Source organism: Dendropsophus ebraccatus, chromosome 10, assembly GCF_027789765.1.
Source record: "Dendropsophus ebraccatus isolate aDenEbr1 chromosome 10, aDenEbr1.pat, whole genome shotgun sequence".
NCBI classification, from domain to species: Eukaryota; Metazoa; Chordata; class Amphibia; order Anura; family Hylidae; genus Dendropsophus; species Dendropsophus ebraccatus.
Genome location: NC_091463.1, coordinates 87,872,154 through 87,944,242, shown reverse-complemented (window position 1 = coordinate 87,944,242; position 72,089 = coordinate 87,872,154). Strand labels below are relative to the sequence as shown.

The 72,089-nt window shown below is 44.1% G+C and overlaps 3 protein-coding genes across 7 annotated transcripts in view; 2 read left to right on the top strand and 1 right to left on the bottom strand.

The window, feature by feature from the left end:
- Positions 1-2,475, top strand: part of SAPCD1 (suppressor APC domain containing 1) — a 15,673-nt gene extending 13,198 nt beyond the window's left edge. For all 3 annotated transcript variants that reach the window (XM_069942732.1, XM_069942731.1, XM_069942733.1), the window contains 2 exons: positions 96-179; positions 1,925-2,475. In XM_069942732.1, coding sequence (XP_069798833.1) covers positions 96-179; positions 1,925-2,029 — 189 coding nt within the window. In that variant the 3' untranslated portion in view covers positions 2,030-2,475. The remainder of the gene's footprint in view (positions 1-95; positions 180-1,924) is intronic.
- Positions 2,476-20,269: 17,794 nt separating this feature from the next.
- On the bottom strand, positions 20,270-30,194 carry LOC138765715 (uncharacterized). The gene is made up of 5 exons (XM_069942721.1): positions 30,043-30,194; positions 24,791-24,892; positions 22,750-22,935; positions 22,082-22,183; positions 20,270-20,640 (listed from the first exon to the last, which is right to left on the bottom strand). The coding sequence occupies exons 1-5, from the start codon at positions 30,098-30,100 to the stop codon at positions 20,438-20,440; spliced, it is 651 nt and encodes a 216-aa protein (XP_069798822.1). The 5' UTR covers positions 30,101-30,194; the 3' UTR covers positions 20,270-20,437.
- Positions 30,195-41,408: 11,214 nt separating this feature from the next.
- Positions 41,409-62,110, top strand: LOC138765716 (lymphocyte antigen 6 complex locus protein G6d-like). Of its 3 annotated transcripts, none has more exons than XM_069942723.1 (3): positions 41,409-41,487; positions 60,555-60,659; positions 61,807-62,110. In XM_069942723.1, exons 1-3 carry the CDS (start codon positions 41,430-41,432, stop codon positions 62,001-62,003), a joined length of 360 nt encoding a protein of 119 aa, XP_069798824.1. In that variant the 5' UTR covers positions 41,409-41,429; the 3' UTR covers positions 62,004-62,110. The 3 variants fall into 3 exon arrangements, with proteins under 3 accessions (XP_069798824.1, XP_069798826.1, XP_069798823.1); XM_069942725.1 differs by lacking the exon at positions 41,409-41,487 and adding an exon at positions 46,940-46,994; XM_069942722.1 differs by lacking the exon at positions 41,409-41,487 and adding an exon at positions 57,072-57,151.
- Positions 62,111-72,089: the final 9,979 nt, after the last annotated feature.

The window sequence follows — 72,089 nt, the reverse complement described above, 5'->3', positions numbered from 1 at the left end:
AGGACTTGGCTAAGCTGATATTGTGCATAGCAGCGATGTGGTTTCTGATGCCATAAGTATTGTGGTCCTGACCTCTGTCGTCCTTGTGTTATAAGGGAACCCGGAGACAGACACCCTACGCAACAAAGCATCCTGACATCATGACCACCCTGCGCTACCAGAACCGGCTGCTAACCAAGGTGAGTGAGAGAGGTGCATAGCCGCAGGGTGAAGATAGGGTGCAGTATACCGACCATATACAGCATAGGAAAGGGTTACCCGCCAGGGCTGGATGATTCATTAACAATACATTACTGACCTGGTGCTAATAAATAGAAAACACAACCTATACTTACCCCCCTTGCTCCCTCACCATACCCGCTATCTCCCTGTCGTTCCCTCACTACGCTGTATAAGGAAGGGTCAATGTCACACAAAGATCTTCCCACTCAGCCATTCCGGTCTGAGAGGAAACACTGCAGGAGCAAGACAGACACAAGGACGTGGACAGGGGTGTAACTAGAAAGGGCCAGGCCGCATAGCAAACTTTTGATTGGGCCCCCCTTCCCCCATCCCACTGTCAGTAAACCCCCTGTTTGTTGGCTCTCCACCCAGTAGATAGTATATGTTAGGCATATCCCCTGATATCCCCCACCCCCATAGTAGATAGCACCCCCCATCGCAGACATCTTTCCTAGTGTCCCCCGTGGTAGGCATCTCCCCTGGCACCTCCCCCCCATAGATAGTGTCCCCCAAAATAAGCATCTTCCTTAGTATCCTATCCTACCCCACACACAGTACATAGTGTCCCCCATTGTAGGCATCCCCATTGGTATTATGCTGATAACTTAGATGGCCCAGTGTATTTCAGGGATTGGCCCCCTGATGTGGTGGGCCCCGTAGCAGCTGCTATGGCTGCTACAGTGGTAGTTACGCCCTTGGATGTGGAGAAGATAGGGTCTTCCTCACAACTATCTTATTAATGGGAGTTGTAGTTTAGCAGCAGCTGGAGGGCCTCATGTTTGACACCTGTGCTCTAGAGCGGTACTGAAGTATGGCCTTACGGCGCTACATCTGTGCACAACTGCAAATAAGTAAGCCTGGCTTATACAGTGTCACTGACAGTCCCTGCAGATATCCATATATCATAGACATTTCCTTAGTTTCCACTTAACAAGCAGCAGTAAGACCAGTCCCAGCAGATCTTAGCCTCTCTCCTCTAGCCATTCTGTCCTGCTCACAGCCCTTCCCAGCAATCCATGTGGTCACAACCACACACTGCCCACTTCCTGACTCACCTCCTTATTTATAACACGTGATACAGCGGCATCTAGTGGCACCAAGTGAAATTGCAAGCATACATTTAAAGGGGTACTGTGGTCGAAATGATAATTTGGCTGCAGGCAGGGGGGAACATAATAAATACTCTATACTTACCTGTCCCCGTGCCCCCACAGAGATGCGTCACAGACTCCCTTACCGCCACTGGCACTCGTTTTACCCTAGGTTCCGTTGTTGTCCTGACCTGAGTTAAAGTACCCGACTGAACTGTTAGATTTCCTGCTCAGGCAGTCAGTCAGTGACTGCTGTGGTGTCCCAACACAGTCACTGACTAGCTGATCGGGCAATCTAACAGCCAGGTTGTGACGTTGCAGGAGCAGGACATTTAAGAGGCCACTGGGGGTCCGGGAGCACTAAGGCAGTGCGGAGGGGGCACGGGGACAAGTAAGTACAGCTTCTTTATTATGTTGTCCCCTTTTGCCTGCAGCCAAATCTTCATGTTACCATACCTTTAATACATACCCAGGAACACTGGAGGTACCCTTTAAGTCAATACTAAGATGCCAGACCCCATGTAGCCATGGCCCATCAGAGTATTTGATGTATCCCTCTGTATCTTTAGGAGTAACACAATGAGATTGTCCTTACCAATTTGTCCTTACAGGAGCTCTCCATACAGAATGAAAGGATATGGAAACTCCAGAGGGAGAATGAGGCTTTATACAGAGAGCTGGAGGATCGTCATATACACAGAGCGACCTTCATCTGACCCTGGACGGGCAGACGACTATCGTGCTGGATGACTACAAGGACTATTCATGGTGGACTTTACTGAGAGGCACCATGTTGTGCTCCAGCCTCCAGGTTATATAGCAGAGCATCCTTCTCATCTGCTGTCTGGTGCTGGACCACAAGCCTGCAGAGCATCTCATCTCTCATGGGCCCCGCAGAATGTGTTACTAAGAGCAGAGACTCCCTCAGTATCACGGCTTTACATCAGATGATATATTGCTGGATATGGCGACCACATCTGCAGAGCATCACTTCAGCATCGAATACGCTATCTACACAGAACTGCTTCTATATGGCTGTCAAATGACTGCGATCATGGGGCCCAGCTACAATGCAGTGACCCATTATGGGGTTATGTATAGTAAATCTATGGTGTATACTGGTTTACGGTATAATATATGATGGTAATAAAGACCAAGAAAGTTACAGGCCATCACTTCCAGTACCCCAGACTCTCTTTCTATAGGTTTTTGCATTTTGTAGCCATATGGATCCTTTGAGGGAGACTTATCAAACGTGGTGTAAAGTGAAACTGGCTCAGTTGCCCCTAGCAACCAATCAGATTCCACCTTACATTCCTCACAGACTGTTTGGAAAATAAAAAGGTGGAATCTGATTGGTTGCTAGGGGCAACTGAGCCAGTTTCACTTTACACCAAGTTTGATAAATCTCCCCCTTTGTGTTACATTTTTAACTTGCAGTTTTGCACCGAGCACAGACAATAGGGGATCACTATAACATAGGTGAATGTACGGAGTGGTGCCCTGTGTCTGCAGCCGATTCCATGTAATGATTTGGTATTTGCTACTATTAACACTTGCACCTTCTTATTGGCTGAAGCTATACCCATACATGACCTTTGGATATGGGATAGACCTTCACGTCCCTTAACACAAATGCAACAATGATAAACTGAGACTATGAGCTAAATGCACAAAACATATATTCTTGGTGTCAAAATGGCCACAACTTTATTTAAAAAACAGGACTAACACAATCACAGGAGTCAGGTGAAGTGCTAGGTCACTGGGATTGATACTGTCAAATCCCCAGGTGTCTGACATACAGCACCCGGCCAGACAGCAATAAAGGGGGCGGCACTTTCTGGTTGCCATTCTAGCAGAGCTGCCCACTTTAAGGGCCCCAATGACCCTACTGAAGACCCTCACTCCTGTGCCTGCCCCAGGATAACGTTACCATTACTTATTTTACCACTTCCAAGGTCCAGCCTGTTTAGTTTAACTTCCTCTTTTAGCTAAAATTAGTCCAATACACCTTGCCTGCAACATCCACCTGACTCCTGAACTGCCAAACCACAGCTGTGACTATATAAGATATGCCATTTGTTTTATTTTTAATTACTAATTTACACGGTTTTGCGCACTTAACTCCCCACCATTAACATCTAACTTGGAACTACATTCCCTGGCAAAAAAAAAGTATGAAAATTGTGCTAAGGCTAAACAGAGCTAATCCTCAACTCCAGTACTCAGGAGAGGAAAAACCCACTGTGGAGGAAACCTCTAAGATACCATGGTTAAAGGATTGTCCAAACTGTAACTTATTAAATGAGAATATAGTACATGACACCAGACATAGATTGACAATATCAACAAATAAGAGATAAAATAATACATACATCATCACACATGCAAACGTTAAACAGTTGTGGAATAGAGATTCAATAAAGAGGATGGGAGGGAAAGGTTCTCTCTGGATGTTCTTGTAAGAGAGAGAGGAGGGAGAGGGATAAGGCAGGAAAGTATATATATATATATATATATATATATATATATATATATATATATACATATTACAATAGATAGGACACAAGTACAAGAGCTTGTATCTATATCATTATATACAAGCAAGACTGCAGAGGCTGCAGGTTCCCCCCCCCCCTTTAGCTGAGGGGTCATTCACACATACGTAGAATTTCATCCGTACACGGACGGCGTTCTGCGGACTGGACCTGGGAGCTCCCAGTAGTGTATGGATGCGTAAAGGACCCCTTAGACATCTGGGGAGTCTAGACAGGAAATGAAGGAGCTGAATAATCAGCTGAGAGCAAGTGTGAGAGTCTGAGCACCTGGACCTCTTCCGTGCAAACTTCTCTGGCTATGAGGGTACGTTTAATTGTCGATAAATTTGCGCTGGTTTTGTTCTTTCGCAGAATTTGCGTGTTATTCTGCTGACATTCTGTGCGTAATACGTGCGGATTCCGTGCTGAAAAGGAAAGGACGAAAAAACCATCTCCCATCGACTTGTATTGGATTCCGCAAGCGGAATCCATCCAAAGAATTGACATGTCAATTCTTTAGGCGGAAAGCGGATCCGCGCCGGAATTTTCCGGAAAAAAATTCCGCCATATGAGCAAGTAAGCGGAAAGCCCATTAAACATGATCTAAAATCACAATGCTCATTTTTTTACAGGCGAAATTTCTGGCAGATTCCATGTGCATTTTGATGCGGAATTCAGCACGGATTCCGCACTGTGAACATACCCTAAGGCTGCCTGTACTGATGGTGACCTAACGGGCAGCCCTTTATTTATTCAGGCCCCTGATAAACCCTTAGGGAAGCCCCTTACTTATAAACTGATTCAGACATCTGACAGAAGTATATTATTTACCAGTGTTCCCCAACCCTTCTCCAACTTTTACAAAACTACAATGGTCGGCGGCTGTCAGGACATGCTGGGAATTGTAGTTTTGCAACAGCTGGAGAGTGACAGGTGGGGAAACACTGTCCTGTACTGATCTAATGAGTTCAATGCATTCATTGTGGAAAGGGCCCGGGTTCTTGGCTCCCTCTATGTGACATTGAGGATATACAGTGGTTTGCAATAAATTAGAAAGTTGCAGTAGCTTCCTAAGTGTTATAAAAGGTCCGTTAGTCTGGTTTAGTATGCAACACAATCATGGGGAAGACTGCTGATATGACAGATGTCCAGAAGGCAGTCATTTACACACTCCACAAGGAGGGTAAGCCACAAAAGTTCATTGCTAAAGAAGCTGGCTGTTCTCAGAGTGCTGTATCACAGCATATTAATGGAAAGTTGAGTGGAAGGAAAAAGGTGTGGTAGAAAAAGGTGCACAAGCAACCGGGAGAACCGCAGTCTTAACAGGATTGTAACGAAAATTTCATTAAAAAATTTGGGAGAGATTCACAAAGAGTGGACTGCTGCTGGGGTAAGTGCTTCAAAAGCCACCACATCCAGACGTCTGCAGGACATGGGCTACAAGTGTTACACTCCATGTGTCACTCCTGACCAATAAACAACCCCAGAAGCGTCTTATCTGGGCCAAGGAAAAGAAGAACCGGACTGTTGATTAGTGGTCCAAGGGGCTGGTTTCAGATGAAAGTAAATTTAGCATTTTATTTGGAAATCTCGGTCCAAGAGTCTGGAGTGGAGAGTGGAGAGGCTGCACACAATCCAAGCTGCTTGAGCTCTAGTGTGAAGTTTCCACAATCAGTGATGGTTTGGGGAGCCATGTCAACACCAAAGTCAACGCTGCCGTCTACCAGGAAATTTTAGAGCACTTCATGTTTCCCTCTGCTGAAAAGATTTTTGGAGATGGAATTTTCATCTTCCAGCAAGATTTGGCACCTGTCCACACTGCCAAAAGTACCAATCCCTGGTTTACTAACCACAGCATCACTGGGCTTGATTGGCCAGCAAACTCGCCAGACCTTAACCCCATAGAGAATTTATGGGGTATTGTCTAGAGGAAGATGAAAAACCCCAGAGCCAACAATGCAGACGAGCTGAAGGCCGCTATCAAAGCAACCTGGGCTTCAATAACACTTCTGCAGTGCAGATCAGCTGATCACCTCCATGCCACATTGCTGCATTGATGCCGTCATTCATGCAAAAGGTGCCCCAACCAAGTATTGAGGGTATTTGGTCAACATTTCTGTGTTAAAAACATTTTTTTTCAGTTGGTTTTATACAATATTCTAATTTTCTGAAATACTGACTTTTGGGTTTTTCTTGGCTGTAATCCATAATCATTAACTTTAACAGAAGGAAGCGCTTGAAAAAGTTCACTCTGTATGTAATGACTCTATAGAATATATGAGGTCACTTTTTGAATTGAATTACTGGAAAAAAAAATCACTTTTTGTTGATATTCTAATTTATTGCAAACCCCTGTAGTAGTCTGAGCTTATGTCAGTCACTGTATTTGGTGACTACTACGCTATAGAATGGTATAAATGGAATTGAACTCTAAAGATTTCTTCTTTAAACTTCCTGCTACAGCATGCGGTCAGCTAGGATAATATTCCCAACACTCTCTCAGCCAAGGGGAGGATCAGTCCAACGCTGACATAGATGTACAAAAAAATAACAGGAAGGTAGACTGTGCGCTATAGCAGTTTTTAATATTTTGGTTGTGTCATTTTAGCTTTGGCCACTAGATGGTGGTAAAGATCTGTTATTATACAGTGAATTATAAAGTTCCAAGCTCCTTTTACACTGATCTGCTATAAGGACGGAAAACACAGTCCTAGGCAGTGTCGGACTGGGCCACCGGGGGACCGGGGAATTCCCCGGTGGGCCCCGAGCAGGAGTAGGCCCCGCCCCCCAGTCAGGGGACACAGGGCTGGAGACCACAAGAATGTGGTCTCCACCCAGTAAGCCCAGCGGGGGCCCCCGTGCTCCTAGGGGGCCCACTCAGCCGCCGATTGCCGCACCTTCCCTTTTAACTGGAAGCGATCGAAACGATCGCTTCCAGTTAAATGTAGCAGTGTTCCGATTGACAGGGCGAGAAGCCATTGGCTTCCCGCCCTGTCAATCACTCTTGTGACCGCAAGCAGCTTCTTGCTTGCGGTCACAAGCGTGGTGCTACCGCCGCCTCCCCTGACAGATGAGCAGCTGCTGGTCCCGGGCAGCGTCATCACCAGAGAGCTCCGTGCGCAGTGCGGCAGCGGGGACTTCCGGTTTACGTAACGCATACCGGAAGTCCCAGCCGCTGCGGTGCACACAAAGCTCTCTGGTGGTGATGCTGCCAGGACCAGGAGCTGCTCGTCTGTCGGGGAAGAGAAGAAGGGGCCCGCGACCGCCGGGGGAGCGTGGTGACAGGTGAGTTGGGTTTTGTTGTTTTTTACCAGCACTGGGGGCTATAGGGGAGGGAGGGGAGGTGGATGGCCAGCACTGGGGGCTATAGGGGAGGGAGGGGAGGTGGATGGCCAGCACTGGGGGCTATAGGGGAGGGAGGGAGGGGGATGGCCAGCACTGGGGGCTATAGGGGAGGGAGGGGGATGGCCAGCACTGGGGGCTATAGGGGAGGGAGGGAGGGGGATGGCCAGCACTGGGGGCGATAGGGGAGGGAGGGGAGGGGGATGGCCAGCACTGGGGGCTATAGGGGAGGGAGGGAGGGGGATGGCCAGCACTGGGGGCTATAGGGGAGGGAGGGGGATGGCCAGCACTGGGGGCTATAGGGGAGGGAGGGAGGGGGATGGCCAGCACTGGGGGCTATAGGGGAGGGAGGGGGATGGCCAGCACTGGGGGCTATAGGGGAGGGAGGGAGGGGGATGGCCAGCACTGGGGGCTATAGGGGAGGGAGGGGAGGTGGATGGCCAGCACTGGGGGCTATAGGGGAGGGAGGGAGGGGGATGGCCAGCACTGGGGGCTATAGGGGAGGGAGGGGGATGGCCAGCACTGGGGGCTATAGGGGAGGGAGGGAGGGGGATGGCCAGCACTGGGGGCTATAGGGGAGGGAGGGAGGGGGATGGCCAGCACTGGGGGCTATAGGGGAGGGAGGGGAGGGGGATGGCCAGCACTGGGGGCTATAGGGGAGGGAGGGAGGGGGATGGCCAGCACTGGGGGCTATAGGGGAGGGAGGGGAGGGGGATGGCCAGCACTGGGGGCTATAGGGGAGGGAGGGAGGGGGATGGCCAGCACGGGGGGCTATAGGGGAGGGAGGGGGATGGCCAGCACTGGGGGCTATAGGGGAGGGAGGGAGGGGGATGGCCAGCACTGGGGGCTATAGGGGAGGGAGGGGAGGTGGATGGCCAGCACTGGGGGCTATAGGGGAGGGAGGGGGATGGCCAGCACTGGGGGCTATAGGGGAGGGAGGGGGATGGCCAGCACTGGGGTCTATAGGGGGGATGGCCTGCACTGGGGGCTATAGGGGGGATGGCCTGCACTGGGGGCTATAGGGGGGATGGACAACATAAGGGGGGCTATAGGGGGGGATGGACAACATAAGGGGGGCTATAGGGGGGGATGGACAACATAAGGGGGGCTATAGGGGGGGATGGACAACATAAGGGGGGCTATGGGGGGGATGGGCAACATAAGGGGGCTATGGGGGGATGGAAAACATAAGGGGGGCTATGGGGGGGATGGGCAACATAAGGGGGCTATGGGGGGATAGACAACATAAGGGGGCTATGGGGGGGATAGACAACATAAGGGGGGCTATAGGGGGGATGGACAACATAAGGGGGGGCTATAGGGGGGATGGACAACATAAGGGGGCTATGGGGGGGATAGACAACATAAGGGGGGCTTTAGGGGGGATGGACAACATGAGGGGGGCTATATGGGGGAATGGACAACATGAGGGGGCTATATGGGGGAATGGACAACATGAGGGGGCTATATGGGGGAATGGACTACATAAGGGGGGTATCTATATTGAAGAAGGACAACATGGAGGGGCTATATATATGGGGCATGGACAACACTGTAAGTTGTCTATATGGGGGACTGAACAAAGGACCATCTATAAGGTGCCTACACAGAGGGGACCATATACTATAAGGGAGATATATACACATAGTGTCAGGGCTACCCACTAAATGAGGGCATAAAGGGGCCAATACAGATGTGCAGTGTGTATAGAGATGAGGATGGTGACAGAGTGAGGAACCTAATATATTTCTCTGGCAGATTCTGTGGATTCGTGGCTCATAGAAGTTCTCATAACGGCCCAGGACAGATGGAGAAGAAGAAGAAGAGGGAAGAACTCTGATTAGAGAAGACGTCCCCTGTGAGTCACCTGATATAACTGCACTGTAATGTATATGGTGTACAGAACCTGTGTAGAGCTGCGTCTACCTCTATATGACTGGATGAGGTGATGGTGATCTGTGTACAGAGGATTATTCAGTAGCAGCGGTGGTGTTAGTCAGTAGCAGTGGTGTTAGTCAGTAGCAGCGGTGGGGTTAGTCAGTATGTGGTGGTGTTAGTCAGTATGTGGTGGTGTTAGTCAGTATGTGATGGTATTAGTCAGTATATGATGGTATTAGTCAGTATGTGATGGTGTTAGTCAGTATGTGGTGGTTATTAGTCAGTATGTGGTGGTATTTGTTACTTGTAATCTGGTGCAGTGTTCATTGGTCTTAGTATACTGGTTCTGGTCAGTAACAATATGGTGGAGATGGTATTGGTTGTGGTGTGACGGTAATATTTCCCCCTTGTATACTGTTATTATTGGTAATATTGGTATACAGGATCTGGTCAGTAACAGTATGGCAGTAATATGTGTGGGGATGTTTGCTCTTTATATACTGGTGTTATTGGTAGCATACAGTAGTATACAGTGTTATCATGCAAAGAAAATTGTCTTATAGCCCAATTACATCGGCCAATTATCGGTAACAAGCGCTCCTAGGAAGCCCCATGTAACAGTGCCAGAGATCAGCTGACAAATGCCCCATAGTTGGCTGATTAGATCTTTTGTGCGGGTGTAATAATCATTGCTGTCGGCCGCACATCTCTATATACTGCCCCCTATCACGCCGTGTAACTGGACCCTTATTAATGTTACCATAGATAAGTATAGTGGCAGAAGGGTGGGCCCCAAGAAGGATTTCCCCTGGTGGGCCCAAGGACTCCAGTCCGACACTGGTCCTAGGTATGTGTTGGATGTCACTCATCCCCCAAAGGCTTTTATTTTTATTTTTTTTTACTGGATGCCCTATAGGCCAAAGTCCAATCTTGGTGAATAGTGGCATATGGAGCCATCTGATGATCACATCACATAAGGCAGAAATGGTTCTTTCTTCTTTCAAAAACAGCACCACTCCAGTCCTCAGGTTGTGTGTGGTATTACAACTTGGCTCAAATAACTTAAGCGGACCTGACCTGCAATACCGCACACAAACTGAACATGAAAGTGGCACTGTTTCTAAAAGAGAACAGCTAGGCTTTTCTAATCCTAGATAACCCATTTAAAGGGATGCTCTGCCCTAAAGCGCCTGTAATGTGCTGGTTTATAGTGGGGTGCAGTGTTCATAGCTTTTTAGAGAGAGCTGCAGATTCCACCAGATCCTATTATTTTCATATATAACTATAAATGATGGAGCCTATAGTGTAATGTGCCTTACACTATATAGTATGTGACATGGCCGCCCCAAAGAGCCCTGGGTACAGCAGCCTTGGAGTTAGGATCCAGTTCTCTGTTACAGAATTTTATAACTTGTGATCTTACACTGCCACCTGGTGTTACATTGATGGTCCTGCAGGATCCTGAATACATCCAGTCATCATAGTTGTTTCTGTCTTCTTTCTTCCTTCTATTAGCGCAGTCAGAGCGCGACCTGTAAAGACATTCTCTACCATTGCCAATGGGGGCGCTGTTCACTGACTCCTGGTGATGGATTCAGTCCATTTGGGGGTAAAAAATGTAAAAATTTTGAAAAAAAGAGATGGCCGCACATGCATATGTATATGTATACATTGTCCCACTGCTTTTCACTAAAATTTATGAAACTTAAGTTTGTCACTATACAATTTTATAAAATTGTATGAGCCCAGGTGTAAAATCCACAGCATATCTGCCACACATGGCTGAACCCCTAGGCAGTATACCGGTGTGGGGTTGCAGATGTTATTTCCAGGGTCAGCTGGGACACGCATAAACTTTCCCTTTAAGCTGCGCGGCATGCGGCTGCTCAGCTGACAGGGAGGCCCTGCTCACTGCCTCCAGCCGCCCGCTCAGCCCGAGATCCCTGGGCGGCGGCTCACAAAGAATACTGTATCTGCATCCTTTTCTGGACACAGATACAGATAGAATGGCGGTGCTGGCACCAACGTTCCCTTTAAGCGCTTGTAGTTACAGAGAATGTACCATCAGGTACACTCCCCTTAAAATGAGTCGAACGGCGCCAGCACGGGGAAGCCGGTGAAGCTGTCCTTTTTTTTGAACCGCGGCCCGGTTCCCCCTTGCGGCACCCCTCAATTCATGGTTTCCGGGATGGGGGTCAAGCACAGGAGGCGGGCCGGCCCACCCCAAGTGGGAGGAACCCCCCGCCCCTCCATGACATGGCTCCATTGATTCCCCGTGCCATTGCCGTTCGACTCATGTGCGATTTTAAAGAGAGTGTACCTCATGGTACATTCTCTTTAAATGCACAAACTGCCAGGTCAGTCACCAGACTGCAGTCACTAGAGGCCGTTCTTCCCGGGGGTCCGGCACCACTCAAGTGACGTCACTCTGGTACCGCTTGTACAGAAGAGCAAAGGGATGGAGACATGGAGGCTGGAGACAGTGAGTATAGATGTCTGTCTTTTTTTTTTCTATATCGAACAGTGCCTACATGGAGAGCGGGAGAGGGGGCCTAGGTTCAACCACCTGCAGGAGGACTACCTACATGAGCCTAACATGTAACATTCCTGGGGCACTAGCTATAGTGGCTTGCTGGGGGAGTACCTACAGGGGCCTAAAATTTATTGGGGTACTACCTACATGGGCATAACATTTACTGGGGGCTACCTACAGGGGCATAAGATTTACTAGGGTACTAACTACTGGGGCATAACATTTACAGGGGGCTACCTACAGGGGCATAACATTTACTGGGGGACCAACTACAGTGAGATACATGGAGGCACAAAGGGATTTAAAGGGGCACAAAGGGATTGAAAGAGTAAATGCGATGCCCTGGCCCCTAGGGGCCACTCCGCAGTATAGATGGTGCTAACAGGCAGGAACCGGGGCAGCTGTAGGATGATGTGGTCACGGTGTAGGCACGAGGGTGATACAGCTGGAAACCGGGCTCCTGACCATGCGGGAATACTGGGCATGCAATTCTTCGTTGTCCTTAGTCAGGGCACCAATTATCACACCAATGCCAAGGTTCAGAAACAACGGTAGTTGTATATTTATTGTAACAGTGGTAACTCGTAGCAACAGTCTCTCCGGATGCAACCGGGAATAAGGCAATCTTGGATAAAGCAGAGTAATGGGTGATGCTGCAATAGGCTGTGAGAGTAGCGTGCTGAATGATGGGAGTAGTAGTGAAACTGAAGTTGAGATGCTGGGTGGAGTGAGACTTGAATGAAATACTTGCTGTTGATGATTAGAGAAGATGATGATGAGAGGAACTGAAGAATGACTGAAGAATCGACACCCAGATGAGAATCTTGAGACTTGAGACAGGAACACAGCCAGTGGACTGGAGCAGCAGAGCACACAGAGGCCTCTCTCTTAGCAGGGAAAGAGGACAAACACAGAACTTGCCTCCTGAAGGTGGAGGACAAGACCCGACTGAACAGGAACAGCAGAGCAACACACCCTATCCCCTCTGGGGCAGGAGATAGACTGAGGTAGAACAGGAAGTCACATGGTAACCCCAGCCAAAGCTCGATGACCATTAGTGTTACCATGGAAGCAGGGGCACAGTCACGTGACATCCAGCCATTGCATCATCACACCATTAGGCATACACAGAGAAATATACATGAGAAGTACCATACTTGACCACTGGGAGGCGACATAATACCATTAGGCACTGATACCTGAATATACATGCAATAAATGAATGAAATAGCAGACCTGAATACTGCAGGGATGACACAATACATGCAGTTTGCAGTGGACCATAGCTTTCCAGAACAGAACTGGTTATAATACAAGTGTGAGGATAAGAAGGGCTGTTCTGGGACACTGCAAGAGTACCTGTCAGGACAGATGCTGCCAGACTAGCGGCAACATCGACTCCTCATCCGGTTGTTTGACATGAGCCATTCTACTAGATTTAATTTGCTCTGCTACATTCACTTTTAGACTATGGTACCGATGTTCCTGTGTCAAGTTTTTAATTTGCCCAACTTTGCCTGACCATTGCGCAGCACTCTTGCCATTCCGCTCAGCTGTGGCACATTGGACACACACATCAGGGATAATAGTGACAAGGTCAAATTTTGTTTTGCCTGACTTTATGAAGCCAGAAACTCCCCAGTTATAGGATGGTTTCAGATTAGAGTTAGCAGCTGCAGTTCTGCTTACAACTTAAAATCACAGACACAGACAACTGATATATGTATCAGTAACATAAGTTTGGGAAGCGCCCCCTTTATTGATTTGTCTTAACTTTTATAGACAGAATATGGGGCGGTACTACTCATGCGCAGTGTATTCACATAAAATATACAATACAGGCGGGGCTCCAAGTCACAAGACACATACATGTCACACTCTGATAGGTCAGTCTATAGATGGTCAGCAGTTTCCTGTCCTGCGCAGTCAAGCTGGCATGACGTGCTGTTACCATAAGTTGTTTATATATTAGTGTCTCTTTCTTGCTTCTATATTGTGACTGAATGATAAGTTCAAGGAGCTGTGCTCATTGGCCTGCTGCCAGCATTCCTTTCCTTCTTCCAGACCATCTTTCTGTTACCCTCTGATCACGCTCTAATCACGCTCTGATCATCTTCTAATTCAGAAACCTGTATATATATATATATATATATATATATATATATATATATATTAAGGTGTAGTCCCACAGGTACAGTGCAAGTAGGTAAAATCACATCACCTAGCCTTATCAATAATATTAGTATAATGGGCTTCAACTTCCATGGTCGCTAGTCCATTGTAAAGCTAGTACACTGGATGATTACGGAAGTTAGTCCATGTTCCCACTCGTCGCAGGATCGGTCTTGCCAATTAACTCCTTAACTCTTGTATATTCAATTCCTACTCCATGCTCAACAGAAAATTTTGAGGTCTTAAAGGGGCTCTTCAGGATCATAAAAAAATCATCTCTTTCCTTGCAAAAACTGCGCCACCCTTGTCTTCAAGTTTTGTTTGGTATTATAAATCAGGTTTTTTTCTTTACTTCCATTTTTTTTTTTTTTTTTTTAAAAAGCACACCATGTAAACAGTGGTGTATATTTCCATTTAAGATCAGTGTGGTGTGGCGTGTTACACATGTATTAGAAAAAAATAATGTGTGAATCTAGCCTGAAATCCAAAATTGCATTACATTTCATTATGGATTTATTGCAGGTTACTACTGTACTTCCCCATTCAAATTAGGGGGAAAAAATCTGCAGGAAATCAACAATAAATCCAAAAGATAACCTGGCATATTGTGGGTTAACAATTTCTGGGAAGATTTGAAATCCACCAGTTAGGAATTAGGAAACGGAAAAATAAAATAATCAGAAAGGTTAAATTACAATTATGCTTTTCACTGTGAGGTATACCTGACCTCATGTGTATATAAAACTTAAGATTTAAAACTTAAAAACTAAAACTAACATTTTCTTTTTACCTAAAAACAAACCAAAAACTGCTCCTTTCTGTCCCCCAGATTTAAAACTTAAAAACTAAAAATAACTTTTTTTTTAACGTAAAAACAAACCAAAAACTGCTCCTTTCTGTCCCCCAGAGCTGAACTTTTTTTGGTGATCGGACATTCAGATGTGTTTTTATTCCAGCGTTTCTGATGTGATCTTATCACAGAATCCAGAACCGGTTTAAAACATAGCAATTAATTAATATAGGTTACCATAGATAATTATAATACTAGAGCGCCACCCTGAAATACTAATTTGTGTAACATCATAGCTACTGGCTGAGATACACACCCCTTATTTATATCAGTGTAATCTCAAAAAGTTCCCACAAAAACGTACCTGTCCCAACGCATTTCCCCACTACAGCATGGGAATTCATCAGGGGCAACTAACTAAATCAGGGGTATCAAACTCTAGCCTGCGGTGCCATCATTTTTGGCCAGCCGAGGAAATCAGTTGATTTTATAAAACTGGCCCACCAATAGGATGTTGCACAAAAAAAAAACCCACAAAAAAAAACAAATAACAAAAACCCTTTCCTCTTTTTTAAACCCCATCATAAGAAATAAAAATAAATACACACACACATATACCTACATACACACATACATACATTCTCATTAATAGTAATAACAAAACTAGAAAAAAAAAAAGGGTTTATCCAGAAGGAGAAAAAAAATAACCCTCTGTTCCATGGTGTAAATAAAATCCCTTCTACAACCCCCCCCCCCCCTACCCACCCAACCCCACCCCAAGGGACTGATCAGGAAGCCAACAAACCCAGAAATAGCATATCATAGTTCTGGACTACTAAAACAGCTTCCCTTAGGTTACTGTATTCATATTACCCCAATTGGTTTTTTGCCTGATATTATTCGCTTGATGATACAACCTCTCATATTCCATGATTGTTTTAATTTGGGAATTCCACTTATTTACATGCGGGGGATTAGCATCGGTCCATGCTCTTATGAGAAGATATTTGGCCAAAAACAAGGTTTTCAAAAGGCCAAGTTTTTTTGCTTCGAGGCAGATTAATATCCGAATCGTCTCCCAACAAAACCATCTGTGGTGAAAATGGAATATTTAACTCAAATTGTCGACTTATTATTTCCAATATAGTTTCCCAGTATGATTTTAGTTTTGGACATGACCATAACATATGTAAATACTCCACTTTTTCCTCCCCACATCTCCTACGGTTATGCTCTTTGTTTGGATACATCTTGGATAGCCGACCAGGAGTATAATGTAAACGGTAGACTATGTTAAATTGGACCATTTGATACCCTGCACTTATCCCTACCTTCCCAATATTCCCATACATCTTTTCCCATTGTCTTTCCGACATAGTCCCCAGCTCTTCCATCCATTTTCTTACACTATTATGTTTATTCCCTCCCTGTTTATTCTTAAGCAGTTCCCTATATAGAATAGATAACGCTTTCTTCCTAAAAGGGCCGGTCTTTATCAATTTAAATATCCCATATATCGGGGAAATCTGTAGAATCTTATTTTCCTTTAAACTTTCGCTTGCATATTTCAGTTGAATATAAGGGAATCTTTCTCTTTGTCCAAATCCATATTCTAACTCCAATTCTTCCCAACATCGTATTTTACCATCCCTAAAAATATCACTAATATATTTTACTCCCTTTTCCTCCAGAATAGATCTGTTGGGGAACTGTCCTAGTTCAATTAAGTTTCGATTGTACCATAATGGAGTACACTCAAACGACCCGGTCCGATTCACACTCACATTCAACATTTTCCAGCTTTTATTCAGTGACACTGCTGTTGGGAAACCACCCAGATCCCCTTGTGTCAATTGCCCTGCTTCTAGCACCTCAACTAAATCAACACGATTTCCCTTGCACCTGTCCACTAAATACTGCAAAAACTCCTCTTCTTTCCAATTCCAAATATAACTCAGTTGAGCTGCAAGAAAATACAATTTAACATCTGGTACCGCACGGCCCCCTGCCCCTTTACTTTTCATTAAATAATCCAACTTAATGCGCACTTTCTTCCTCCCCCATATCAGGTTATTAAATAACGCCCTAATCTTTCTATAATATCTTTCCTCAACCCCAATCGGTGATACAAAAAAAACATAGAGTAGTTTTGGAAACAATACTGACTTAATTAAGCAGATCTTATCCACTCTTGATAAGGGTAGCTCATTCCATCTCTTAGACTTATTTTCTAACTCTTTCAACACAGGTTCCAAGTTATTCTGTAAGAACTCTGAGATTCTACCAGATATATTCACACCGAGGTACTTAAAACTATCCTCCTCCTTGATTATTTTTAGATTAAGGGTTTTATTGATCTTTGCGTTATCCAACAACAACAACACAGATTTTTCCCAGTTAATACAGAGCCCAGAAAATCTACCAAATTTTTGTATTTTCTCAATAATATATTCTATGTGTCTTTCTGGATCAGCTACAAACAAAAGAAGGTCGTCAACATACAAAACTATTTTGTCCTCTCTCCCCCGTGCTCCAAAACCAAAAATCCCCGCATCCTCCCTAATAGAACAAGCGAGGGGCTCTATTGCTAGTGCAAAGAGCAGGGGGGAGAGAGGACAGCCCTGCCTCGTACCCCTAAAAAGTTCAAAAAAATCTGTGCAACCACCATTAATACTATTATTTGCCCTCGGATGAGTGTATAACAGTTTTATTAAACTTATAAACCTATCCCCAAAACCGAATTTACGAAGAACCACCCATAGGTATCCCCACTCCACCCTGTCGAACGCCTTGGTAGCATCCAAGGACAGGATGGAGTGGGGAGCCCCCCCAGCACCAATCTGAATATTTCCCAACACTCTATGAATGCACATCTGAGTGGACCGACCAGGAACAAAACCATTTTGATCTTTATGGATTACCTTAGAGATAACGGTCAAAAGTCTATTTGCTATTACCTTAGCTAATAATTTTGCATCCGAGTTTAGTAAGGAGATTGGACGATATGACTCAACCTCTACCGGAGCTTTGTCTTGTTTTACTAAAAGGATAATATTAGCCTCTAACATTGAGCAAGGTAGTACCCCAGAGTTAAGTGCACTATTAAAAACACGTAAAAGAGCAGGCAACGTCACTTCCCCTGTACATCTATACGTTTCATAACAGAAACCATCTAGTCCTGGAGTGGTATTTCCCTTAATAGTTCTTAGGGCATTTTGTAACTCTCCCAATGATATGTCCCTATCTAACAGCGCCCTTTCCTCTGGACTTATAGTTACCACATTTACCGTATTCAGATATTCTTCCAACTCCCTGTCATCGTAATCCCTTTCGGATTGATAAAGATTAACAAAATGGTAAACAAATGGTCTTTATAATCTGCCTGCGCACCCAACCATTTCTCTTCGTTGTTTGGAGAGGGATTGTTAATAAAGATAGTTTCGAGGTGATCAACCTTCTTTTTAAGTTCTAACTCCTTTTCCGTTAGCTCTTTTTTAGTCCTATTAATACTATTAAACAATAATCCTCTTAAGAATGCTTTAACAGCATCCCATACTATACTATCCTGGGCTGTACCCCAGTTTCTCTCCACCATCTCCTGGAGTTGAAGCTTAATTTGATCCATGTCTCCTATCAAGGTGAACCAATATGGATTAATGGATAACTTACCTCTAGTTTTTAACTCCCCCTTCACAGACACTAATAATGGAGAATGGTCAGATACACTTCTTCTTCCATATTTCACCTTATCTATCACCTTCAGGGCTGTGTTGTTACTGAGTACCATATCTATACGGGACATAATATGATAATGTGTGAATCTAGCCTGAAATCCAAAATTGCATTACATTTCATTATGGATTTATTGCAGGTTACTACTGTACTTCCCCATTCAAATTAGGGGGAAAAAATCTGCAGGAAATCAACAATAAATCCAAAAGATAACCTGGCATATTGTGGGTTAAAAATTTCTGGGAAGATTTGAAATCCACCAGTTAGGAATTAGGAAACGGAAAAATAAAATAATCAGAAAGGTTAAATTACAATTATGCTATTCACTGTGAGGTATACCTGACCTCATGTGTATATAAAACTTAAGATTTAAAACTTAAACACTAAAACTAACAATTTTTTTTTTACCTAAAAACAAACCAAAAACTGCTCCTTTCTGTCCCCCAGATTTAAAACTTAAAAACTAAAACTAACTTTTTTTTTTAACATAAAAACAAACCAAAAACTGCTCCTTTCTGTCCCCCAGAGCTGAACTTTTTTTGGTGATCGGACATTCAGATGTGTTTTTATTCCAGCGTTTCTGATGTGATCTTATCACAGAATCCAGAACCGGTTTAAAACATAGCAATTAATTAATATAGGTTACCATAGATAATTATAATACTAGAGCGCCACCCTGAAATACTAATTTGTGTAACATCATAGCTACTGGCTGAGATACACACCCCTTATTTATATCAGTGTAATCTCAAAAAGTTCCCACAAAAACGTACCTGTCCCAACGCATTTCCCCACTACAGCATGGGAATTCATCAGGGGCAACTAACTAAATCAGGGGTATCAAACTCTAGCCTGCGGTGCCATCATTTTTGGCCCGCCGAGGAAATCAGTTGATTTTATAAAACTGGCCCACCAATAGGATGTTGCAGCGAAATATAATATAGGCGGTCCGGATACTCTTACTGATCATATTATAATCTTTTAGGTTACAAGAAGTTTTAGGCCTGTGGCCTAGATGCAGGTGGTAGTAGCATATAACTTCAGGTCCTGGCACAGGCAGTGTGGTGGCATTATCACACATACTTCCTGCCCCAGGCGCATCCTGGCTGCATACTGCCTGGGGAGAATCAGGGGAGGCCACCAATTGGGGAGCAAATACTATATGGGGCACTGTTGGGGGAGCAATTACTATAAGGGGCACAGTTGGGGGAGCAATTACTATATGGGGCACTATTAGGGGAGCAATTATTATATGGGGCACTATCGGGGGAGCAATTACTATATGGGACACTATTGGGGGAGCAATTACTATATGGGACACTATTGGGGGAGCAATTACTATATGGGACACTATTGGGGGAGTAATTACTATATGGGGCATCATTGGGGGAGAAATTACTATATGGGACACTATTGGGGGAGTAATTACTATATGGGGCATCATTGGGGGAGAAATTACTATATGGGACACTATTGGGGGAGTAATTACTATATGGGGCACTATTAGGGGGGCAATTACTATATGGGACACTATTGGGGGAGTAATTACTATATGGGGTACTATTGGGGAAGCAATTGCTATATGGGGCACTATTGGGGGAGCAATTACTATATGGGAAACTATTGGGGGAGTAATTACTATATGGGGTACTATTGGGGGGAATTAACAAGTATATGGGGCACTAATATGGGATTCACTACTGCGTGGTGGAAATAATGGTAACTACTGTGTGGGGGTTATTAAGAATAACAATTGTATTGGGGCAACTACTGTATGGTGCAGTATTAGGGGGTACTATTAAGAGAACTAATACTGCATAGGCTACAGAAGGGGGGCAATACTACCATTTTGGTCACTACGGATGGGGAGCTTGTATATAGTGGGTGCGTCATGACGGAGAGCAGCATATGTCACCACCATAGTAATGGGTCATAATAACATAAAAGGACTAGTCCTTAGAAAGGGAAATACAATAAAAATATTATTTTATTGAGGGTTAATTTGAAGACATCTGGACAATGAGCAGAAGATATTTCGTGGGGAGAAGATCATGTACATAAATGCTATAAAGACACAGACAGGAAAAACAACACCAACAACAGAGCGGGCGCTGTGCAGGTGTCGGCCGTCATCCATTTAACACTGTTTGGATATCCACGCCGCCACTATGGCCGCCAGGAGGGCAACAGCAGGAACCTCCAGGTGGGCAGCAGAGTTGCACAGGTTGGAGTTACAGCATTGGGTCTTGACTGAGACGGTCGTCCCCGCTATAGTCTCTGGGGCCTCTTTGTCACACACTGTGGTGTTGGAGCATCCCCTCTTATGATAGGGAGCACCGGCTGCAGGAGAAGAGAAACACAACATGTCAGGAGGATGGAGCATGATGGGGATGGAGGGAAGGAGCAGCTCTGATGGAAGATGATCTGCTGCTGGATAGTATGTGTCTTCTACCACATACCACCAATAGTCCTGGGCAGGATTGTTCCATAGGGACCACCAGGAGGTAGGACTTATGGAGGTTATGGAGTAAAAAACTACTTTTAGGAAATCGCGGAGGGTCTGGCCTTTTTTCCCCCCATGATCTCCATATCGGGGCCCGGCTTTTTTATAATGAATGGAGCCGTAGGTACGACACGTGACCCCCTACTCTATTCATTCCTATGGAGCGATGGAAAGAGCCGAGTACACCATAAGTGTGCTGTCCTTGGCTCTTTCTGTTGACTCCACAGGAATGAATAGAGTAGGGGGGGGGGGGGGGGTCAGGTGCCGTACTCACGGCTCTATTCATTACACAGAAGCCAGGGCTCGATACAGAGATGAGCAGGGGGTACAGAGGTCGGACCCCTGCAATCTCTTACTTTTCCCCTATCCTGTGTTGTTTTTCCCTGGAATACCGCTTTAAAAATATTCTAAGAAGGGTAGGGTCAGGGGGGTTACCGGTATTGCACTGAAGCCCAGGAGCTTCATGTTGCATTTCTGTTTGCTTTTTAAAGGGGCTGCAAACAAAATGTTATACAGTCAAACAACGTCCCTCCATGTGATAGTCTATGTGATTCCTAACATATTTGTAAATTACTTCATTTACTAAAAATAACTCCTCCCCCCATAACAACTCTAAAATCTTGAAGAGGACCCTGGAAACCCCTCGAAATGTGATGTCTGTAAAGTAAAACTTCTTAAACTTGTTCCGGTGATCCAGACCAGAGAAGGGCAGCAGATGCCTGCACTGATTTATGCTACTAGCTTCAACATGTTCAGCGCACACCATTTCCCACACATCTTGTCCATCATTTCTTCCTGCGCTATGTGGGCACCTCCCGATGTCTTTTTCTCCTTTGGTTTCTTCACAACTCAAGTCTTGGCCACTAGGTGTCTCACTTCCCTGCAATCTGCTGTCTCCTGCTTGTTGTCAGGGAAAATCTGTCTCTAGTTACAGACTGAGCAAGACAGAGAGAGAGAGAAGGCCAGGGATGTGTTCCTGCAAGCTGTGAGCCTCCAGACCACACAAGATAACGACTTCTCTCCCATCTTAGCAGCTGCAGGGCTTACTGTGACCCTTTGCTTGATTTGCTACCAATGTTCCTTCCATTTCCGCTTATATAGCACATTGCAAACCCAGTTCCCCTCTATATCCCATCAATGTATTGACTGAGAACCAGCTGTGCACCATCCTGACAGTGACCTGCGTATGGCGGCTATAAGGTCAGAATTAAGGGGAATCTATTCAGTGACCAGATACATTATGTATTTTAATAGATCAGGTTCTACGTTGGTACTCACCAATTTTGAAACTCTTTGTAAAACACACCTCTTGGCTCTGGCAGGTAGCTTTATGTTTTTCAATACAAGGATAGTCACACATATAGCACTGCATGGGGGTGTCTGGAAAGTACAGAAATGTTGCTGAACAACTGAATGCAGAGAACAAAGACATTTCCTTCCTACTACTGAGAGAACAGAGCGCGGGGCAAACACCGGCACATAACATTGCTTCACATAGGACATAAGGGACAAGTGTGTTCACTTTTCTACATAAACGATTGAGTAACTCAGGATCAGTACAGGATCAGTAATGTAATGTATGTACACAGTGACCCCACCAGCAGAATAGTGAGTGCAGCTCTGGAGTATAGTACAGGATGTAACTCAGGATCAATACAGGATCAGTAATGTAATGTATGTACACAGTGACCCCACCAACAGAATAGTGAGTGCAGCTCTGGAGAATAATACAGGATGTAACTCAGGATCAGTAATGTAATATTATGTATGTACACAGTGACCCCACCAGCAGAATAGTGAGTACAGCTCTGGAGTATAATACAGGATATAATTTGTGACAATGCACGTCTATGTTTTTCAGGAAAATATTTACACGTAACTTCTGAAACATTCCTATGGAGCAGGGATGCATGTAGGAGGCTTATACTATAGAAAACACTTCTTACCTCGACTAGCGTCATTGGCTGCATTGCCAGTATTTCCGGTGTTGACAGTGTTGGCGGTGTTGGCGGTGTTTGCGGTCACCTCCGGTGGTTTATTACACAGGTCTTTATCACAACACGTCAGGACTACGTCAGGATTGCTTGTACTGGCCTTGCAGTACTGTGAGTGCTGACAGCCATATAGCCGATCTATTAAAATACAAAAATTCAGCAACAACAGGGTCAATATAAGACGACAGTAAGACAACAAGAGTGAGCACCAGGGTTTCTTGGTTTACATAATTAGAGCCTAACTAATCATGGGGGCTCTGTCATTTTGTCTACAGCTGTGTTTCCATATCTGTAAATGAAATGCTTGATGAACACGGTGGAGCCAACCCCTGGGATTATTAACTTCATTGTGTGACTAATAGGGGTGTGGCTTCCATTGCGTTTGAAATGCATCCTAAATACATATGTGGGAACAGCCTAAACTTGATGGGCTTTACCATGTGATCAATATTACCAGGCTTCATCGCGGGTGTTTTTGTTGTCATACACAATCTGATGAAGCCTGGCAATGCTGATCACATGCCCAAACCTGGACAATCATTTGGCGACATTGTCCATTCTCTGCCTTTGTTCTGCTGACAACCTATATATACAACATTTTTTGGGCTGTTTAGCTTTTGCTATAGCCCTAAAAATGGTTACGATTACACCCCAAAAAAAAAATGTCAAAAGAAAAATATAATGGAAAAAAGAAGAATACAAAACATCTGAAATGTAAAAATGTTTTTTTTTTATTAGCCTGAAAATAGTTCTGTGTATAAGCAGTGCATCAGTTCTGCAGATTGTGCTGGGATTTCCTGCTGTGAATGAAGCAGATAGAGCTGCATTATCCAGTCCTTGTACATTCGCATGGAAGTAGGAGAGGCCTTTGTGTGTACTTTATGTGTATGGGGAGATTTATTTTTTTAACCAATTTGGTTGTGAGCCTTATTAGTCTTCAGCACCATGTAAACTAGGGTGTAGATGGGGCCTGTGGCCGGGGGGAAGATGGGGCCTGTGGCCGGGGTGTAGATGGCGCCTGTGGCCGGGGTGTAGATGGCGCCTGTGGCCGGGGGGAAGATGGGGCCTGTGGCCGGGGTGTAGATGGCGCCTGTGGCCGGGGTGTAGATGGCGCCTGTGGCCTGGGTATAGATGGCGCCTGTGGCCTGGGTGTAGATGGTGCCTGTGGCCAGGGTGTAGATGGGGCCTGTGGCCAGCATGTAGATGGGGCCTGTGGCCGGGGGAAGATGGGGCCTGTGGCCGGGGGAAGATGGGGCTTGTGGCCGGGGGGGATGATGGGTCCTGTGGCCAGGGGGAAGATGGGACCTGTGGCCAGCATGTTGATGGGGCCTGTGGCCAGGGGGAAGATGGGACTTTTGGCCGGGGGAGATGATGGGTCCTGGCCAGGGTGTAGATGGGACCTGTGGCCGGGGGGAAGATGGGGCTTGTGGCCTGGGTGTAAATGATGCCTGTGGCCTGGGTGTAAATGGCGCCTGTGGTTGGGGTGCAGATGGCGTCTGTGGCCGGGGTGTAAATGGCGCCTGTGGTTGGGGTGCAGATGGCGTCTGTGGCCTGGGGTGTAGATGGTGCCTGTGGCCAGGGTGTAGATGGCACCTGTGGCCTGGGTGTAGATGGCGCCTGTGGTTGGGGTGCAGATGGCGTCTGTGGCCTGGGGTGTAGATGGCGCCTGTGGCCTGGGTGTAGATGGCGCCTGTGGCCAGGGTGTTGTGGGTTGGGTAGAAGGCACCGCTGCACTGAGCCCGCTACTGCCAGGAATAATTATAGCACATATGTGACTCTGTGATTGGTCAATTACGTGTCTGTCTTATTCTGCCCGGGCTTGCCCTGATTGAAAAAAATGTAGGTTGGTTGTTAGGGAGGGAGCATATACTTTGCATCCAAAGAAACCCTAGCATCATCTGTGTATAAGCAGCGTCTGCCTATTAGGTAATGTATAATGACACATAATAGATGTCCATAAATGATCCCAACATCAAAGAAAACAAGAACTCACTAGATTGAAAATTTTGTGTCATGCACAGCTCATCCGTTCCGCAGGTCACAGTGTTTTTGTCTTTACATTCCCCAGTGCACATATAGCAATCTATAGCAGAACCTGGAAAATAAGAAGGAGATGGGAGAAATTAGCACAGAACACGTGGATCCCTACAATTCACCCTGTGGTGTCCCCGCCAAGTATTGACATAAGTACATAGTATTAGTATAGTACTGCCCTCCTTGAAATGGAAAAACTGCTCTGAAATTTTTTTTGAGGTTCTTCACAAACCATTTGATCAAATAGAGCATAACATCTCACTATGTTAAGGTGGCTTGTACTTCACCCATCTCCTGTGGTTGTTTTAAATAGAGACTAGATGCATCCTTCACGCCCAGTGAGTAGGCTTTGTATTAGCCCGAGAGGCCAGTGTCAGTGTAGGAACCATCTCTCTGAGGTCACCTCAACGTGGTGAGATGGTACACTCTATTTGATCAAATGGTTTGCTAAGGACCTCATTTTTTTCAAAAACTTTTTACAGCAGTTTTTCCTTTTCAAATATTTATATTGTGTATATGACGGGGGGAGTGTATACGGTAAGCCCTTGCTGTTACATCTTTCTGTTTATGTCATCAGGCATGTCACAAGGTATTGATCACAGTAGGTCTATCTGCTGAGATACAGTATAGGAGGGAGAGAGCATGGCAGCAGCTGTATCTCCATAGTGGCTAATTCCAACCATGTAAGCCTATGAGACTACATGGTCGGAATAAGTGGCTGGCTAAGGAGTAAATAACATGGCTGTCGCACTTTCTCCCCAGCTATATGTCCTGATCACAGAGGGTCTTAGCAGTGAGACCCGCTGTGATCAATAACTTTTGACATGCCTAATGTCACATCTAAAGTTATTTTTAATGACCGAGCTTCATAACCAAGGCCACCAACTATCTCTGTGGTAAAGACGAACTACACTGATCCTCACGCCTTCACTTAGACATATTCAATACATTCGATAGATACTCCTACATAGTCCTACACTTATTGACAATTTTGCTTTTCATCATCTCATTCTTTACATACCCTACATTTAGGGTCTCTGACCTTCTGCCTACTCCTCTCACTCTTGTTCTGTTGGTGTCTCTCAAGGTTCTGTCCTAGGACCTTCACACGCTCTAGCTATGAGAAGTACTTGTAAAACCCTGTAGTGGTCCCTACCATTTTTTGGTGAAGACACCCACTCTTCGGCCATACAAAATTCCAGAGTACCATACAGAATAAGCTTCGTCCTTTTCTGTCATTGCATTCTATAACTCCAACAGTCCACAGACCCATCTCACCATTTCATTCCTCTCTACCATAACTAGCAGTCATAGTTACTGGACAGTCCACCCTTTGGAGACAACCTTTGATTCCACCTTATCCTTCTTACCACCTCCACCTTAAAATATTTCTTGACTCCGCTCTTTCTTCAACATATAGAGTCATCAAAAATACATGTACATGCCCCATCATCTCCTGCCTGGACTTTTACAACACCCTTCTCTGTGGTCTCCCCCTCTAAAACTCTTGTACCCTCTACACAACATCTCGTTCCCCTCTTGCATTAGAGCCTCCCCCTCTGCCGATTCCTTTACTGACCACCCATTACCCGGCTAATACATTTCCGTGTACAACCTGCACCCCCTATAGACCTCAACCTCATCTCTGATACCCCCTACATGTAATCATCAGTCTCTTAGTTCTCTTTACTGCTCCTCACAAGATTTTTCCTACATCCCCGAGACTCTCTACTCCATCGGAATTTTCCTCTATCCAAACCTGTAACATGATAATACCGCCCCATACCATCTTACATCTCACTACACAACTGTATAGACCCCTTCTACTGTCTCTCTTCCTTCCCCTTGTGGATTGTAAGCTGTTTCGCGCAGGGCTCGCTTCTTCAGTACCAGCCTGTTACTCAGTAAGCTTACATTTATTGTATTGCTCAGTTTCGTATAACGGATGTTTATACCTATCTGTATCATATATGTACAGCTCCCGAGGGGGTTATAAAGTAATCACGCTATATAACTACAGACATTGATTCTGTCCATGCACCCATTGAAGTCAATATGCTGTCCATGTAAAGTATGGATATACCGGGTCCTCCCTAGATGGCGATACGTTTAGTAAGCAGTATCTGCCTATTCATTCAGATTAATTAATTTCCAAGCTAGACAACCCCTTTAAGAGCTTGTCTGTGCCTGAAATGCAGATAGGATCTAATAACATGTCAGGCTTCTATTATGGAGACAACCAGGAGACTCTAATAACTTGTGTAAATGAGGAGTACCTAGGTGTGCGCAGTATATTAATAAGGGTGTGCACCCTGGAAAATGAATCATTAAGTAGTATATATGGTTAAAATTAATTGTAGATAAAGAACGGTGAGGACAAATGCCCCCTGGGTCTGTAAACATGCCATGTCTACAGCGAGCTGGGAGGGAGGAGGAGATGGACTGCAGGGGTGGGAAACTCTCCATTAAATGTTGCAGCATCACCTAAAATAAATTACAATAGACAAATCTTAAGGTCCAGATGGCCTTCACCCCAGTGTACTAAGGGAGTTAAGTCATGATAGATGGACCCTTGTTTCTAATATTTATCATGTGGTGACAATAGTCATAAAGGGGTTAAAATGTGATCCTGGAAACTCTAACCCCTACTATAGTAAATAGATTGATGGTCTTTTATAAGAGATGCTAAATTGGAGGGGGAGGTGAATTCATGTATGGACAGGGCCAAATTGGTGAACATCATATACCATAATTTCTTGTCATCCTGTGCTGTATAAAGATTATTACATGAAACGAGAATGCTTAGGCTGGGGCTGTTACAAGTAAGGTACCACAGGGGGCAGTATTGGGGGTCACTATTACTAGAAGGTTATCACAAGGGGCAGTGTTGTATTGGGGAGTCACTATTAATAGTAGGGTAGCACAAGGGGCAGTATTGGAGGGGGTCACTATTACTAGTGGCGTACCACTGAGGGCAGTATTGGGGGGTCACTATTACTAGTAGGATACCACAAGGGGCAGTATAGGGGGCTCACTAATAATAGTAGGGTAGCACAAGGGGCAGTATTAGGGGGCTCACCATTACAAGTAGGATACCACAGGGGGCGGTATTGGGGGGCTTACTATTACTAGTAGGATACCACAGGAGGCAGTATTGGGGGGGGTCACTATTACTAGTAGGATACCACAGGGGGCAGTATTGGGGGGCTCACTATTACTAGTAGGATACCACAAGGGGGCAGTATTGGGGGGGGTCACCATTACTAGTAGGATACCACAGGGGGCAGTATTGGAGGGGTCACTATTACTAGCAGGATACCACAGGGGGTAGTATTGGAGGGGTCATTATTACTAGCAGGATACCACAGGGGGCAGTATTGGAGGGGTCATTATTACTAGCAGGATACCACAGGGGGCAGTATTGGAGGGGTCACTATTGCTAGCAGGATACCACAGGGGGCAGTATTGGAGGGGTCATTATTACTAGCAGGATACCACAGGGGGCAGTATTGGAGGGGTCATTATTACTAGCAGGATACCACAGGGGGCAGTATTGGAGGGGTCACTATTACTTGTAGGATACCACAGGGGGCAGTATTGGGGGGGGGGGTCACCATTACTAGTAGGATACCACAGGGGGCAGTATTGGAGGGGTCACTATAACTAGCAGGATACAACAGGGGGCAGTATTGGAGGGGTCATTATTACTAGCAGGATACCACAGGGGGCAGTATTGGAGGGGTCACTATAACTAGCAGGATACCACAGGGGGCAGTATTAAAGGGGGTCACTATTACTAGCAGGTTACCACAGGGGGCAGTATTTTGCCCCATTCTCTTTGATATAGTTATTAATGACCCAGTAGTGGAATTACACAGTAGAAACATAGAAGACTGTGGGCAGAAAAAGACCACGTGGTCCATCTTGTCTGCCGTTTTATTATTTGTGCAAATGATAACAAACAACTGTGTAGAAAGGAGACAATATAATGTGATAAGTGGATCTGGATGACATATGACAGCGGCCACATGAGGTTTATATAAATAAATAGGGTAATGCTGGGTAACACTGGCAGGGTAAAGGACTAGTAAGTGCCAGACAGATAATATCAGGGAGCATCAGAAGAGGCAGAGATGGACATGACATAGACATAGTTCTATCACTGTGCACATCACTCATCACTAGTTACTAGCACATAGAATAATGCGTCCAGTTTTGGGCAACGGAGTGAAGTGTCGGACTGGCCCACCAGAGGAGCGGAGAATCCTCCGGTGAGCCCCCAGCTTTAGAACCTGCACTAACACTGACGGACATGTCATTTCTCACTGGTCCTTCATTGGTGGGCCCCTAGGACCATTTCCTTTAGTGGGCCCCAGTTACCCCAGTTCGACACGGCCAGTGTACAAGATATAGCGGAGCTGGAGAGGGATCATTGTAACTCCCCGCCAGAAGATGTGGTCATGGTGAACTCAATAAAAAGGAGCGGGATACATTTCTGGAGTGTAATAATATTACAGGTTATAGTCACTAGATTATAGACTGCACTATAGGCTTAAAGGGGTTATCCAGCGCTACAAAAAAACATGCCCACTTTCCCCCTACTGTTGTCTCCAGATTGGATGAGGTTTTGAAACTCAGGTCCATTGAAGTCAATGGAGCTTAATTGCAAACCGCACCTGAACTGGAGACAACAGTAGGGGGAAAAGTGGCCATGTTTTTGTAACACTGGATAACCCCTTTAAATGGATGGAGGTCTCTGTTTTCAGCCTTACAGGCTATGCTATACACAGCAGTATCCCCCCCCCCCCCACACACACACAGTACCATACCAATAAGAGATTAGAGGTTTCCTAATATTACCAATACCTGTAACAGATTCCTTGGCCAAAATGGCCATATACCAGTGCCAGCCCCCGTACACCCATAATAGGGTCCCCCACAGTGTCCTCCAGCAACAGCCATACATCAGTGACATCTAGGATCAGGGGGCTGCCAACCTTGCATAGAACCATGTACCCATAATGACCCATTCTACATCCATCTCTAGATTCAATACGCAACCCAAAACATGAACCTCTCCTTACATCTCCCCATATCACAACCAGATACCCTCCTGGTACCCAAGAGAGGGGGTGCGGGGCAGGACTGGGGTCTTCTAGCAGGTATATCCAGCAGTGCCAGTCCCCAACATGCTCTTCAGTGCTTTCTTACCCAGGTGGCATCTGAGGAAAATGAAGAGGACAAGTGAGATCGCTCCTCTCATCTGCATCCTTAGGATCTCCAGGTGTCCGGCCTCTATGTGTCTTGGAGCTGTGTCTCCTGGATCCTCCTTGTTCCCAAATGTGTTTCAGCAGCTGAGTGGGATGGGTTTTATGGTGGCTACCTCTCCCCATATGATGAGATAGCAGCAGCAGGGCGTGCCCGCACCCGGCACCATCTCACCTGATACAGGGAGAGAAAACAACTAAATATCTGATAATATCTCCTAATGACGGATACAACATGGAAGGTATGAGAGCAATGAAGCAGCATCACCGACTTATCACGTCAGACGGTACAGATCATACGATTAGGTGATTGACGTCAATAAGAAAAGGGTTTGGGGTTTTGATAAGTGTTAGTGGAGAAATAAATATAGATGTGTGTGTACAGTATGTATATATGGGATATCTATTATCTATCTATCTATCTATCTATTATCTATCTATCTATCTATCTATCTCCTATCTATCTATCTATCTCCTATCTATCTATTTATCTATCTATCTATCTATCTATCTATCTATCTATCTATCTCCTATCTATCTATCTATCTATCTATCTATCTATCTATCTATCTATCTATCTATCTCCTATCTATCTATCTATCTATCTATCTATCTATCTATCTATCTATCTATCTCCTATCTATCTATCTCCTATCTATCTATCTATCTCCTATCTATCTATCTCCTATCTATCTCCTATCTATCTATCTATCTATCTATCTATCTATCTATCTATTATCTATCTATCTATTATCTAGCTATCTATCTATCTATCTATCTATCTATCTATCTCTCCATCTATCTATCTATTTATCCCACCCCGAATGTTCAGCATTTGATTACGAGTAACTAAAGAAGTTGGATGCAGCCCTAGGGCTTCCTGGAAACATGGATATAGCCTATGGCCATATCCATGTTTTCCATAATTCCCTAGGGCTGCATCCAACGGCAATGAAATGCTGAACATCCATGATCGGACAAACCAGAGCGAGATTCACTCATCTCTACTATCTATCTATCTGTGGTGTACGGGAGTGAGATTGATGCCACTGGTTGGTGGATGTTATCAATGGTATGATACAGCTCAGCCAGAGATGATATAGTCGTGACGCCAGTGCTAGTCCAGCACACAGGTGTGGTGTTGGTACCTGCTTTGTAGAGTGGCTGACTGTACTCCCCAGAAATGGTCAGTGACCTGCCAGGTTGTGCTGGGTCCCTTGGGCTCTTGTCACGGTAGTCCTGAGTGGCAATTAACCCACCCGGACTGTTGGTACTGCCACCCACAGAGAGGGTAAAAATAACCCAAGGTGTACGGCTAGTGTGTGTAGGTGCTGGTGCATAGGGAAGGGTGAGTCCCAGTGATGTAAAAATAGAACAGCTTTACTGCACAGACTCTTAATAGTACAAAACACTTTGGGTGGGTTCATACTGAGGAGTTCACGCGGATAATGTGCCTTTCCGCCGGCTCCATAGACACCATTCTATGGGTTGGCGTATTCCGCTATCCACCGAAAGAACTGACATGTCACTCCTTTCGGCGGATAGCGGAATATGCCGGCCCATAGAATGGTGTCTATGAAGCCGGCGGAAAGGCGCGCGACCGTGCGCGTGGACAGACAGCGGAATTCCGCGGACATTATCCGCGAGAATTCCTCAGTATGAACCCACCCTTTGGCAGCAAATAGATAAATCTTTACATGGACTACAGTGCTTGAACTCATTTGTGCTGAGGAGATGCCTGAAGAAGCATAGCAGATTAGAGGTAGTTGTAGCGGTGCTTGAAGAGGTGAAAGTAGAGTAGAGTAGCGTAGAGGAGTTTGTCAAGGAATTCCCAACCAAATGTAGTACTGTGCTCTGCCGGAACTTGAGAAAATTTAGAGAGTGAGAGAGATACTTGTACCCCTGTATAGACTATAGTCTGACCACCTTCTGCCCTAAAGTGTCGAGCTACTCGTCCTAATAGGGTAATACAAGCCCCAACCATGGTTATCTGGGTGAAGCTCAGCTTTCAAGGCTTCCCAGTTACCTGTACTGCGAGATAGGATATGTAGACACTCTGGTAGCATTGTCCTATCCAAGCTAGTTCCTCTTGTGTATCAGGATATTGCCCTGCACCTTTTAGACTGGTTCACAGCGTGGGCTAGGATATTCCCAGACTCTTCTTCCACTGTAGTGTCTAGCACTGCATAGTAGATATAGTAGATAGACTGAAAGAACGGAGGGTCTCTAGTTGCATCTGCATACACGTGTATCTTAACCAATGCACTAAACACACTATCTGAACTGAACTGGTCCCGGACAAGGGTCCTGACAGAGCCAGGCCCTGCTTGGCTACAGCAGGCACCTCTGCTCTGTGTGTCCTTCTCCCACAAGATTCTGAGTATAACTGACACTACTCCTTCTACAACCAAGTAACTTCCTTCAGGGCTACGTAAGGGACCCTGTGAGTGGTGGAAAGTAATGTGTGCAAGAAAAAAAGAAGACGAGTGATAGGTTAAAAGGAAAGAACATCTTCTATAGGTCAGCAAAAGCACATGGCACACATAAAACAGTAAGCCTTTGTTAACTTCAGCTGTGCAACACATAAGAGCTTATATATAAAATACTGAAAAGTTGTGGTGAAACTGTAAAATACCTTTATCACCACTAAACCTGGAGTAAGGAGCTTTTGCGACAGGTGTACATGAAAAAGAACACCCGTTCTATCTATCTATCTATCTATCTATCTATCTATCTATCTATCTATCTATCTATCTATCATCTATCTATTAAGAAAGACAAGTTCCAATTTTTTTTGAAGCATATAAATGCACAGGATCACTAAATTACGTTGAAGGTAAGCAGTGAATGGAGGTGGGATGAGCTGATGTACTTAGGGGTTAGTACTGAGGAGTTGATGTAGGTGGGGCCAGTACTGAGGAGCTCATGTAGCAGGGCCGTATTTACCACTAAGCACCCGTGGCCCGGGGCCTAGGGCAGCACCTTGCAGGGGGGCAGCACAAGGGAGCAGGGGGACAGAAAAAACATTTTTTTTTGTTTTTATTTTTTTAGTTTCCCTCCTCCCGTTCAGACTTGCCAGTAAATCTGGTGTCTTTTTCAGGGGGTGGGGGTATGGTGGTATTGGTCAGGTCTGGTATCGCCAATAGGTGCGTGTAGATGGGGCATCTCCAGGTTTAGTGCCTAGGGCAGCAGCAGCTGTTAATACAGCCCTGTCATGTAGGCAGGGCCAGTATTGAGAAGCTCATGTAGGTGGGGCCAGTACTGAGGAGCTGACGTAAGTAGGACCAGTACTGAGGAGCTGATGTAGGTAGGGCCAATACTGAGGAACTGATGTAGGTGGGGCCAGTACTGAGGAGCTGACATAGGTAGGGCCAGTACTGAGGAGCTGATGTAGGTGGGGCCAGTACTGAGGAGCTGACATAAGTAGGGCCAGTACTGAGGAGCTGACATAAGTAGGGCCAGTACTGAGGAGCTGATGTTGGGTGGGCCAGTACTGAGGAGCTGATGTACTGAGGGGTCAGTACTGAGGAGCTGATGTATGTGGGGCCAGTACTGAGGTGTTGATGTAGGTGGGGCCAGTACTGAGAAGCTGATGTAGGCGGGGCCAGTACTGAGGAGCTTATGTAGGCGGGACCAGTACTGAGGAGCTGATGTAGGTGGGGCCAGTACTGAGGAGCTGATGTAGGTGGGGCCAGTACTGAGGAGCTGACATAGGTAGGGCCAGTACTGAGGAGCTTATGTTGGTGGGGCCAGTACTGAGGAGCTGACATAGGTAGGGCCAGTACTGAGGAGCTGATGTATTTGGGGCCACTACTGAGGAGCTGATGTAGGTGGGTCCAGTACTGAGGAGCTGATGTAGGCAGGGTAAGTACTGAGGAGTTGATGTAGGTAGGGCCAGTACTGAGGAGCTGATGTATGTGGGGCCAGTACTGAGGAGCTGATGTAGGTGGGGCCAGTACTGAGGAGCTGATGTAGGTTGGGCCAGTACTGAGGAGCTGATGTAGGTTGGGCCAGTACTAAGGTGGTGGTCAATTAATTCTACTCTTAATGGTCCCTGGTTGCTGTACCCCAAGGTTCAGCACTGGACAACTTTCTGTTCAACTTGTTAATTAATGATATTGAGGATGGAATTAGCAGCATTGTTTCTATCTTTGCAGATGACGTCAAGCTTTGTAGTACAGTACAGTCTATAGAGGATGTGCAGATGTTACAAGTGAGTGTTTGGGCATTTACTTGGCAAATGAGGTTTTATATATATATATATATATATATATATATATACATACTGTATACCTAATTATACACCTGGGTAATAAAAACCCAGAGCGTCTTATGTCCCAGAGACAGTAATAACCTGCAGTATCGTATATCCTCGGGTCAGTAATAACCTGCAGCATCATATGTCCTAGGGGGAGTAATAACCTGCAGCATCATATGTTCTAGGGGGAGTAATAACCTGCAGCATCATAAGTCCTAGGAGGATTAATAACCTGCAGCATCATGTGTCCTAGAAGGAGTAATAACCTGCAGTATCATATGTCCTAGGGGAAGTAAAAACCTGCAGTATCATATGTCCTGGAGGCAGTAATAACCTGCAGCATCATATGTCCTAAAGGCAGTAATAACCTGTAGCATCTTATGCCCTAGGGGAAGTAATAACCTGCAGCATCATATGTTTTGGGGGAGTAATAACCTGCAGCATTATATGTCCTAGAGGCAGTAATAACCTGCAGCATCATATGTTCTAGGGGGAGTAATAACCTTCAGCATCATATGTCTTGGGGAAGTAATAACCTGCAGCATCATATGTCCTAGAGGCAGTAATAACCTGCAGCATCTTATGCCCTAGGGGGAGTAATAACCTGCAGCATCATATGTTTTGTGGGAGTAATAACCTGCAGCATCATATGTCCTAGGGGGAGTAATAACCTGCAGCATCATATGTCCTGGGGGGAGTAATAACCTGCAGCATCATATGTCCTAAGGGGAGTAATAACCTGCAGCATCATATGTCCTAGGTGGAGTAATAACCTGCAGCATCATATGTTCTAGAGGGAGTAATAACCTGCAGCATCATATGTCCTGGGGGGAGTAATAACCTGAAGCATCATATGTCCTGGGGGGAGTAATAACCTGAAGCATCATGTGTCCTAGGGGAGTAATAACCTGCAACATCATATGTCCTAGGGGGAGTAATAACCTGCAGCATCATATGTTTTGTGGGAGTAATAACCTGCAGCATCATATGTCCTAGGGGGAGTAATAACCTGCAGCATCATATGTCCTGGGGGGAGTAATAACCTGCAGCATCATATGTCCTAGGGGAAGCTACACTGTGAAAGTCACTGGTAGAGTGACACAATGTTACTGGCCACCTGCTGAGGTTGCTGGGTATGGTGGGTCTAGATACATGGAGATCTTCAGCTTTCCTGCCCCAGTATTGGGCTCACTTCTTATCTATGTGGATGATATTTTTTGGATTTTCCAATATGATTCATGAGTAGCATTGGTTTCTGTGATCATGTTTCTCATATGACTAGTATTAATGAATAAGAATGCAGCACTCTCCTATTATCCCCAATCATCTGATACTCAGATGTCTATCTCCAGATAATTATAGTATGTGGATACGCTACTTTAGGCTGGTGGTATGTGTTATGTCGTCCTGTTATGAAAGGTTTCTATAGAGAGTAAATCAGGAAATAGATATGATTCAGTGACTACAGTGTAGAGTAATGTAGGTCCTTGCACCCTCTATAAGCTGTAGGTTATTGTAGGTCCTTACACCCTCTATAAGCTGTAGGTTATTGTAGGTCCTTACACCCTCTCTAAGCTGTAGGTTATTGTAGGCCCTTACACCCTCTCTAAGCTTTAGGTTATTGTAGGCCCTTACACCCTCTATAAGCTGTAGGTTATTGTAGGTCCTTACACCCTCTGTAAGCTGTAGGTTATTGTAGGTCCTTGCACCCTCTCTAAGCTGTGTTATTGTAGGCCCTTACACCCTCTATAAGCTGTATGTTATCATGGGCCCTTACACCCTCTCTAAGCGGTAGGTTATTGTAGGCCCTTACACCCTCTATAAGCTGTAGGTTATTGTAGGTCCTTACACCCTCTATAAGCTGTAGGTTATTGTAGGTCCTTACACCCTCTATAAGCTGTAGGTTATTGTAGGCCCTTACACCCTCTATAAGCTGTAAGTTATTGTACGCCCTTACACCCTCTATAAGCTGTAGGTTATTGTACGCCCTTACACCCTCTATAAGCTGTAGGTTATTGTACGCCCTTACACCCTCTATAAGCTGTAGGTTATTGTACGCCCTTACACCCTCTATAAGCTGTAGGTTATTGTAGGCCCTTACACCCTCTATAAGCTGTAGGTTATTGTAGGCCCTTACACCCTCTATAAGCTGTAGGTTATTGTAGGTCCTTACACCCTCTATAAGCTGTAGGTTATTGTAGGTCCTTACACCCTCTATAAGCTGTAGGTTATTGTAGGTCCTTACACCCTCTATAAGCTGTAGGTTATTGTAGGTCCTTACACCCTCCATAAGCTGTAGGCTATTGTAGGTCCTTACACCCTCTATAAGCTGTAGGTTATTGTAGGTCCTTACACCCTCTGTAAGCTGTAAGTTATTGTAGGCCCTTGTACCCTCTCTAAGCTGTAGGCTATTGTAGGTCCTTACACCCTCTATAAGCTGTAGGTTATTGTAGGTCCTTACACCCTCTGTAAGCTGTAAGTTATTGTAGGCCCTTGTACCCTCTCTAAGCTGTAGGCTATTGTAGGTCCTTACACCCTCTATAAGCTGTAGGTTATTGTAGGTCCTTACACCCTCTATAAGCTGTAGGTTATTGTAGGCCCTTACACCCTCTATAAGCTGTAGGTTATTGTAGGCCCTTACACCCTCTATAAGCTGTAGGTTATTGTAGGCCCTTACACCCTCTATAAGCTGTAGGTTATTGTAGGCCCTTACACCCTCTATAAGCTGTAGGTTATTGTAGGCCCTTACACCCTCTATAAGCTGTAGGTTATTGTAGGCCCTTACACCCTCTATAAGCTGTAGGTTATTGTAGGTCCTTACACCCTCTATAAGCTGTAGGTTATTGTAGGTCCTTACACCCTCTATAAGCTGTAGGTTATTGTAGGTCCTTACACCCTCTATAAGCTGTAGGTTATTGTAGGTCCTTACACCCTCTATAAGCTGTAGGCTATTGTAGGCCCTTACACCCTCTATAAGCTGTAGGTTATTGTAGGTCCTTACACCCTCTGTAAGCTGTAGGTTATTGTAGGTCCTTGCACCCTCTCTAAGCTGTGTTATTGTAGGCCCTTACACCCTCTATAAGCTGTAGGTTATTGTAGGTCCTTACACCCTCTATAAACTGTAGGTTATTGTAGGTCCTTACACCCTCTATAAGCTGTAGGTTATTGTAGGCCCTTACACCCTCTATAAGCTGTAGGTTATTGTAGGTCCTTACACCCTCTATAAGCTGTAGGTTATTGTAGGTCCTTACACCCTCTATAAGCTGTAGGTTATTGTATGCCCTTACACCCTCTATAAGCTGTAGGTTATTGTACGCCCTTACACCCTCTATAAGCTGTAGGTTATTGTACGCCCTTACACCCTCTATAAGCTGTAGGTTATTGTACGCCCTTACACCCTCTATAAGCTGTAGGCTATTGTAGGTCCTTACACCCTCTCTAAGCTGTAGGTTATTGTAGGTCCTTACACCCTCTGTAAGCTGTAGGTTATTGTAGGTCCTTGCACCCTCTCTAAGCTGTGTTATTGTAGGCCCTTACACCCTCTATAAGCTGTAGGTTATTGTAGGTCCTTACACCCTCTATAAACTGTAGGTTATTGTAGGTCCTTACACCCTCTATAAGCTGTAGGTTATTGTAGGCCCTTACACCCTCTATAAGCTGTAGGTTATTGTAGGTCCTTACACCCTCTATAAGCTGTAGGTTATTGTAGGTCCTTACACCCTCTGTAAGCTGTAGGTTATTGTAGGTCCTTGCACCCTCTCTAAGCTGTGTTATTGTAGGCCCTTACACCCTCTATAAGCTGTAGGTTATTGTAGGTCCTTACACCCTCTATAAACTGTAGGTTATTGTAGGTCCTTACACCCTCTATAAGCTGTAGGTTATTGTAGGCCCTTACACCCTCTATAAGCTGTAGGTTATTGTAGGTCCTTACACCCTCTATAAGCTGTAGGTTATTGTAGGTCCTTACACCCTCTATAAGCTGTAGGTTATTGTATGCCCTTACACCCTCTATAAGCTGTAGGTTATTGTACGCCCTTACACCCTCTATAAGCTGTAGGTTATTGTACGCCCTTACACCCTCTATAAGCTGTAGGTTATTGTACGCCCTTACACCCTCTATAAGCTGTAGGCTATTGTAGGTCCTTACACCCTCTCTAAGCTGTAGGTTATTGTAGGCCCTTACACCCTCTCTAAGCTTTAGGTTATTGTAGGTCCTTGCACCCTCTCTAAGCTGTGTTATTGTAGGCCCTTACACCCTCTATAAGCTGTAGGTTATTGTAGGTCCTTACACCCTCTATAAGCTGTAGGCTATTGTAGGCCCTTACACCCTCTATAAGCTGTAGGTTATTGTAGGCCCTTACACCCTCTATAAGCTGTAGGTTATTGTAGGTCCTTACACCCTCTCTAAGCTTTAGGTTATTGTAGGTCCTTGCACCCTCTCTAAGCTGTGTTATTGTAGGCCCTTACACCCTCTATAAGCTGTAGGTTATTGTACGCCCTTACACCCTCTATAAGCTGTAGGTTATTGTAGGCCCTTACACCCTCTATAAGCTGTAGGTTATTGTAGGTCCTTGCACCCTCTCTAAGCTGTGTTATTGTAGGCCCTTACACCCTCTATAAGCTGTAGGTTATTGTAGGTCCTTACACCCTCTATAAGCTGTAGGTTATTGTACGCCCTTACACCCTCTATAAACTGTAGGTTATTGTACGCCCTTACACCCTCTATAAGCTGTAGGTTAATGTAGGTCCTTACACCCTCTCTAAGCTGTAGGTTATTGTAGGCCCTTGCATTCTCTCTATGCTGTAGGTTAATGTAGGCCCTTACACCCTCTATAAGCTGTAGGTTATTGTAGGCCCTTACACCCTCTATAAGCTGTAGGTTATTGTAGGTATTGCCCTTGCACCCTCTCGAAATTATAGGTTAATGTAGATTTTTACACCCGCTTTAAGCTCTAGCTTAATGTGGGCTCTTGCACCCTTTCTAAGCTGTAGGTTAATGTAGGTCCTTACACCCTCTTTAAACTTTAGGTTAATTTGTACATTTACACCCTCTCTAAACTTTAAGCTTATGTGGGCCCTTGCACCCTCTCTAGGCTTAAGTCTTAAGTTAATGCGGGCCCTTGCCCTCATAGAGCCACCGCTAACCCACTCGCACACTATTGTCTAAACAATAACATTTAGACTAAAATGGATTTATGCGGCCCTTGATAGTGGAGTTACAGTAGGGATCATCTACCGTATCCTGCTTAACCCACTCACCATCCCATCCCGCTTCCTCCACCTTACAGTGGCAGCCACTTTGCCCACTAATATCTTAACCTATAAATTCTGGAGCATTTGTGCCAACTAACCATGGCAACTTTCTTTCTCCAAGCCAAGTTCTCCATGAAAAGTCAGGGCAAAAGGGGGGGAAGAGGTACTGAAGACAAAACTAGGGCCTGTTCCTTTGATAGAGAGTCTTTTAGGAGGTTTCTTTACATGTGATAAAAGCAGCTACACCAGCATTGATGATGCACCTACACATTAGTGATGCTCTACTTCTGGATACTGAATGGTATAGATAATAAGTCCGCATGAGTAGGTAATACTTATACATAGATTATACACACAAGGGCGGACACCTGTCCTCAGGTACTGTTATTGTAATGGGAAGGCTCCATATTCATGAACAAGTTTACTAGCTGGGGAGGGGGTTATTATGTAAAGACTTGAGGATCCTTGTTTATAAAGTGGATTTCAGTTCATCAATTATGATGTAACCGGGATAAACTGGACCCTTCATTGGTGTCATCTACTGAGAAGAACAATTCTGTTAATTGTATGGAATTTGGCAGAATGCGGGGACATGATGGGGTCTACAGAGAGTCTAGGACTGGAACAACTTGTACCTATTGGAAGAAATGCTTCTTCTGGAAGACATGTCATCTGTACTTGGCCAACATAGACTGCACCATTATTATATACATTGGGACAATATACATTTTTTAAAGTTTTTTTTTTTTTTTTTTTTTTTTAAACACACACACACAATATTTTGGGATTTTTTTGGGGGGTTAGATTTTATAGAATTCATTGTGCTGTAAAAGAGACATGATAGATTTATTCTGTGGTTATGTATGAGTGCGGTGGGGCCAATTTTTTTTTTTTTTGTTATAGTTTACTACTCTTAAAGTATAGAAAACATTGCTTTGTGTCACTGTATTCTGAGGCCCACAACTTTTTATTTTTCTGTCCTGTGAGCTGTGTTAGGGCTTGTTTTTTGTGGGGCAAGATGTAATTTTGTAATGAGTTTTTGATAATTTTGATGTATGGGGTACCTGTAAAGATGACTGACTACCTGTTGTTCAGATCAGGTGATGAAATCCAAACTGGACTTTTGGGCTTCCAAGTTTTTAAGTGTGAGTTCTCAGCACCGTCTTAATTATTAGGACCCACGCACAGAACTCACTGGGTGTTGCCCAATCTGAAGAATTGGTGGGAGTTTAACTTCATAAGAGCACTTCAATTTTTTTTTTTTTTTTACTGGTGTGGTGAACGAAAAACAAAAAATTCTGTCAATTCTTTATGACGTCCTTATGCAGGATAAATAATATAGTATGGGGGAAGCAAAAAACGAAGGACATTGGAGGATCAAGATTGCGCAAGGGGCGGTAGTGGGATATCAAGTTAGATATATGGAGGAGACAGGTTGTAGACAGTATTGTATGTCATGATCTACAATTTAAAATGAATTTGTTGGGCTATGGGGAGCCAGTGTAGGGATTGGCAGAAGGGAGAGGCAGAGGTAGAGCAAGACGAGAGGTGGATCAGTTGGGCAGCAGAGTTAAAGGACAACTCCAGCGCTGATTAAAAAAGAAAAAAAACCGGAACTGAGGCTCCAGTTGGTGTCTTCATTTTTTCTTCACTTCCTGGTTTGGGCTTTCCAATGATGCACTTTGTCTCCTGTGATGTCTAACTGACTCAGAAGAACTGTTGGATGGCTTACAGCTTGCTCAGCCAATCAGAGCTTAGCAACCTGAGTCATCTGACAAAGAGAGGCTGGCCTAACAGGGCTTAGACCAGTTTCCCTCTTGATGATGTTGTTGTCACAAAATGGCTGCCACAGTAAAGCCTGGGGTCAACAGTTATTAGGTAAGAATGAGTTTACTTCACTTCCTGGTGGGGGGTGGAGGGGGAAAATGGAGAAGGGGGCAGATAGGTGATTGAAGCATATTACAAAGTTATATAACTTTGTAATGTGTTTTAATTACTGGGAAAAAGATTTTTGCCGAAGTACCCTTTTTTTTTAATATATATTTAATGTTTGTTTTTGGGTGTGGGAGAAAACCGGAGTACCCGGAGGACACCCACGGAGTACCCTTTTTTAAGATAGACTGGAGGGGAGCAAAGGTGTTAGATGGAAGGCCAGAGAGGAGGATGTTACAGTAGTCCAAGTGGGAGATAAGGAGAGCAAAGGCCGCATGAGGTGGTCAGTTCTGAAAGTTGTAAAGCAATCAGCAATATGTTCCAGATAATATAATCTAAATTGTGTAGCGTGTCTAGAATTGCTTCTCGCAAGGGACGCTTTTTGGCCAGTAGCACATTCAACACCTTCTGTGCAAGTCCTTGCGGGATAGATTGTGACGTTACAACTATGGAAGCCTTAGAGGGACAGAAGACCTCAACATGTTTCGGAAGACTTGTCTTCCCATCTTAAGAGACAATAGACACACTGCACCATTTGGATTACTTTATCTGGAACATATCGCTGATTGCTCTATGGATCTCCACATACATGGACAACTGATTTTCACCATGACCAATGGCATTGGAATGCATCTAAAACACAGGTTAGTAGTAATAGCACAGCAGAAGTGATACCGCAGGAACTTATGGAGCAGTACCATATAAGTGACATTCACGTGTGAACTGAGGTACACGAAGTGTAATATTTAGAGTGGTGTGAACAGCACGGATCTGGAGCACATACTCTAAGGGGGACATTTATTAAGTCCGGCGTTTTTTAAATGTCCCCGCGGACTGCCTCTACATAAATCCCGTGCGCTCTGGTGCGCACCGCCGAAAACCTACGCCAGCTGAGGACTGTAGTAGGTTTTCGGTATCTTTTTGCGGAACGGATGGTGAATCGCGCGGAGTCCGCGCCCTCCTTTCTGCTCCCTTCACACCCCCTCCCCGCCCCCCGGCGTTCCCGGCGGAAAGTGCCATTTGCGTATAAAATATTGCGCAAATTAGCAATTTCCGCCGAAAACCCCCAGAACGCCAGTTGATACATGTCCCCCTAAGGGTCCATTTACACAGAAAGATTATCTGACAGATTAACTGCCAAAGATTTGAAGCTAAAGCCAGAAACAGACTATAAACAGAGATCAGGTCATAAAGGAAAGTCTGAGATTTCTCCTTTTCAAATCCATTCCTGTCTTTGGCTTTAAATCTTTGGCAGATAATTCTGTGTAAATGGAACCTTAGAATACTTACCTTACTGGGATATACAGGTGATCCTTTTTCATCCCTAGCATGCTGCAAACAGTCCTCAGTCGTACAACCTACTAAATTACTCACTTTAAGAAGATTATCTGATGTTCTGATGGGACCAACTCCAATGAACCCACCAGAGGGTATTATCAGTTCACTGGCCCATATGTAGTTTCCCAGCACAGGTGTGCCACTAAGTTTTATACACCTGGGTAAAGTAACTCACACACACAGACCCACCAATCACAGGCTAGCTAGGTTGTCCCTAAAAAAGAGCTAGTTCCTTTTTATAGGGCTGCTGGGGACAGTCTTTTCTAGTTCAGTCACTAGAGAGAGAAAAACACAGAGCAGTTTTTGCTGCAGTGAAGTCGGGGCCTGGCTCAGGCCAGGACCCTTGTATTTGACCAAGAGACTTATTTCTTCTATGCAAGTAACTACCACTAGCATGCAGTGCTAGACCCTTAGGAAGAAGAGACGTCCTCCGAGGAAAACCTTGTCCATGCAGTGCTAAACCCTTAAGTAGGAGAGACGTCCTCTAAGGAAAACCTTGTCCATGCAGTGCTAGACCCTTAGGAGGAAGAGACGTCCTCTGAGGAAAACCTTGTCCAAGCCAGGGATACCTTCCGCAACACACAGGGCAGCATACCTGAGTTAGGTACTGGCCCCAGTAGGACAAAGCACTGTGCATGCCTTTGTATCCTACTGTAACACAAGGCTGTTCTGCGAAGTCTTGGAAAGTCTGCTCAAACCAGCGCAGGGATCTGGGACCTTGTACAAAAGGCAAAAGGCAGTCAGATCAAAGTTATCTATATGTGAGTACAAGTATCTTCTTCTTCTGTTACTTCTCTTCTCAACTACACTATCCCGGCAGAGTACACTACTACATTGGACAAGGCCCTCAAAACGTTCCTGTACTCCACTCTGTTCTTACAACTCTTATTGCTACTACCTCCTGCCTGCACCTGCAGTTACCACAAGGGTGCTTAGTCTGTATTGTACTAAAGTTTCTACAAGTATTCTGGTTAAGCCACTGGACTCTGGTCATTTATTTTGCACCTGCACCCATACACCTGTCTACACTTTTGTCATCCCTAACCGCAAGCGCAGTTATGGGGGTGGGTTCAAACACCGCTCCTGGCCACCGTGACCCTACACCAAGTGACCCTACACTTACGCAACAGCCGCAACACAGCTACCCCCGGCATATGGCACATACAAAGAACATTTACAACCTAGGTAAATCGCTTTCCTCCATGTTTTGGCGAGTGTTCATGTAACACAAACCTAATGTGGGAATTTCAACATTTGGGACAAAAAGATATTGGATTCGTTCCCGATCAGTCTGAGCCATGTTTACACACAAACCTATTTAGGTGTTATGTATACTGGTGTTGACATCACGGACTGGTTATCATAGAGGTCACCCAATGTGGTCATTACTTCAATCTCTTCTTATGAAAAATTCCCGAATACGATCTAACTTCCAGGGAGCGTGCCAACACAGCCCAATACTTCTCTCGCCAATTTGGCTATGTGGGCAGATAACTATGCTTAGACATATTATCTTAAAAAGGGAATAAAAAATAATATAAAAAAAACTTCAGTGGGTAGTAATATAATTTTCAGTTCAATGTCAGGAGGTGATATTTACTACTAAAGGTCTATTGCTTCTAGTCACAATGTCACCGTTTGCGATGTTTTTGGCCTCTTCAGAGTATTTTGCCTTTTATGCTATGGTTTGTCTAGTTTTCGAGGCTCCATTTTGGTCATCAGTTGGATCAGCATCAAGGGGTCTTGATGTGCTCCCTATTCTTTGTCTCCTTGACTTGGACCTCAAAAACACCATTAATGTCTCACTATTATATACAGATTGACAATGACCCCATGGTGTGTCCCCATTGAATGCACCCCTCTATATAGAATCTCCTGGTATAGTAATGTGTGCCGTAAGAGCTCTGCCTGTATATGACATATATAAATATATGAGTGAAAAAGAGTTCTGCACTCACCAAAAAGTCCTTAGGTTCATGTTTTATTAAGGCCAACAGCAGAGTAAAAAAAACGCATAACAAATAGCAAGCGATAGACGTTTCGTGGATAAACGCATCTTGCGGCTTACCAAATTCGCCCAATGAACAGATGTTCCAGCATTATCCATTAGAACTTGCTGCCATAATTTAGAATTTTTTGTTTCATCAATGATGGCAAATCAACTGGGCCCCAATGCAGCAAACAGGCCCAAACATGATACTGCTACAACCCTGTTTCACGGATGGCACAAGGTTTTTATGCAGGGTTTTCCTTAACATTTCTCATTTACACCAAAAAGCTCATCTGTCTATAAAACACATGTAGGTGATTCTGGCATATAACTACAGGGTTCAGAGTGTGGTGGCAATCACTACAGGGGGCACAGTTTGGTGGCATTTAACTACAGGGGGCACAGTGTGGTGGCATACAACTACAGGGGGCACAGTGTGGTGGCATACAACTACAGGGGGCACAGTGTGGTGGCATACAACTACAGGGGGCACAGTGTGGTGGCATACAACTACAGGGGGCACAGTGTGGTGGCATACAACTACAGGGGCACAGTGTGGAGGCATACAACTACAGGGGCACAGTGTGGAGGCATACAACTACAGGTAGCAGAATGTGGTGGCATACAACTACAGGGGGCACACAACTACAGGGGGAACCATGTGGTGGCATACAACTACAGGGGGCACTGTGTGGTGGCATATATCTACAGGGGGCATGTTGTGGTGGTATACAACTCCAGGAGGAACAGTGTGGTGGCATACAACTACAGGGGGTAAATGTTTATCCAGCAGTTTCTATGGATATGAGCTGCAGACAGGAAAATTCTTCATGATGACCCAGGTTGGACGGAAAAGAAAGGAAAAGTAAAGGATTTAGAGAAGTTGCCCCCTGCGAGTCACTGGATGTAACTGTATGTAATCATTTATACAGTCTGCAGGGCGTCACTGTGATTAATAGCCACTGTTGTGTCATTTTTCTTCCCCACATTGGCCAATATCTTGCTCCATTAAGGTTGGCAGTCACAGGGGATAACCTTTTTAAGTTATCCCACATGTATTAACACACATGGTTCTGAAACTACACCCCCTTGTGTTCTCAAAAAAACTGGTCATCCACTACTATCATTTCATTTAAAAGAGTACCTGTCATCAAAAATAACTTTTTGATATGTCATCAGGGATGTCTCTGAGGACACCTTAACATGGTGACATGGTATATACTGTTTGATCAAATAGTTTGCAAAAATCCTAATTTTTTATATCTATAGTGCAGGTTTTTATCATGTGTATGCCGGGGGGAGTATGTACAGTAAGCACCTGCACCTGTAGGTTGCTGTTGCACTTTCTGTTTTTTCATTTGTACTTAAGCCACATGCGGCGTGCAACCTACTATGTTAACAGAGGTATAGGAGTGCTGCCAATTTTTGGTTTTTTTATGTCATCAAGTCAAAAGTTGTTGATCACAGCGGGTCTGCTGAGACCCACTGTGATCAGGAGATATAGCCGCAGCAGCAACCCCATTCACTCCCTGGCCGTATCTTTGTAACGTCTAATGCTGACAATGTAAGGCTATGAGGCTACATTAACAGAAATATCGGCTGGATTTTCGACCAACTTGATTTAAGTTCCTTCATCTAGTTTCAGAACCAGAAATCTGATGAAATTTTACACAGAATCATAGATAATACGGAAGAGTTTGTAAACTTTCAAGCATCACTATACTATATATAGATGCAACTATACAGTAGCACCAGCCCTAACTTTTTACAATATTAAGACAATGGTTCTGTATCGACAGGGGTGGGGACATTAGTATAGAAAAAGAATTCTATAGAACACAAACTAGGGTGTGTCTGGTCATCCCGAGAGTAGACTATGAGCACACCTATGCGTTGCTGAGAGTAGACATGAAGCCGCACTGCGGTGGTGGCACCTGTACACAATGACTCTGTGACCTCTATGGGATCATTATGGATGGATCGGGAATTGTTGTCCCAGGAGGAGTGCGACTGAAACCACACAGTGGGGACATGCAGAAGCGTGTCATGTAACCTCCAAACACAATGCTATCTGCCTCTAAGATGAGTCAGGTTCCTCCAGGGAAACATCAACACCTAGAACCAGGTTATACTAGTATTTTTATCTGATTTATTAATTTAATTTGCATTTATATTGGGTTTATAATTTCAATGACTAATGTGCATGCTTATTATTATGCAAGATGTCCTCGTCAATGACAAAGAACGAAATGTCCCCATAAAGTAAGGCTGAAAGGGTCCCAGCAGCAGTACTGCTCAATTGGCCATTGCTCAATACTAGAGGAAAAAGATCTTGAACATCCTTAAAAAGCTATTAAAAATAACATGACATGTCATCAAAAGTTATTGATCACAGACGGTTCTCACTGCTGAGACCTGATGTGATCAGGAGATATAGACGCGGACAAAGCGAGGCAGTCGTGCAATCCAATCCCCGGCCACTTGCCAGTTCCGTCAATGTAGTCTCATAGACTTACACTGTCAGAATCAGCTATTACAGAGATACTGTATGGCCGGGAAGTGGATCACACAGCTGCCGCGCTATATCTCCTGATCATAGTGGGTCTCAGGAAAAAAAAATAGTCAAACACTGATTGTGTTGTTTTTGGGACCTCTAGTGATTGCCTGTAATGTGAACAGGAACAAGCGTTCAATTTTCCTACAGTGCCCCTACAGGGATAGTGAGACATTACACATGTACAAGTCAAGGGATTGTCTGGCAGCTGCCACAGAGAATGAAGCATCACTCAGGCTTGTTACTTATTTCACACAGTGAATGCAATTAAATGATAACTTAACATTTTTACCATGAAAATAAGACAGTGCCTTATATAAGTTTTTGCTCCAAAATAGGCACTATGGGGGAGATTTATCAACGGGTGTAAAATTTAGACTGGTGCAAACTACCCACAGCAACCAATCACAGCTCAGCTTTAGGCAGTGCTGAAAGGAAAGTGGAACTGTGATTGGTTGCTGTGGGCAGTTTGCACCAGTCTAAATTTTACACCCTTTGATAAATCTCCCCCTATGTCTTATTTGCCAAGGCAACGGGACGGGTGGCGTTGTTCGGTGAGGCATGCGGAGGACGTGGGGGCATGGACCAGTCTGCCTGCTGCGCCGGCTGTGAAGGTCCACAAAGGGATTAGGCCTTACTTTCGGGGGATGCCCTAGTTTAGAGTAGGGGTGCCTTATTATTTTTTGGGGGGGTCCCCACCTTACTTTGGGCTAGTTGGTAGGGTAATAGGGGTGTCTTATTTTGGGAGGGCATCTTACTTTTGGGGAAATGCGGTAGGAGCACATCACCATGGCAGCAAGTTTAAAATGACATGTGTCCCTGTCGCTTCTGTTTACTAACGATACCTTAATGATTCATTTTTCTAGGTAATGCATCACACCCTTAATAAATGTACCAAACCTAGGGACTCCTCTCTTATACATAGGAGGAATCCTCCTCTTTGTCTCTACATGTAAAGGCTGAATTCAATAGCAAATATTAACTGTTATTTGGTAATATCTATATTTATGGCACAGATGAGATCTTAACCGGAAGCCATCAATACTTTCATGCTGCCCAAACCACAGACAGCATAAATTCTGACAGGTTTTCTTAATTTTACAATTTACTATGAAAGTCTGTGTGCTCTTTCATAAATACCATGGGGGAGATTTAACAAACTGGTGTAAAGTAGAACTGGCTCAGTTGCCCCTAACAACAACCAAATTCCAAATCAGATTCCACTTTTCATTCCTCAAAGATTCTTTGAAAAAATGAAAGGTGGAATGTGATTGGCTGCTAGGGGCAACTGAGACAATTCTACTTTACACCAGTTTAATACATCTCCCCTCATGAAGTTTGGATATGGAACGTTACCACCATGAGGTTTAACTTTATAAGTTAAAGTTAGTCCACCAATTCCACATTGCAAATTCCACTTTGCTTCTGAACCACCAAACATCTAACCAAAACTGTGACAGTATATAAAGCATTTATTTATTTGCACATTCTTGCAAACTTAGTTTAATGCCATGAATGTATACCTTGGTACTACATGTTCAAGCTAAAACTATAAAAATTCTGCTAAACATAGCTTGAACTCAAGAGGGGAAAAAACCCCTGTGGAGGAAACCTCTAGAGAACAATGTCTGAAGGATCTCCCTTTCCTTGGACTTAGAGGGTTAATTCCAACCTGTAACTTAAAAAAAAATAAAATTGTACTGGCATTTATATTCCTTCCTCTTAGCGCAGAATTACCTATGCTTAAATGTATACACCTATACAAACAAGACTGCAGGGGCTATAGCCCTCCTCCCCCAACAGTCATGGCCCCAATTTAACTGAGACCTCTGGGGCAGTCTGAGTTAAAAATTTAGCCAGCAACAGGACACCAAGTTGCTTTTCTGAGTCTTTTCCCTGAGCTAATGATCCTGATTGATAGATTTCTCTATGCCACCGCCAGGGAAATTGCTTCACCAGTCTTTTCCCAGTTTCTTCTTACATACTCTACCAGATATTAGTATTGAGACACCGTTCAGCAAGAAAATAGAAATGTTGAGGACTGTGACTAGTCCAGATGGCATTCATCTCTCTTGATGAGATTCTACCAATGCTCCCATCCTTCGATCAGTTGGTACCACTAAAAAGCTATGGTCAGAATGATATCACTTATAGAGAGGAGGTATATAATAGGTTACAACATATGAGGTGGAGGGAGTGAGCAGTATACAAACTTGTTATTTACAAAAAAAACTTTAGGGTGCGACAAATTATACACATCACAATCTCCTACTAGTCCTGACACGACCGTGCTACAGGCTACATGTGTAATATTTCTAGGACAAGCTGGCGCAATGATGTGTTCAGTTCAGTTTGGGATATAGTATAGAGTATATATATTGCTGCATTGACTCATTAATAAAATAATGCAGTAATAAAAGGATTTTCTTCTTTGGAGATACTAGATCGTATGTTGAGAGTCTAGCTGTAATGCTGACAGGTTGGTGCTCTGCTACTTACTGTCGGCAGTCCAGTCCTGGCTTTTCTTCTCCTAGGGTCCCTGGGTGGTTCATAGTGAGGGGTGCCATCTGGCTTCCCTGCTTCTCCTGGCCTGTGCTCAGTGCTTCTGGCCAGCACTACAGATCCACCTTTGTCCATCTATCATCATCATTCTCTGCTCATTCGGTCTTACCTGAGCATTGTTGGTTCCCTGCACTCTTAGTGAAGGTGTTTTGCTGTAACACATTAATGCAGAAGGAACAGATGAGCGGCACTCACCAATTGTTATAATGGGTATTTATTTGTGAAGCACACGACACTGGTAACAAGTTGCGGTAGACAAAGAACAGCAGCCCCTGTTCCAATGGGCACAGGCACACTTCCTCTGGCCAATGGTAACATCATGACGTATAGGGCGCGGGTTACATACCCTGCCTGCTTTTGCATGCACTTACTAGTCATTGCTCCCACTAGCCAGAAACCTACTCCACACTGATGAGGGGCAAAAACCCAGAAACAGCTGTCTGTGGATAGATACCGTAGGTGCTTAGGTGGTTTCCTTAATTGGAGACATTCCTTGGCTTGGTTGTTCTTTCCCGGAGGAAGGTCTGGCTAGTTCACTGACGTCGAGACACGTGATGGTGTCTCTGCGGTGTTTTGGTTGATCTCCCTGAGGTCAGCCAGCGTCCTTTTATATATCCTCCTGCGCCTGACACATAGTAACAAACTCACATATATACATAGGGGGAGATTTATAAAACATAAAAGTGAAATTGTCTCAGTTCCACTAGCAACCAATCAGATTCCACTTTTCATTCCTCACAGGGTCTTTGGAAAATGAATGGTGGAATCTGATTGGTTGCTAGGGGCAACTGGGCCAGTTTCCCTTTACACCATGTTTGATAAATCTCCCCCATAGAGTTTCTTAAAGCGACAGTACCATTTTGGTATATAAAGATTTTTGGAGTAAACAGGATCTAGGTACATAAAAAACCTGCTCCTGTTTACTCTGATATTGTGTATATATTTGTTAGTAACACAAAATGGTACTGTTGCTTTAAGAAATTCAGTTTACAAATATGAATGTGAATTTGCTACTATGTGTCAGGGGCTGAGTATTTAACCCGCGCCCTATACGTCAGGATGTTCCCATTGGCCAGAGGAAGGGCGCTATGTGCGAAATGGCTGTTGCCCATTGTGAGGCCCCTGCCGTTTTTTGTCTACCACAACTTGTTACTGGTGTCGTGTGCTTCACAAATAAATATCCATTATAACGATTGGTGCCGTTCATCTGCTCCTTCTGCACTAAAGTGAATTAATGCCTGCTGTATTGCAACAGAGCACCCCTGAAGGTTCACCGATATATCCACTTGCGGCTGCTTCGAATCATGCTGATTGCTCACCCTGCCCTACCCTGCGGCAGTGCCGGGATTTTCTCTGCTTTGTATTTGTATAAACATACTACACCAACCTGTCCAACTCTTACAGTATCCTTTCCCATTGCCGACCCAGACTGATGATGATTGGGGAACACTACGGAACCTGTCTCATAGACTCAATGATATTCTGAAGTTCAATCCGCTGTCCGCCATGCCAAATCTTTGGGTGGAGGGCGTATTGAGCTTCAGAATATCATTGAGTCTATGGGACAGGTAGGACTTCAAGCGGAGACGGCCACTCGGACTCCACTTGAAATTTGCGCCCCCATTTCGTAGTGTCTACATACGCTTACATAGTAATTCTATGGAGCCTGTCTGCTGCAGCAAGAGGGATAAATACGGAGAGAAGCACCGAGCTTTGCACTTCCCCCCTCTGGTTCTAGAGATCAATAGTGCTTCCAACACCCAGTCCTCATCATATCAAAACTTTTGACACATCCCCAGGACATATCTATAGATCCTAGTAACAAGCCATTGGCTCCATAGTCACCTCCAAAGGGAGTTGTCCTATGCTGGCTTATGATGGTGTAAGAACCTGAGCCTGTGTGGCCCACAGACAAGCAGCCATCAGACTCCCCATACTCAGCCCCTCTATGCTGTAATATCAGAATGTCATTTTTTTCAGACATGAGGATGTGCTTCAGTGTAACACACTGCCATCTGGTGGCGCACACATAGAACTACACCAGAGTCATGTTGGTAAAGGTAACACGAGGCGAAAACCAGAATGTAACAGCTAAATTAGCCATATGTAGCTACAGTGAGATTGTACATGACTTCACTCACCTTGTGGAGAGGTTATGTCACACAGTATTGTCTCATTGCTTATATTATAGTCATTATATCCTTATTGTAATGTCCAACACTACAGAGATGAAGAGGTGAAAGTGTTAGTATTACAATAATAGTCAAAATCGTACTTGACTATATGTACAGTGAGGAAGATAAGTATTTTGCCAAATTTGCAAATTTTCCCACCTGCAAAGAATGGCGAGATCTGTAGTGTTTATTGTAGGTACATTTCACCTGTGAGACACAGAATCTATTTAAAAAAAATCTCATATCATTACATTGTATGATTAATAAGTAATAATGTAGCATTTTATTACATGAAATAAATATTTAACCCCTTAAGGTCCAAGCCAATTTTCGTTTTTGAGCTTTTGCTTTTTCCATTTTATGTTTAAAAGTCCATAGCGCTTGCATTTTTTCCCCTAGAGACGTATATGAGCGCTTATTTTTTGCAAAACCAATTGTACTTTGCAATGACAGGCATTATTTTTCCATAAAATATGCTGCGAAACCGGAAAAAAAATCATTTGCGCTGTCAAATTGAAAAAAAAAAAACGAATTTGTTTTGATTTCGAGGAGTTTTGCATTTACGTCATTCGCCCTATGGTAAAACTGACTTGTTATGCATGTTCCTCAAGTCGTTACGATTACTATGATATATAACATGTATAACTTTTATTGTATCTGATGGCCTGTAAAAAATTCTAACCATTGTTAACAAATATATGTTCCTTAAAATCGCTCCATTCCCAGGCTTATAACGCTTTTATCCTTTGGTCTATGGGGCTGTGTCCGGTGTCATTTTTTGCGCCATGATGTGTTCTTTTTATTGGTACCTTGATTGCGCAAATACGACTTTTTGATCGCTTTTTATTACATTTTTTCTGGATTTGATGCGACCAAAAATGCGCAATTTTGCACTTTGGAATTTTTTTGCACTGACGCCGTTTACCGTGCGAGATCAGGAATGTGATTAATAGTTCGGGTGATTACGTGCGCGGCGATACCAAATATGTTTATTTATTTGTTTCTTTATTCATTTATATTTATAAAATGGGAAAAGGGGGGTGATTTGGACTTTTATTAGGGGAGGGGATTTTTTATTAATTAAAACACATTTTTACTTTTTTTTTTACATAAACTAGAAGCCCCCCTGGGGGACTTGTATATAGACAGCACTGATCTCTCATAGAGATCAATGCTGTGTATATACACAGCAAAGATCATTGTAATCGGTGATAGATTGCTATGGCCTGCTGCAGGCCATAGCAATCTATTGCTGAGCCGGGATCAGCGTCATTCCGACGCTGAGACCCGGCCCGGCCAGAAGAACGGATCTCCCCCCCACTAGACACCAGGGACGTGCCCCGCTCTGAGCACCCCCCGCGGCACCATGACGTACCAGGTACGTCATGGGACGCTAAGGGGTTAATAAAGCAAATATAGTCACTGGTAGATGGCCAGACTACATCATAGTAAGTGTATTGTCTGTCAGGGGGAATTCCAATTAGTCCTAATTTTGGAGATCATATGTTTTCGGAATCATGTATAACAGTGAACTATAAAAGTAACACCCTGGGCATCTCTATTCTTCCTCCTTTGTTTTAACAAGTTTTAAAAGGTTTTACCTTTTTTGTATGTGATTCAGCAACTTTTTTGTGTAAATAACCATTGTCACTAACCTATTATGTTCTAACATACGTCTGTATCCCCCTCCTCCATCCTTCTATCCTCCTCCATCCTTCTATCCTCCTTCTTCTTCCTCCAAACACAGGGAGTGGCATTAATAACAGAAAGTTCTATTTTGGTCTCATCTGACCACATGACCTTCTCCCATGACTCCTCTGGATCATCCAGATCATGGCTCTCCAAACTGCGGCCCTCCAGCTGTTGCAAAACCACAATTCCCATCATGCCCAGACAGCTAAAGCTTTGTATTAAAATGTAGTATTGCAGTTTGGAGACCCATGATCCAGATGGTCATTGGTGAACTTCACATGGGATTTTAATCTATGACAGTGTAGAGTGTTACTAGCGGTAATCTATGAGACTGTGGTCCCAGCTGTGTTACAGGTCATTGACCAGGTCCTTCCATGTAGTTTTAGGCTGATTCCTGACCTTTTGCAGAATCATCCTTGAGGTCTTGCATGAAGGCCCAGGCCAAGGAAGATTGTCATCTTGTGTTTCTTTCATTTTCTAATAATTGTTGCCTTCTCAACATTCTGCTTGCCTATTGTCCTGTAGCCCATCCCAGCCTTTGCAGGTCTACAATTTTGCCCCTGGTGTCTTTAGACAGCTATTTGGTCTTGTTCATGGTGGAGAGGTTGGAGTGTGATTGATTATGTACACCGGTGTTTTGTATACAGGTAACGAGTTTAAACATTTGCACTTAATACAGGTAATGAGTTCAGAGTAGGAGGAGATTCTTAAAGAAAAACTAACCCGTCTGCACGAGCCAGAGCTTTGGCTGGTTGGTCGGGGATCAAATACTTATTTCATGCAATAAAATGCAAATTTACTACTTGAAAACCATACAATGTGATTTTCTGGATTTTTTTAAAAATAAATTCTGTCTCTCACATGTGAAGTGTACTTTTAATTCCAGTGAATGAACTAAAAAATTAACAAAGTTGCTAAATCTTGTTGTGAATTCTATAAAGGGTGCAGTGATTTATGGTAGCTTCTAATCTCAAATCCAATTCAGAAATTACTTGCTCCCTAAAGGCTATGTTCACACATAGTATTTCCATCAGTATTTTTTCAAGGAGTGTGTTAAAAACACAGAATCTTTCCATTATAATTTTACCCTGTCAGTTCCATTCCTGATTTTGGTTGAAAAAAAATACTGATCAAAATACTGGTGAAAAATTTAATTTTTTTTTAAATTTTTAAGGAAAGTGACTTGTCTTATTAGTATGCTTTTAGAATGAGAGTGAAAATGGGGAAAATCTGGGGAAAATATAAGCTAACATTGGGGGTCGGACGCAACCTTTCCAAGGCCAGTCATGAGGTTTCTAAGGAATATCATCGCCATTGAGCAAGAAAGCTCAACAGAAAACACTATAGCTTAGAGCTATTATAGTACAGTATTACAGTAGCTGAGACTAATAATATTAGCCTTATCAGGAGTTCTAGCAGAAGATATAGCCTGCAATGAATACAGAGATAACATAGCCAAAGTTCACTGTTAGATATGTGTGGTGTGCTCGGCTAGTAGTGTTGATGTTATTTGTCATGACGCCAGCACTGTAAGGGCCCTATTAAACTGGACAATTATCGTGCGAAAAATCATTATATCTTTCGAATTTATCGTTAGCCATCGTTTATCGTTAGTCGTTAATCGTTAAAATTCTCTCAGTGTAATAGGACCCTAACAGTACACAGGTGTGATGTTGGTACCTGCTTTGTATGGCTGGTTATGGTCCCCAAATGGTCGGTAACCTCCAGGCTTTTTGCGGGTCCCTTGGGCTCTTGTCACTGCAACCCAGCCGGGAGGCCGATACCACCACCCACAGAGAGGGGAAAAAAGCCCAAGGTCGAAAGCAGTGTGTGTATAGGTGTAGGTGCAGATATAGGAGGCAGAGTCCTGTGCGTTAGGTGTAAAAATAGAACAGTTTACTGAAGAACATCGCAAGTGAACGGTACACTTAATACAGATCGTGATACAACTTGGTGGCTGACAATAGAATAGAATAGGTGCTTGGAAGACGTGCTTTGGTAGAAGTGGTAGTGCTGTTGTAGAGGTAGAGAGAAGAGGAGAAGAGTTGCCAGAGGAGCCCTTGCCCAGTGTAGATCCTGTACTCTGTCGGAATTGAAGGACACATATAGGTAGTGAAGTGATACTCGTACTCACGTTTAGACAATGTCTGACTGCGTTCTGCCTAGAACCCGTCCTAGGTGGGTAGCACGAGCTCCAGTACTGAAAAGGCTTCTTTCCTGTAAAAGCAGTGAAGCTGCGGAATTGTCACCTCAGCAATGGTGTAGTGGACACAATTCCCTTAGGAATTGTGCTAATTGCTCGGTTACATGTTGATCCTATAAGACTGTTACATGGGAACAGTTAAGATCTATTTTCCCTTAAAGGATAAGTTGTCTGTCCCCAGCTATATCTCCTGATCACAGCGGGTCTCAGTAAGAACCACTGTCATCAATGACTTTTGACATATCAAGAGTTATTTTTAGTGAAGGTGACTCTATAAAGGAGAAGTCCGGCCACTGGCAGGGGGCAATTTGATCAGGAGTAGAAACTTACTTCTCCCCGTGCCTGCAGTGAGCGGTGAGACCCCCGCCTGGCTCCGGGATCTCCTCCGCTGACACATCATGACCTACCTGGCTGATGGACTGGCCGCTTAGCTAGTCGGTGACAGGTGTGGAGCAGCAGTCTGTGAGGGTTGCGGTGGTGCTCGAGGAAAGGAATAAAATCCCAGCAAAGCAATTAGTTTCCTGACCCATTCCCTTCATCTGCTGCCTGTCCTGACCTACTGCCCATTGTCTGCACAGCCAGAACTCTGCTCGTCCGCAAAGCCAAGGGTGTCCATTAGGTTGTATCTTTTTGATAATGTAACTGGCTCAGCTGCTACCCTATCTGGGTACCTGAAATAATCTCTGATTTCTGATATGAAAATATTTTTTTTATACTCCGAATATCCCCTTTAAATCTTACACTATTAGGCCAGGTTTACACTTTGTAAAAACAACGGCCATATTTCATAACAAGGGCCGTTGTTTTTTACATAGAGCGAACCTGGCTTTACATCTGAGAAGTTGTATCATTACTAGGAGAAAAGGTCTTCATTGTGAAAACCTCTTATCATATCCACATACTCTGCAGGTTATAAAATACACAATCCTCTTCCGCCTCCTACGCCAAATACTATAACCAATAAGGAGAATAGAGCTATCAAAGGAAAAAGGTCACTATAGTAATAGAAGCAGAAACTCTATCCAGACATCAGGACACCATGCGGCTCACACATCTCCTATCCCTGTCCATTCTCTTCTTGTTCAGCTTTCAGACTGGTAAGTACAGAAGTGTATGTACGTAAGATAAATCCACCAATGACTGACTGTAATATTACCATACTGTGTATACGTGTCATGGTATAGTAGTGTATGAGGAGGAGATGGTGTGGTAGGTTTTAGTGTGGTGTGTTGGGCTAGATGGTATTTGCCTGACCGCTCCGCCGGGATGGTCGTGACGCCGGTTCTTGTCCAGCACACAGGTGTGATGTTTGTACCTGCTATGTTTTGGCGGCTGGCTGGATTTTCCAGTGGTCGGTGACCTTCCGGGTTGCAGTGGGTTTCTTGTTTCCCCGAATACAGTGCACATATGAAGGTGTTTAGGATAATGCTGGTCCTCTTCTTCTTCTTGAAGACCCTACGTTATGCTGGTGTATTGTAGAATGCAGTGACTGCAAAATAAACATCTTTTAGGCTGGGGTAAGGATTGTACTCAAGTTATGGTTGTCATATCCTTCAGGAACCATGCTTGGTCCTAAACTACAGCGAGTAGACCTTGGCAACCAACTTTGTTCTAATTTATCTCCTTCACGGACTTTATGTGCTTGTACGCTCTACTCACTCACTTAATATACTGCACAATTTTCCTGGGGAAGCAAGCGATTCCCCCTTGTTTCCTATTCGAAGCCTCTGCTATTACACGCACAGACAGGGAGCAGGGAGAGGAGATCCTTAGATAGCTCGGGCTGCCCATTGAAGTCAGTGGTGGTCTGATGAGCAGCAGACTGTCGCTGACATGACCAAGATCGGAAATTGTGCATGTGGACTAATTGTTGCCTTTCAACATGCGCTATTACACAAAAAGGCCAAGTAAAGCCGACAATCGTTATGTGTAATATGGCCTTTACTCTTAGGGTATGTCTCCGCTTGAAGTTCCGCCTCTCCCATAGACTCAATGATATTCTGAATCCCAATCATGTCAATTGACAAACATGTTAATTCTTTAGACGGACGGCGGATTGAGTTTCAGAATATCATTGTGTCTATGGGACAGAGGGAACTTCAAGAGGAGACCATCTCACGGATTCCGCTTGAAAATTCCACCCAAATTCGATAGTGTGCACATATCCTTACTTTGCTAACAAGCAGCATAACTGGGTTTAAAGGGGTTATCCAGCGCTACAAAAACATGGCCGCTTTCCCCCCTCTCTTGTCTCCAGATTGGGTGGGGTTTTGAAACTCAGTTCCATTGAAGTAAATGGAGCTTAATTGCAAACCGCACCTGAACTGGAGACAACAATAGGGGGAAAAGTGGCCATGTTTTTGTAGTGCTGGATAATCCCTTTAAATACAGCTAGTTTGACTAGTATTTTTTTTTGTACTGAAAAGTTCTCAACACAGTGGTCCCTTAACTTACAATAGCCTCAGGTTATAATATATTTAACATACAATGGTCCTTTCTGGGTCTTAAACTGGAGACCAGATTCAACATACAATGCTACAGACAGTCAGAACCTGCAGAACATATGAATAACTAGACGATCCACCATATATATCCTACAAATTGATCAACACCACAATCAAGTAGAGAAACAATTCATCTTTATTGCACAAATGTAATAAAATTATTTATATAAAATCCTATACATCACTGGTTACTATACAGACAGAAACAACAACCAGGGGATTACACAGGGTACTGTTAAAAAAAGCAGGCCACAATAGTTACACACCAGTATGCGGTGGTGTGATAAAATAGAAAAGTATTAGATTATATGGTACTCTGGCCCCATCTGCTGGCTACACACAATAATGCATATAGAGTAATTAACCCCTTCAAGACCGAGCTTTGATGCGCAAAAGTCTGGGTCAGATTAATGCAATTGTAACGCCTGGAGTAGTGGATCCACTGGACCGTCACTAGCGATGGCACTAACCTCACCAGGGAGCGGAGTCTAAGGGGCCGCTGGTTTTCACCAGAGCCCGCCGCAAGGCGGGATGGACTTGCTGCGGCAGGCGACCCCCAGGTCGCTACCCCTGGCTTGGTTGCTAGTGACGGCAGGCGAGGCGTGGCAGGAGCAGTAGGCAGGAGATGGTGCTGGCAGAGGTCTGTAGGCGTAACCGCAGGTGACAGGCTGAACACAGGAGCAATAGTGTAACAGAGGAGCAGGAACCAGGAACAAGGACTAGGGACCAGGTAGCGGACAGGAATCAGGAACAAGGACTAGGGACTAGGTAGCGGACAGGAATCAGGAACAACAGGGGGCTGGGCCAAACGCTATGGGAAGCATGTAGAGGCTCCAACACCTGGAAGGGGGCAGGGCTGGAACTTATAGGGGAGTGATTGACGTACAGGCCAATTAGGAGCGCACTGCCCCTTTAAATCTGAGACAGCCGGCGCACACACGCGCCCTAGGAGGCGGGGGTGAGGCGCCCCCCGGGGCCGAAGCAACAGCAGTGCCGGGTCCCTGCCTATGGACACCGGCTGCTGCAGATGCAGGAGAGAGGGTGCGGCGGCGGTCCGGAGCACGGGACGCCGCCGTGGCCCTAACAGCAATGTTCCTCCTCACCTTCTAAGAGCCATAGCGCTTATATTTTTCCACCTACAGGGCTGGTTGGGGGTGTCATTTTTTGCACCATGATCATATTGGTATAACAGAAAAATTTTGATCGCTTTTTATAAAAAAAATTTTTTGATATATAATTTAATAAAATCAGCAATCCTGGTGCATTTATTTTTTCCCTGTTAACGTTGTTCCCCGTCCGGGAACAATAATGTTATATTTTAATAGATCGGACAATTCCGCACGCTACGATATGTAATATGTTTATTGCTTTAGATTTTTATAATGGGCAAGGGGGTATTTTAAACTTTTATTGGGGGGGGGGTTATAAGGGGTTTTTAATACTTTTAAAAACTTTTTTTATTACTTATTTTTATTTACCCTTTCATTTAATGTAAATTATGCAATCTTAAGATTTCATATACTGATCTATGCTATGCCATAGCATAGCATAGATCAGTGTTACCAACGATCTATGTATAGAGCCTGCATAAGAGCAGACTCTATACATGAATCGCCAAACCAACAGGAAGGAGGTAAGGAGCTCAGTGACTCTTGATGCAGTGATGCTTGATCTGTCACCAAATGTATTTTTTTTTTTTTTCAGAAAACATATTATCACTGTTGCCTTACTTCACCAGTATCCCTGGGACCCATGGGACCGCCCGACACATGTCTCACACTTTCGTGCTTTCCTCCAGAAAACGCAGAGATTAAAACTGCCGGACCTCCCCCTTCCTAATACCATAATGTGTTATACTACTACACCTGACATATTAAAATTAATACTACAACCTAGCATGAAATATGAAAAATTTGAAGAACCGATAACAGATTGTGTTTCCTGATGTCCACTTTATAGGACTGTGGTTTTAATAAGGAATCTTCTCTCCTTGCAGTTCATTCCCTGAGATGTTATTCATGCACAGATGGTCAATGTAAAACTACAACTATCGTCCCATGTCCGGAAGGATCTGCATGCCTATTAGTTCATGTTAAAAATGGTAAGTGTAACCCAAGACAATTAAAATATAGCCAATATACACCTGTTATATATCCAGCGCTGAAGCTCCATCGGTCTTAGATCTTTTTTGCTTAAGGTGATGACATCCACATAACTGCTGCTGCATGGACTTACTGGACTTAGCATCACCGCTTATGTAAATCCTTAGATATCAATACACAGGGAGGGGATAGAGAAAGGGGAAGGAAAAATAAAGGGACGGTTAGGAGAATTAGTGGACATCGATGGGGGGTTTGCTGGGAAACCAACAGATTTTGGGTCAACTTTTGTACAAAACATTTGGGGTATGGTTCTTGAGCAACAATTTCCTCATTGTGCAGCAGAATAATTCTGTAAACCCAACAAAAACCTTACTGAATTATGCTATAACAAAAAAAAAAAAAAAAAGATGAAACATTCCACTTTTGTATATGTTGAGATCAATGGTGGATTGAATGAACTCTGGGCCCTGGGCTGTCCACCGAACCTGCCCCTCAACACACAGATGCAAGACCCTAGAGCAATGAGCTCCCTCGAATCAGAGCACTCCCTGTTTACTCCCCTTTTAGTAGATGGCCCCCAATGCAGTCCCCCTGTCAGTATAAGCCCCCCCTGTGTAGTCCCCCTTTAGTATATCACCCCCAATATAGTCCCCCCTTTAGTAGATGGCCCCCAGTATATTCCCCACCCGCACCCCCTGGAATATACTTTTTTTGTGCAGGACTCAATAGCATGAAGATGTCGCCTTTGAGTCCTGCACAACAAAAAAAAGGTATACGTCCAGGATATGGACAGTACATAGTAACGCAATGACTACATGCTGCTCATTTACATCAATGGGGTCGTCATCAACACACCGGGGTACACATTGGGGTACACATCGGGCTAGCATCTGCATCTTTTTTTCATAGATTCCCGATGTGTTGCTCGACGTAGGTCTGAAAACGCAATGTGAACTTAGCCTTATTTCCAGGAACGGTCTATTGGAAAAATAATATGCAAATAAACCTAAAACATCTGTGTACATGTGGGTGACTCTTCCTTTTGGAGAAAGCTCTAGTCTGACTATTATCTTTGTAAGGGATTTGGAGTTCGGCATTAGTTCCCATACATCAGTGCTTTATACTGTATATGTTGTTCTCTTGCAGGTAGTTCTGAATATGACGTAACATATTGTACTCTACAGTCAGAATGTAAGCAGCCGCCTGCTTTTATACCCTCTGGTGCTTCATTCTCTCAGACCTGCTGCTATACAGATCTCTGCAATTCTGCCATCGTCAACAAGATGGCGCTCTCCATCGCCGGCTTCCTGGTCCTGGTGTCTCTATATGTCTCCAGGTTTTGATCCGGTTTCCACCACTCATCTCAGCGCTGGGATATTGTACCCAGTGACTTACTGGGTACACAGATGTCAGCCCTTTATGTATCACCTATGTATCTTTAATAAAGTAAAGTTTGTTTGGTATATTTAAAAAAAAAATTTTTAGTGTTTAATTTTTTATAGCGTCCCAGTCTAATTCCCTCAGCACAGCACATACTCCTCTTTGCTATGACATGACATAGTGTTGTTGAAAATGCACTGAACAGGCTAATATATGTATATATAGACCAATACCGCCATACTGTGACTGGATAACACCGCCACACCAGACCTGATACCACCATACTGTGACTGGATAACACCGCCACACCAGACCTGACCAATACCACCATACTGTGACTGGGTAGCACTGCCATACCAGACCTGACCAACACCGCCATACTTTGACTGGATAACACCGCCACACCAGACCTGATACCACCATACTGTGACTGGATAACACCACCATACCTGACCTGATACCACCATACTATGACTGGATAACACCACCATACCAGACCTGATACCACCATACTGTGACTGGATAACAGCACCAGACCTGACCAATACCACCATACTGTGACTGGATAACACTGCCACACCAGACCTGACCAACACCACCATACAGTGACTGGATAACACCACCATACCAGACCTGACCAATACCGCCATACTGTGACTGGATAACACCGCCACACCAGACCTGACCAATACCACCATACTGTGACTGGATAACAATGCCATACCAGACCTGACCAATACCGCAATACTGTAAATGGATTACACCACCATACCAGACCTGATACCACCATACTATGACTGGATAACACTGCCACCCCAGACCTGACCAATACCGCCATACTGTGACTGGATAACACTGCCACACCAGACCTGACCAATACCACCATACTGTGACTGGATAACACTGCCACTCCAGACCTGACCAATACCACCATACTGTGACTGGATAACAGCACCAGACCTGACCAATGCCACAATACTATGACTGGATAACACTGCCACCCCAGACCTGACCAATACCACCATACTGTAACTGGATAACAGCACCAGACCTGACCAATACCGCCATACTGTGACTGGATAACACCACCATACCAGACCTGACCAATACCACCATACTGTGACTGGATAACAATGCCATACCAGACCTGACCAATACCACCATACTGTGACTGGAAAACACCGCCAGACCTGACCAATATCGCCATACTGTGACTGGATAACACCGCCACACCAGACCTGACTAATACTGCCATACTGTGACTCGATAACACCGCTATACCAGACCTGACTAATACTGCCATACTGTGACTGGATAACACCGCCATACCAGACTTGACCAATACCGCCATACTGTGACTGGATAACACTGCCATACCAGACCTGACCAATACTGCCATACTGTGACTGGATAACACCGCCATACAAGACCTGACCAATACCGCTATACTGTGCTGGATAACACTGCCATACCAGACCTGACCAATACCGCCATACTGTGACTGGATAACACTGCCATACCAGACTTGATCAATACCGCCATACTGTGACTGGATAACACCGCCACACCAGACCTGACCAATACCAACATACCCCCTCCCCTCAAAAAGACACCATATTTACTGGCAAGTCTGAACAGGAGGTGGGAGACTAAAAAGAAAAAAGTTGTTCACTTCCCCCTGCTCCCTGGTGCTGTCCCCCTACAAGGGGCTGGGACCATGGGTGCCTAGTGGTAAATACGGCCCTGCCCATGGGTGTGTGAGGTCAAGGTGCAGGCTACTGGCCTAGTCCAGCGCTGAGGTCCTTGTACAGTTTCTGCTCACAGGTTACAAGTGTCTCTTTTCTCCATTTGCACCTGCACTCAAACATTAGCTATACTACACACCGACACTGACTTCCTTCTGAAAAGGCTGCGCTTTCACTAAGCTTTGCCTTCCTTCCAGAAGGTTCCTACAGTCTTAGGGCTGGGAAACCTTTTCATGGCAACAGCACGGCCTGGTTACAAATCAAAGGTGAAATCTAAAACACACTGCAGCATAAAACACTAACACAACATTGAGAACAAATATCAAGCACTTGGACACTGGGGGGCACTAACATAGGTATGGGAACTGGCCAGGATCATGCAGATGCAGGATTTCTCAGTGTCTGTGGGGCTGCATGCTGTGAGAGGGGAGGTGGAGAAGTAGGAGATGGATGGAGACATCTGATTGGCTCTCTCCTATATGATGTTACCAGGAAGACCCCTCCCCTGAGGAACTACATTTACAGAAACCATTGTAAATATTAGATCTCGGATCGGTTCATGCAGCATTATTTATTGTGGTGTCTGGGTTTACAGGGAACCAGCACCATATAAATTGTTACATGTATACACTGTTAGGGGCGGACTTCTGTGGCATAATCCGGGGTTTGCACAACTAAACCGATGCCTGATAGTTTGTGTAATTCTCCAACTGAAGGAAATGGGGAGAAATAAGTTTGTTTACTATTGTTCATTTGTATGTGCAACTATCCCGCAATCATTGCAAGAGGCATGGACGTTGCATCAAGGGGTCCGTTTTGCACCATTTCGCATCATTTTAGTATTGGTAAACAATCTACAGTTGGTGAATAAAAAAAAAAGTGTGGTCCATCCAGTGGGGGTCAAACCTAATAATTGTTTCGTCCAGCACCATGTAAACATCGTATCCAGTGGCCACCACAGGCATTCATTATGGAAGACTTGTCACCAGCCTTGAGGCCAATGTCTCTTGACAGTGAATCACACTTCATTTTTTTTTCCCTTTCAAATAAACTGGTTTCAGAAAGTTATAGAGATTTGTAATTTACTTTTATTTAAAAATCTGAAGTCTTCTCATACTTATCAGCTGCTGTATGTCCTGCAGGAAGTGGTGTTTTCTTTCCAGTCTGACACAGTGCTCTCCACTGCTGCCTCTGTCTGAGAGAGAAACTGTCCAGAGAAGGAGATGTTTCCTACAGGGATTTGTTACTGCTGTGGACAGTTCCTGACATGGACAGAGGTGGCAGCAGAGAGCACTGTGTCAGACTGGAAGAATACACCACTTCCTGCAGGACATACAGCAGCTGATACGTACTGGAAGACTGGAGATTTTTAAATAGAAGTAAATTACAAATCTATATAACTTTCTGAAACCAGTTGATTTGAAAGAAATTTTTCGCTGGAGTATCCCTTTAAGCTACACTTGAGGAACAGCAGTAAGTATATACACAGTGAAGTCCCATTATTATGACCGGCAGCTAATGTTCAGAGAAATTGTGGTGTAAATCCTTAAAATAAGTCCACTGAAAAGGGGAAATAGATTCAGCCACAGTGTTTTTTCACCTGGGACATGTTTTACTCTAAAAACAATATTGAATTTAGCACTTTAACACCAACACTGCTAACACTGGCAACGAGAAAGATGTTAGATTATTTACTGCATGAACCACACTCTGTCTGTCCAAAAATAAATTCTCCTGTTTGCCATTTGCATCACCCATAACTCAACCGCCATAACTATCGGAAAGAGCTGCAGGAAGGTCATGTTCTTAGTAAGTATAGGTAAGAGATAAAAATAAAAACGCAGGGGTATATATTACCAGCGCTGCCAAAATTATCCAAAGATAGCCGGATGTAGTAAGACAATAGGTTTATTCTTAAAAGCACAACTATGACGCGTTTCGGAGACTATTAGGTCTCCTTTCTCAAAAATAAAGTGCATAACAGTAAAGGTACAGGAATCGTTTTAAATGCACGAAAAAGGGCGCCAATCCCGCCCCTAATTAGCATATTTTTTTTTTTTTTCTTTTTTTTCTCTTCCCCATCTTTATGGACATAACAATGCAAACAATAGAATAAATATAAATAGCATAAGCTTTATAGGTATAGTAGTACATATGAATTGGAATAATGTAAATATATATATATTTCTCAAAGAGTCCATGAACATGACAGATGATCGCCGCGGTAGTGGTACGGGATAGCCGGCAGGACGCAATGCAGTTCGCTGAAATGTTAGGTCATGTGTTACTCGTTGGCCAATGACGGGCCGGGGGTATGTAAGGTGGCATCCAATCAGAATAGCCGAATAACGGAAAGGGTAACACTGGAGAGCGTCGCCCGTAGAGAGAGCGAACTGGTGGATAAGTTTGCTGGAGGTAGATACCTTCTAGAGTAGTTTCAGAGGACTCGTGGTGGCTTCAGATGTCACATAGAGCCGAGCGCTGTCAAGTCGGGTTCTCCGGTCACGTGACTGGCCTGGACCAATGAAACGTGGAGGTGTGTTAGCCGTAGTCCAATCAGCTTAATGTAAACAAAGGGCCGGCATCTCTTCTGGAGGAGGTCTCTCGGTGCGTGTAAGGATGGTAACAATGTTACATTCAAGTTGGATGACCATTTGAATAAATGCATACTGCTAGTGAATAAACAGATGAATAAATAATGTTGGTTGGTTAAAAGAGGGAGCATGGTGTAGTGGTCAAGAGCTGAATGGATATATAAAAAATTTAAATAATATATATGAAAAATATAAATAATATATAACATGTGATATAAAGATATATGACAGTATAAAAAATTGTATAAAAAATTGTATAAAAAATTGATATGGTGTCAGTTATATATGTATATAAAAAAGGGGAATAAGTTAGAAATAAAAATAGATGATTAGTAGATGAGAGGAATACAGTGTGACTAGACCCGCACATATACATACACACACATAAATATATGTGTGTGCATGTATATATGCACGCATATACATCACACATGTGGAATGATTTTGTAGATGAACAAAATTAATTGTGTACGTTCTCGATGTATTCATTCAATCCTTGTGGGACCAACGTTTTTAGTTTATAAATCCCAAAATTTTCTCTTTTGCGCAAGCTTTGAAATCTTTGACCGCCTGTTGGAATCTGTTCTATAGGGAGAACGGTAAATGAAGAAAAATTACTATGGTTGTAGATAAGGGCATGCCTAGAGACACTGTGCAATTCGAAACCTTTTTCTACGTTGCAATGGTGATTGTTGATTCTGCAACGTAACGGCTGTGTGGTGCGGCCTATGTACTGGATGCCGCATGAACACTGTAGAAGGTAGATAATGAAGGAAGAGCTGCAGTTGAGATAGGATTTAATTTGGAACTCTTCACCCGTTATCGTTGATTTGAAAGAGCGAGTTTTGTTGAGAATATTAATACAACATTTACATCTGTTTTTATTAATACAACATAAAAACAGATGTAAATGTTGTATTAATATTCTCAACAAAACTCGCTCATTCAAATCAACGATAACGGGTGAAGAGTTCCAAATTAAATCCTATCGCAACTGCAGCTCTTCCTTCATTATCTACCTTCTACAGTGTTCATGCGGCATCCAGTACATAGGCCGCACCACACAGCCGTTACGTTGCAGAATCAACAATCACCGTTGCAACGTAGAAAAAGGTTTCGAATTGCACAGTGTCTCTAGGCATGCCCTTATCTGCAACCATAGTAATTTTTCTTCATTTACCGTTCTCCCTATAGAACAGATTCCAACAGGCGGTCAAAGATTTCAAAGCTTGCGCAAAAGAGAAAATTTTGGGATTTATAAACTAAAAACGTTGGTCCCACAAGGATTGAATGAATACATCGAGAACGTACACAATTAATTTTGTTCATCTACAAAATCATTCCACATGTGTGATGTATATGCGTGCATATATACATGCACACACATATATTTATGTGTGTGTATGTATATGTGCGGGTCTAGTCACACTGTATTCCTCTCATCTACTAATCATCTATTTTTATTTCTAACTTATTCCCCTTTTTTATATACATATATAACTGACACCATATCAATTTTTTATACAATTTTTTTATACAATTTTTTATACTGTCATATATCTTTATATCACATGTTATATATTATTTATATTTTTCATATATATTATTTTAATTTTTTATATATCCATTCAGCTCTTGACCACTACACCATGCTCCCTCTTTTAACCAACCAACATTATTTATTCATCTGTTTATTCACTAGCAGTATGCATTTATTCAAATGGTCATCCAACTTGAATGTAACATTGTTACCATCCTTACACGCACCGAGAGACCTCCTCCAGAAGAGATGCCGGCCCTTTGTTTACATTAAGCTGATTGGACTACGGCTAACACACCTCCACGTTTCATTGGTCCAGGCCAGTCACGTGATCGGAGAACCCGACTTGACAGCGCTCGGCTCTATGTGACATCTGAAGCCACCACGAGTCCTCTGAAACTACTCTAGAAGGTATCTACCTCCAGCAAACTTATCCACCAGTTCGCTCTCTCTACGGGCTCTCTCTACGGGCGACGCTCTCTCTACGGGCGACGCTCTCCAGTGTTACCCTTTCCGTTATTCGGCTATTCTGATTGGATGCCACCTTACATACCCCCGGCCCGTCATTGGCCAACGAGTAACACATGACCTAACATTTCAGCGAACTGCATTGCGTCCTGCCGGCTATCCCGTACCACTACCGCGGCGATCATCTGTCATGTTCATGGACTCTTTGAGAAATATATATATATTTACATTATTCCAATTCATATGTACTACTATACCTATAAAGCTTATGCTATTTATATTTATTCTATTGTTTGCATTGTTATGTCCATAAAGATGGGGAAGAGAAAAAAAAGAAAAAAAAAAAATGCTAATTAGGGGCGGGATTGGCGCCCTTTTTCGTGCATTTAAAACGATTCCTGTACCTTTACTGTTATGCACTTTATTTTTGAGAAAGGAGACCTAATAGTCTCCGAAACGCGTCATAGTTGTGCTTTTAAGAATAAACCTATTGTCTTACTACATCCGGCTATCTTTGGATAATTTTGGCAGCGCTGGTAATATATACCCCTGCGTTTTTATTTTTATCTCTTACCTATACTTGTCCTCACGGGCCCCTCCACTTGGGAGTAACCCGTTTTTGGGTATCATCAGCTTCAGCAGCCATTATCCTAGCCACCACATACCTCGGACCTTTCACAGGACCCCCAGTACCCCCACGGACAGTGAGGGGTGATACGCACAAAGCCCAAGGGGCAACAAGGTGAGCAACCTTCTATCTCTCAATCATCCTATATATTTGTCAGTATTACACGAGGCGCCGGGCCTTTTTTCCTTTTCTTTTATTCCATGTTCTTAGTAAGGCTCTCCTTGTACCATGACTGCAGCCAGGATTCTGCAGACCAAAATTGCCCTGAAACAGTGGCAACCAGCCCTATCCGTGAACAGCTGTAAATCCATGTTGCTAAACTCTGCTTTCCTAAAGGATGTACCATTGTAATCCTGCAGGAAGGAACGCCATGTTCTCAAATCCAACATCAGAACTGCCATTAATCTGATAAAATGTGACAGCTCTCTCACACCAGATGTGGCCAAGGATAGCCAGTAAGAGAAGACCCTGCCCATAGGCATAATTCTGCTAATGAAAACGAGAAGGCCAGCAAGGACTGCAACTGCCTTAACCTGACTTTTTCAGAAGCAAAAAATTTGTCAATGGTAGACAACAATTTTGCTAGTTTTTCAGGTGGAACGCTCAATATAATGCCTTCTGTGCCAATTTGCTCACCTAAAAAGGATAAACATGAAGTGGGACCATCAGTCTTTTCTTCCACCACTAGGATCCCAACTTTGGCCATAAATAATCTAAATGTGTCCATAGTCTTAGCGCACACATCTGTACCAGCTGGACCCACAAAAAGAAAATCATCGAGATCCATACCTGACCACCCATTCAAGGAAAGAAGAGACTGTTTCAAAATGACGGCACACAATTGAACACCCCATGGGTAAGCACGTGTTTACGTAAATATGCCCATGTAATAGGCAACCTAACAGATGAAAACAATCTGCATGTACTGCAAGGAGACGTAAAGCCAAGTCTATATATCTAATTAAGATTTACCCAGCAGTGCACCTAGGCCTGATGTCTCAACAACACATATATGACCGCCGACTCCTAAGGACTAATATCGTAATTATCTAATCCCCAAGTGGAAAAGAGAAGTGCTGAATCAAGCAGAATTTTCAAACTTTCTTCTTCGGGACCAAACCCAAAGGGAAAAAACACAGGTTTTCCATGGGTGGCCCAGCCATGCGGCCCATAGCGACCTCCTTTTCCAGCTTGTCCTGTGCCGCCCTGAGGTTACTGATTACTGAACATGAATTTCCTGCACATTGCAAAATGGAACTGTGAACATGTGAAATATTAAATCCTTCCGAAAAACCCTTAACAAGGAGCTCTGCTTCCTGCGTCTTGGGGTACTATTCTAGCAATGGGAGCATCCTTAGGATGTTTACTGGTGTCCTCGGGTTTACCCCTACTGGAGGATTTTCCCTCTTTAAAAACAACCCAACCTTAAGTAGGCCCCACCACAAATCAAGCACTCGTGCTTGAAATGGCGAGAACCTAAAAATATACAGTGGCCTTCATTGAATAACCAACAGGCCCCTGGTTCCTTGGTTCCTTGTTGGGTTCCACTTGAGGCAGCCAAGCAGTTAAAGGGAGGCTTCTGCTGTAATAGCATCAGCTGAATCCTCACATCTGTCACCTTTGTGGCCCAACCAACTTCTGGCTTTAGTGCTAAACAGCACCTAAACTCCTCATAATACCGCCACCGGGCCGTCCCACCATGCAATTTATACATAGAATGTATGGTATTGTGATAGATAATCAACTCGATGGCTTTCACAGGGTACTAGAACATAAGAGAGTGCAGAAAAGGCCTGTAGCCAAATCCTCAACGTCTTAGCAACTCTTGTCTCTTGTCGTTTGATAAATGTCCCCCGATATGTCTATATATTCATTACCCACATTTTTTCCTCTAAGTTCACTGGTGAGGTGAGTTCCTAGCGGGGCCAAGCCACAAGAGTAAGCATCCTTAAATAACATCCCAGAAGAACTTGCTATCACACACAGAGCGGTTTCCACCACTAAAGGATTTCCTGTGCCATTGTGGCTTGTTTTTTTGTAACCCAATCTAAATCGTTAGGTAAAATAGCCATGACCTCGCCATTGGATAGGTTGCCCATTTGTGAGAGGGGGGCACAAGCCTGGCATTACCGCTGCTCCGCCTTAAATGTCATCGGCTTCGAACCCTGCAATGAGACTTGTGGCACCTGTGACGATCCGGATGATGAAGATGACTGCATGGCTCTTTGAGACCTGCGGGAGTTCTTTTGTGGTGCCTATACTCAAAATGATAACCTGTATGCCTGCGCCTCTTATAACCAGCAGAAGAAACAGAGTTGGTGCAAAAAAAGGGGGGGGAGGTGATTGGGGCATGGAAGGTGAAAAGGGAGGGAGAGGGCAGTTGGGGGACACTGTTCTAGGGGTGAGGGGAGATTATAATACCAGGAGCTGCAGGCCACGTCGCCAGCAATGCCCATGCTTTCAACAGATCATGGCACTGCCAGGTCAGTGGGACAAAAGCTAACTAGGGGTGCCAGTCATTCTATCCCCTCCTGTCTATTTTTTTTTCAGTCAGGAGCAAGGGACCAGTGTGGCCCCTCATCCTAGCTGGAGCTTAAATAAAAATCTAAGGCGCCGACAGCCCCCCGACCCACCAGATTGATAGGCCAGCCAGGGGGGCACATGCTGCTTAAAGCGACTCTGTACCCACAATCTTGTACCTTCAGATAGCTGCTTTTACTCCAAGATCTGTCCTGGGGTTCATTCGGCAGGTGACGCAGTTATTGTCATAAAAAACAACTTTTAAACTGGCAAACTGCCCAACGGCCGGGGCTTAGATTGTGTATTCATTAGGCTGGCACAACCTTTCTGTCCCTCCTCCCCGCCCTCCTCATCAGTAGGAATGCTCCAGGCAGATTGTCTCCTATTAATCAGCTGTGTGAATAATGAACATGGGCTGGATTGTTAAGGCTCCTGAGCAATGTTCAGATAGGAGAAAATGTTCCAGTGGCATTCCTAATGATGAAGAGGGCGGGGAGGAGGGACGGAGGGGTGGTGCAAAGTTAGGGCACAGATACTCTAAGCCCAGCTGTTGG

What these genes read in the sequence shown, in the direction of transcription:
- LOC138765715 (XM_069942721.1), bottom strand. Translation starts at nt 30,100, where the DNA reads ATGCAGATGAGAGGAGCGATCTCACTTGTCCTCTTCATTTTCCTCAGA. An exon ending in TTTCCTCAGATGCCACCTGG is followed by an intron (nt 24,893 to 30,042) that starts GTAAGAAAGCAC and finishes CTTATTTTCCAG; the next exon opens with GTTCTGCTATAGATTGCTAT. An exon ending in AGCCAATGACGCTAGTCGAG is followed by an intron (nt 22,184 to 22,749) that starts GTAAGAAGTGTT and finishes TGTACTTTCCAG; the next exon opens with ACACCCCCATGCAGTGCTAT.
- LOC138765716 (XM_069942723.1), top strand. Translation starts at nt 41,430, where the DNA reads ATGATGTTGTTGTCACAAAATGGCTGCCACAGTAAAGCCTGGGGTCAA. An exon ending in CTGGGGTCAACAGTTATTAG is followed by an intron (nt 41,488 to 60,554) that starts GTAAGAATGAGT and finishes CTCTCCTTGCAG; the next exon opens with TTCATTCCCTGAGATGTTAT. An exon ending in ATTAGTTCATGTTAAAAATG is followed by an intron (nt 60,660 to 61,806) that starts GTAAGTGTAACC and finishes GTTCTCTTGCAG; the next exon opens with GTAGTTCTGAATATGACGTA.